The sequence below is a fragment of the Micromys minutus genome (genome assembly GCF_963924665.1).
Source record: "Micromys minutus genome assembly, chromosome: 16".
Taxonomy (NCBI): Eukaryota; Metazoa; Chordata; class Mammalia; order Rodentia; family Muridae; genus Micromys; species Micromys minutus.
Genome location: NC_137985.1, coordinates 18,335,904 through 18,407,992, shown reverse-complemented (window position 1 = coordinate 18,407,992; position 72,089 = coordinate 18,335,904). Strand labels below are relative to the sequence as shown.

The 72,089-nt window shown below is 45.9% G+C and overlaps 2 protein-coding genes across 2 annotated transcripts in view; one reads left to right on the top strand and one right to left on the bottom strand.

Moving 5' to 3' along the window:
• BBS9 (Bardet-Biedl syndrome 9) overlaps positions 1–34,071 on the bottom strand; it is a 359,813-nt gene extending 325,742 nt beyond the window's left edge. The window contains exons 1-5 of the mRNA XM_080930425.1: positions 33,788–34,071; positions 20,538–20,660; positions 13,632–13,782; positions 5,699–5,763; positions 2,804–2,917 (exon numbers count right to left, since the gene is read on the bottom strand). Of these exons, the coding sequence (XP_080786551.1) occupies positions 2,804–2,917; positions 5,699–5,763; positions 13,632–13,782; positions 20,538–20,649 (442 nt within the window). The 5' untranslated portion in view covers positions 20,650–20,660; positions 33,788–34,071. The remainder of the gene's footprint in view (positions 1–2,803; positions 2,918–5,698; positions 5,764–13,631; positions 13,783–20,537; positions 20,661–33,787) is intronic.
• A 12,052-nt stretch (positions 34,072–46,123) lies between these two features.
• On the top strand, positions 46,124–69,166 carry RP9 (RP9 pre-mRNA splicing factor). Its single transcript, XM_080929885.1, has 6 exons — positions 46,124–46,373; positions 55,898–55,928; positions 57,097–57,226; positions 64,243–64,334; positions 67,975–68,036; positions 68,729–69,166. The coding sequence occupies exons 1-6, from the start codon at positions 46,246–46,248 to the stop codon at positions 68,925–68,927; spliced, it is 642 nt and encodes a 213-aa protein (XP_080786011.1). The 5' UTR covers positions 46,124–46,245; the 3' UTR covers positions 68,928–69,166.
• Positions 69,167–72,089: the final 2,923 nt, after the last annotated feature.

Here is a 72,089-nt window from a genome sequence, read left to right as displayed (position 1 = left end):
TGTGTGTGTGTGTGTGTGTGTGTGTGTGTGTGTGTGTGTGTGTGTGTTTCTTTGAGCAGGGCCATAATCTTATCCAAAGCTAAGGAGGAACTCACTATCTATACTAGGCTACTTTAGAATTCATGGCAACCCTCCTGCCTCCGCTTCCTAAACACCAAGAGTAGATGCATGAGACACCACACCTAACTAGACCCATAGAATTTAGCAATTTGCTTCGTGATTTGGTGAGAACAAAAAAAAAAAAAAAATTAAAAATAGTTAAATAGGCAATTTGGAGATTAGGTCCCCCAAAGATGTCAGACATTTTAAAAGAAGAGTGATCATCAAAGGCAAGGGGTGTGAGGAGGCGCTTCGTGGTCGACATTACCTCTCAAATGAATCCTGGCTCTCTCTCCTCTCTCCATTCAACTGTGCACTTGAATAACCCACAGGCACTCAGGCGACTGTGTCTATAGCCTAACCACGTGTTTGTTTCATTACACAAAAATGTACTTGCAAATCACTACAAAAATATTCTAAATTGGGGGCTGGGGAGATAGCTCAGTGGTAAAGAACATTGGTTGCTTTGGTCTGGGGGTTGTTTAGAGATTTGTTTTAGGTGTGTTTTGCCTGAATGTATGTATACCCTTTTATGCCTGGTGTTGGTGGGGACCAGAAAAAGATTTCAGATTCCCTGGAAGTGTAGTTATAAATGGTTATACGCCACCAGGCTGGGTCCTCCTAACCTCTGAGCCGTGCATGGCTCCAGCTCCACTTCTTGCCCTTAACGAGGACTCAGGTTCAGTTATCAGCCCCATATGACAGCCCACAACCATCCAGTTCTAGGCAATCTCACATCCTCTGACATCCTCAAGCACCTAGACACAGGTGGTGCACATAAACACACACACACACACACACACAGAGAGAGAGAGAGAGAGAGAGAGAGAGAGAGAGAGAGAGAGAGAGGCACACACAAATGAATATTTTTAAGATGATCCCTCCCAAAAGCTAAGTATCACAAAACTCCTAATCACAGTTCAGCAGATGATACATGCACATACATGCAGACACAACCACAAAACAATGAGTAGCCAGCACAAGCCAGCACCCCCAGCTCCTCTTCAACCATGTTAACTGCAGTGAAAAACCATGAGCTATGTCTAGATGGACATGCTGCAGGAAGCCTTTTTATTGCTGGGGGGAAAAGACATACAAAAGAGGAGAAACCAGTCTAAGCCAGAAGTGCCAGCCTTCTTCTCTGGACTCAACCAAGACACTCAGGAAAGAGCTGCTTCTGCCCTGAACATACTATTTCTCTGGTAATTATCTGCACAATATCACAATATTCCTGTGGCATTCGCATGCTGTTAGATATTATAGGTCTATAATTATAATCTAGAATATGCAAGGCACACAAAGGAAGACACGTGATGGAACGCACCTGTGATCCCAGCACCCGGAAGTTTGTGCAGAAGAGGCTCAATATGAGTTCAAGGCAAGCCCCACCCAAAGAGTGAAATCCAGGTCAGCCTGAGCTACAGTGTAGACCAGATCTCAAAATAACATGCATACATACACACATATATTCATACATACCTACATATACATGCATACAGACAGACAGACATTAAAAAGCAGCCACGAATACAGAGAACATGATATGTGTCGGATAGATACAACCATTTCCCCCTTATTCAGGGAACTACCAGTGTTACATGTAGTAAGGACAGATTTCCTGGAATTTATCCCTACGCCCAAAGATACCAAGAGCATCTGCTTGATAAAAGCGATGCCCTGGTGGATTCTGGGAGAGGTCCCTCTCCTCTCAGGCCTCAGGACTTGAGGAGCAATATCACATCCACAGTCAAGGGCCTGTCTGTTTCCATCCCCAGGCTCTCGTGTCTAGAAAGAATCCATAGGCACTCAACACGAGAGGCAGGGTAGGCAGGTTTATGGTCCACCTTCCTTCAGCAGGTACAGCTGGGTCTGTCACTAAGATCAAAACTTCAGGCCGGCTTGGCGGTGGTGACGCTCACCTTTAATTCCAGCAGTTGGGAGGCAGAGGCAGACCGTTCTCTGAGTGCAAAGCCAGCCTAGCCTGGTCTTCAGGACAAGTTCTGGGACAACCAAGGATACACAGAGAACCCTGTCTCAGAAAACAAACAAGCAAGCATTGCAGGCCACGGAAAGTGGCAGGCACCCAGCTCTATCACAAAAGAACTCACTTTGATCAGTTTATTAAGACAAACTCTGTAGAAAACAAAACACCAAGACCCAGGCCACTGACAAGATAGAGCATTTAACTCGGGACGGTTTCAGGGCTGAGGCCGTGGTGGCCGTCACGGCAGGGAGCCTGGCAGCAGACAGGCAGGCGTGGCACAGGAGCCAAGCGCTTACCCATCCAATCCACAAGCAAGAGGCAGAGCGACAGCTAACTGGAATGGCATAGGACTTTGAAACCTCAAAGCCACCCAAGTGCCACAGCGCCTCCAACAAGCCACAGCTCCTAGTCTTCCCCAAACAGCTCACCAACTGTGGACCAAGCATTCAAACATGTGAGGCTATGGGAGCATTCTCACTCAAACAACCGCAAATATTTAGAAAGAGCGCTGAAGGCCGGATAATAATACAAGTCACGTGACTACAAACATTTCCATTTTTTTAAAGTACACTTTTTAATAAAGTATCTAAAACTAAAATTTTTACTAAAATACTTATTTAATTCTTTAAGTTTCAAACCACATAACATTCCACTGTAATTTAACCAAAGGGTGTAAATCTGCCACTTGAAATATCATGTGTATGACTCAAAGCAAATTACCTTTTATACCACCAAAGGGTCCATAAGTCATATTGCAGGCTGTCCTCTGAAGATGGTGCTCATACATTAATTTTATCTGATACTGGTTCCCATGTTCCACATTACCCAATGTCCCTATGGAGAAAAAACATAAGTGGACTCTTTAAATCTGTTTATGCTGATATATATCAATTTCTTCTCATCCTCTATATCAGCTTTAGTTATTAATTTTAATAAATTGAAACTGACAAAGCAATGCAAGATTAGAACATTAATACACTGGTCACAGAAAAAGGCCAGCACAGTTAAGAAACAATATTTGAATCTCAGATTACAACATTAGAGAAATAAACTGTAGGGAGATTTTATCATGTATTTCCATTAGACACTCCTGAGCGAGGCAGAATTGTTTAATAACAACAAAGCTATTTTGTTTCAGTTATAGAATAAACACTATTACATTTTTCCATTATAAACAATGTAAGAGGACAGCAAACAAATGACAACTTTAAAACAACTCATTTTCTGTCCACATTATCAAAATGCCCAACCCTTCAAATACTGTGTCCTATAGCTGGGGATTGACCCCACCACTGAGCTACTGCCAGACCTTATGTTGGCCAGCCCTGCATTGCCAGTCCTAAGCCGGTGGAGAAGTCTTCCCAACTTCCTTCAACAGTGGGCAGAGAAATGTGCTCTATTTGAAACCTTGTAAGAGAAATGTCTTTCAGAGCAAAGGGTTCTCTCTCCCGTTCTACGATACAGGCCGCATATCCTACAACCATGTTCTAGTTCTTTCCTAAGACTCTGCCCATATCTACTTTGTGCTGCTATGATTTCAAGGCTGCAGGCAGAGCTGTGCTGAGGCAGGAAGCAGTAAAACAGGTCTCAGAGGACAGACTTAGAAAGTAACTTTCCCATAAAGAAGTCTCTCTCTCAGAGCGCAGACAGTGAAGGTGATGTTAAAGTAGTCTCCAGCAAAAGAAATAGCCAAGCTGATTGTTAAAAAAACATCTAAATCTCCCCATGGTTAGACATATGTAACCCCAGCACTAAGATGGAAACACTGGAGGCTCACCCATTTTCTGGCCCGACTGGAACACAGGGTGAGCTAAAGTCAGCTTGAGCATAGGATGTAAGATCCTCGCCCACAACTAGCCACAATGCAGAGAGAGACACTCAGCCATAAATAAGACATTTATCCTATCCCTCCCTACAACCCAAGGCTCAGGAAACATCACCAACAAGGCAGCAGAAACGCTGTAAGAGCCAAAAGCAGTGTGAAGGATGCTGTGAAATATTGTCTTCCAGACTGGGCCATTGCACACACAAACTCAGCAGCTGTGGTTGTCAGCACAAGACCTACATAAAATGAGCACAGAGAGACGGCCAATGAGGCCCCACTCGTGGCTGAGGAGCTATCGGCAGTTGATGGGCACTGGGAAGGGGAGACTCAGTTCTGTTCAGGGATGTGGATGTGATTGACAGACATAGTCATTGTACATGAAGTTGCCAAAGAATAAACTTTTTAAGTTTTTCTATTTTTTAAGCTTTGTTTTGTGTTTACTGGCTACATGTATGTCTTTGTACTTCATGGATGCTCAAAGGCATCAGATCCCCTGAGACTGGAACGGGGATGATTATGAGCCATGATGTGGGTGCTGGGAATCAAACCTGGGTCCTCCGGAAGAGAAGCGATATTCATGCCCTTAAGCCATGTCTGTAGCCTCAAGAGCAATTTTTTAAGATCCCAACTCCAAAGAGAAAAAAAAAAAAAGCAGAACCAAATACACAAAATAGAGTAACCGATATCATACCTTTTATTATTATTATTATTGTTGTTGTTGTTGTTGTTAATGTTATTATTGAATGCTAAATACACTCCCTTTCGTGAGAAATAGAAACTTTCTCTAGAGAGGTTTCTCTGTGTAACTTCTGCTGACCTCTAACTCCCAGGGCTCCTGCTTAGCATCAGAGTGCTCGAATTGTAGGCAGGCATCACCATGGCCACATAGGAACACATTTCACCATGACATCAGTGGCATTCACACCATCAGACCTCTGATAAAGACAGGTAACAGTGGTGACAGAAAGGGGCAATGACAAAAGCCCTGCCACAGCACAAGGTGGCCCACAGCTGTCACCATAGCACCCAGACACAGAGACACACAGGAGGACTGGCCATCGAGGGCCACCTGGCCTACACAGTGAGTTCTGAGCCAGCCTGCACTGCTCATAAGACCCTTTCTCAAAAACCAATCTATCAATCAATAAAGATGAGTGACTGTCACCTGCTTCAATGCCACCCATCGATTTCTAATTGTTTTCCACCAACTACCACATCCCTTGGTACCAAGACTGCCTATAAAAGTTAACAGACATTTGCCCCTGAAATGTCCTGAACTTTAATAAGGGACAAAATGCTGAAAATCAAGACACTACAGACTACACACTAAACTCGTCCCCACAGGACCACATTAGGAAACAAAATCCAATTTCGCCTCAAAATCAAGTGTCTTGAGGTCTGACTAAGGACAACAGGAAGCCAGGAAATGGGAGTAAAACAGAAACACCTGAGCTGACCAAAGAACAGACATTTCAACCCTGACTGAGTCAATGGCTAATCACGGGGCTGTCACTGCTGAGCATCTCCTAAGCTTCAGGGGTCCTGAGGAATCGAAGCCTTCTGGACGCAGTTCCTGACAACAGGGAGATTATCGGAAACCCTCTGATAAAACCAAGAATACATAAGAATAACAGACCAAGAAATGTACAGAGAAGAATAATTCCTGCTGGGAAGGCTAACAGAGGCTAGAAAATCTCACGTGGACACTTCGTATTCTCCCGAATACCATCTACTCTCCTACCCAGCACCCAGCCTGTGACAAGTCCCACAGGAGAAGAGCGCCCTCTCACCTGAGACGGAGTAGACGCAGAGCTTCCGGGAGTGCAGCACAGCCAAATGAAGCAGCTCGGTGCCTCTGTGGATGGGACAGTTTCAAAAGCTGTTAAGTGTTAGTTTCAGATAGAACCTGAAAGCTACACCCTATTTCCAAGAAGGTCTCATAACTACAGCTACTGAGAGTTAATAGAACGATCTGTGGACATAAGTCTAAGCTGCAAAATAATCACACCAGTGGGCACCTACCTCCGATTCAGGGCTGAGTTAGGGGAGCCAGTGTCTCCCTAGAGCCAGCCAGGAAGTCAGAGGGAGATAAATAAGAGAAAGAGGGGGACGGCCGGGCACAGTGGGCACAACTTTCATGACGGCACTGATGGCAGAGGCAGGCAGATCTCTGTGAGTTGCAGGCCAGGCCGGTCTACACAGTGAGTTCCAGCTGGTGATACACAGCAAGACCTGTCTCCAAAAATAAGAAAACAAGTAAGAAGGACAGGGGTGTGAAAGAGGAGAGGGCTGACAGACGGAAGAGGAAACCAAACTCAGAGCCCTGAAGAATCAGGCCTGAGCCTCTGTGAGCTCCAAGCCCTGCATCTGCCTTCTGACCAACTCACTTGTGACTTCCAACAAACCTTCCGGTCTCCCTGAGCCTACTTCTCCCTCGGGAAGATAAGATGTTTCAGTGAAACTGAATACAAGCCAGAGAAAGTGCCTGGTAGAATGAGTGAGCATCGTGCTGTCGGTATTAGCAAAGGCTCAGACGACTCCCAGACCCCAGCTCCCTTTAGAAGTGTTGAAAACTTTCAGTTCTCACTGCGTCTCAAGTAGAAATAAAATACCACTGTCTACACTGCCCGCCGGCCAGAGGCAGATGCAGGGCACAGAACAGAAAGTCTTCAGGGATCACAGTGGGCGCTAATGAGGAAAGGCTGAGGAAGGCTCTGATGGACTAAGAACGAAGCCAGACTTGGGAGGTGGCTGCTGTCTGGTTCTGGACTTCTGACCAGACTTGCACAAGTTTTCAAGAAAAGCCAGAAAGCAGAGATTTTATGTAAAACATCCTGGTTCTTAAATATCAGCAGCTCCTTCAAACTGAAAACACGGAAGGCCACGCACATGTGTGTGGGCATCTCTGCTGCAGACTCGGTGGAAAGAACAAGGAGCGTGAATAAAGTCTGAAGACGGTTCTGCTGATGCACCTTCTCCACATGTGACCATTCACCAGAGCCCTGGTACCCTCCCTTACAGGGAACGGCACGAGGTCACACTCACACTGGCCAGGCACGAGGTCACACACGCATACTGGCCAGGCTCTGTGAGTCCTCATCCTTTGTTTTCCTGCCACAAAAATGTGACCTGTGCTTCTCAGCTACCACAGACCCAATCGTGCTTTCAGAACTCTGTGGGCCTGGGAGCTCAGCACAATACTTTCTCCATCTTCCAAGAGAGGACAAGGAAGCATGAAAAGACAGCACCGCCCAGCATGAGGCACAACAGCTCTGAGCCTTGGCTACATGGTTTCAAACTCTAACATGTCTGAATCTAAAACGCAGATCATTGCATGCTATGGGTAAGACAGAGGCTGCAAGAGTCTGAGTGTGTAACTCCAGTTCTGACACCCGTTCTGTACTCTGCACACATGTTACACGCACATACACTCAGACACACATGCATATACATAAATTAAAATAAATGAATCTCATAAAAGCCTGACAAAAGCGGAGAGCAGTCGGTCATCACCCACCTTCCTTCCCTCCAAGTCATCGCCTTACTGAGAGCAAAAGTAGGTCTACCACACCATGCCGGCTCTGTCCCAAGAGAAAGAAACCATGTCATACTGTCCCTTACATGGCCAAGCTGGACTCAGCAGAGGAGAGTGGAGAGGGCAGAAATTACAACTGTAAAGTTAGCTGGGCACAGTGAGACACAGACTGGAGGTCAGCAGGTAAGGAGGCAGAGGCTGGTGAGTCTGAGGTCAAGGCCAGCCTGATCTAGACTGAAATCCAGGCCAGCCAGGGCCACACAGTGAGATCGCGTCTCAAAAACAGAAGAAAATTTTTAAAAAAGTTATTGCCCTCTGGTGAAATAATGGTACAAAGTTTAATTGTGTGGGGGTGGGGTGGCAAATACCTCTGATTGGATTTGGAGTCGGATCCACAGGAAGGAACTCAGGCCAGGCACAATAAACCTGGTCAGAAGCCTGTGGACAGAGGCCACAGGATCCGGAAGAGCCTTGTGTTAGCCTGTCAAGGTGCCAAGCTGCCTTCTAAATGCTCACACTCACGCCCACAGACCTGTGCTCACCCTCCGTCAGAGAAGCTTCTTGTGGAGTGGTTGCTTGGAGAAGGAAAGTCCTTTTCCTATGAGGTGGCCACTAACATGTCCCCATGCTAGAGCAGATGGCCCTATCCCCACGCATGCACCAGCAGCTCTAATCAGTATTAGCTGGGTCATCAAGAGAAAAACAGAAGGAAGACTTGAAGCTGGGGGTTTCCAGACGGAGCTGGAGGGCTGGGTGAGGGTAGATGTGAACCTAATACAGAGTATACATCAATGAAATTCTCAAATATCACACAGTAAATGTCATACTGAGAATTATCTTAATCTACAGAGTTAATGGCACCCACCTCTGGTGTCACTCATCTATAAATCCAGCCACTGAGAAGCTAAGACAAGAACACCATCACCAGTTGAAGCCAGAGGGGTGTACGCAATGAGACTCTATCTCAATTTCATTGGTATAGTAAATACAAATAAAATGGAAAGGTGAAAATGCACCTGTGATGTAAGAACCCTTTGAGCATCCTACTCTGCACACCAGTCCTGTCCAGGTTCACAGTGACCACCTGTCCACACTGAGCACAGTGACCACCTGTCTGTTCACACTGGGCACAGTGACCACCTGTCCACACTGAGCACAGTGACCACCTGTCTGTTCACACTGAGCACAGTGACCACCTGTTTGTTCACACTGAACACAGTGACCACCTGTCCACACTGAGCACAGTGACCACCTGTCCACACTGGGCACAGTGACCACCTGTCCACACTGTGCACAGTGACCACCTGCCCACACTGAGTACAGTGACCACCTGTCCACACTGAGCACAGTGACTACCTGTCCACACTGAGTACAGTGACCACCTGTCCACACTGAACACAGTGACCACCTGTCCACACTGAACACAGTGACCACCTGTCCACACTAAGCACAGTGACCACCTGTCCACACTGTGCACAATGACCACCTGTCCACACTGAGTACAGTGACCACCTGTCTTTCCACACTGAGTACAGTGACCACCTGTCCACACTGAGTACAGTGACCACCTGTCCACACTGAACACAGTGACCACCTGTCCACACTGAGCACAGTGACCACATGTCCACACTGTGTACAGTGACCACCTATCCACACTGAGTACAGTGACTACCTGTCCACACTGAGCACAGTGACCACCTGTCCACACTGAACACAGTGACCACCTGTCCACACTGAGCACAGTGACTACCTGTCCACACTGAGCACAGTGACCACCTGTCCACACTGAGTACAGTGACCACCTGTCCACACTGTGCACAGTGACCACCCGTCCACACTGTGCACAGTGACCACCTGTCCACACTGAGCACAGTGACCACCTGTCCACACTGTGCACAGTGACCACCTGTCCACACTGAGTACAGTGACCACCTGTCCACACTGAACACAGCGACCACCTGTCCACACTGGGCACAGTGACCACCTGACCACCACCAGCATTTAGATGGAATCAAAATTTACCAGCCACCTAAATGACAGTATCTCCCTGATTCAGCCTGTCACCATCCATAAAAGACTCATTTCTGTTGATGTTGTTGTTGTTGGGTTTTGCTTATTTATTTGGTTTTGGCAGGGGCCAATGGGCAGGGGGCTTAGCTGAAACAGGTATCATATAGTGCAGGCTGGCTTCAGACACCCTATGTTCCTGAGGGTGACCTTGAACTTCTGATTTATAGCGAAAGTCTTACTCCAGGAACTGTCCTAATGCCTTCATGATACATGTCTCCAACAAATGAAGCATAGAACTAGAAGAGAGTTCATATGTGCATTGGCTGGTTTTATGTCAACTTGACACAAGCTAGACTCATTAGAGAGGAAGGACCTCAATTGAGAATATGCCTCATAAGAGGCCCGCAGGCAAGGTGTAGGGCATTTTCTTAATCAGTGATTGATGGGGCAAAGTCTAGCCCACTGTGGATAGTGCCATCCCTGAGCTGGTAGTCCTGGGTTCAATTAAAAAAAAAAAAAATGAGCAAAAAAAAAAAAAAATGAGCAAATCATGAGGAGCAAACCCGTAAGCAGCATCCCTCCATGGCTCCTGCATCAGCTCCTGCCTCCAGGCTCCTGCCCTGTTGGAGTTCCTGTCCTGATTTGCTTCAGTGATAAACAGTGATGTAAGCCTAAAATCCCGTTCCTCCCCAGTTTACTTTTGGTCGTGGTGTTTCATCACAGCAACAGAAAACCTGGCTGAGACAATCCTTAGGACGGTTGCTTGGTTTTCAAACATGAGTAAATGCCACCTGGAGCCAACAGCAATCAACAAGGGGACTGAATCCAGACTAATCAGATTTAGGAGAGCAAAGGGGGTTCACAAAGAACAGACATGTCCACTGTACCTGTAGATAACGGAATCCACAATACGTTTTAACTTTATATTTATTCCGGGTTGACCTTGAACTCTGTCTCCCAGGCGGTGGGGTCACAGGCACACCTAGACTGGCTTTTTATGTGGTGGGTGCTTTGCCTGCATATAAATCAATAGACCACACACACAGGAGAGAGCTGGATCCCCTGAAACTGGATTACAGACTTCTGTGAGCTGTGGTGTGGCTGTTAGGAGTCAAACCTGGATCCTCTGGACTAGCAGCAAGTGTCTTAACCACTGACCCATCTCTCCAGCCCATGGATTTAAATTAAAACATAATTACATTATTTTGCCCTCTCTTTTCCCCATTCTAATCCCTCCTATGTTCCCCCTACTGCCTTTTCAAATAACCTGCCTCTTTTTCTTTGATACTGTGGCCTGAGGTGTGGGGAGGGAGATGTGCAAACTGTTTAACCACTTAGGACACTCATCCTGGAGGTGCCTGATTCTCCTCCTCTGGGCTGCCACTATCCCTTAAGTTCTTTGAGGAGAGGAGGGGCTTTCTCCCCTCCACATGAGTGTGTGTGTTGGTACTGTCATTATTCAGGATTGGGCATGGAGGTCCTTGTGCTGATAAGCACTAGGAGAGCCTGGAATGCTAAACACCTAGGGTTGTCTCTTCAAAGATGGATGGATGGATGGATGGATGGATGGATGGATGGATAAATAAATGGATGATCTGGTTCCTACCCAGAAATCTGGGGGTGGGGTGGTTAATAGCCTAGGTAGTTGGCTAGGTTTCTAGCACCAGGCATGATCTTCCTCCTGTTTAGTGGGCACTAAGTGCAATTAGACAGCTACTGGTTACCACCAAGATATGCACGCTGTGACTGCACCTTCAAGGGCATGTTGCCGCGCTAGTCAGTGATGTCGTTCAAAGACACATAGTGTCACAACAGGTAGGTTCTATTGACTACACCCCTTGCTTGGCAGCTCACATAGCACTTTCTGGTCCCATGCAAGTGAGACCACAAGAAGAGGACTTTTATGTTAGGACCCAGGCCTCAAGTCGGATGGCTGACTTTTTGAAATGAGCATTTAGTAATTGCATGCAATGGTGGATTTCATTGTGTTGCTCCCAGGATGTGTATGTATAAGATACTGTCAACCCTCCCTCCTCTGCTCCCATCTCCTTCCTGTTGGCTCCATTTCTAGTCATAATACTCTTTTGAATTTTGGAGTTTTTAATTCTTATGTTTTCCTTTGTTTAGAGGTGTTGAGACAGGTTATCTCCATGTGGCCCAAACTGGGATTACAGGCTGCATTTCCACACTGAGATCACAGTATTTTTAGAGACAGGCTTTCTGGATGCGCTGGCTACGTTTCTGTTGCTGTGATGAAACACCACAACCAGAAGCTACTCAAGGAAGCGGCACGTGTCCGGGGCTATCGATTCATAACAGCAGGGAAGCATGGCAGAGAAGGCAGGAAGCTGAGAGACCACATCCCAGTCACACACAGAACCAGAGAGAACATGTAGACGTTTGCGAGCTATAAGCTCTCAGAGCCCACCAGCAGTGAGCTTCCTCCAGCATGGCTCTACATCTAAAAATTCCATAAGTTCCCCAGACAACCAACACCTGGACCTCAGACACATGCGCCTACAGAGGACATCGCTCACTCAAACCACAACAGTGGGCACGGTAACACACACCTGTAATGCCAGTACCTCAGAGGCTGAGGCAGGAGGATTGCAAGTTTTAAGCCAACTCCAGCTTAAACTATATCAAAAAATAAAGTTAAGTTAACAAAGAAAGAAAGGGGAAGAAGGATAGGAAGAAACGAGAAAGGAAAAACACACTTTTGATTTTAAGGAAACTCATGCATAGCAGGAAGCTAAGGTGGGAGGAAAACAAATCTGAGATCAAACTGAACTAACTACATAGCAAATAGCAGGTAGGGTGCATAGCAAAATCCTACCAAGACAGACAGACAGACAGAAAGAAAGAAACAAGAGGGAGGGAAAGAAGGAGGGAGGGAAGGAGGTTTGAATATGCTTGGCCCAGGGAGTGGCATTATTAGGAGGTGTGGCCTTGTTGCAGTAGGTATTGGAGGAAGTGTGTCACTGTGGGCGTGGGCTTTGAGACCCTCCTCCTAGCTTCTAGTCTCCTGTTTGCCTTCAAACAAGATGTAGAATTCTCAGCTCCTCCAGCACCATGCCTGCCTGGATGCTGCCATGCTTCCACCTTGATGATAATGGACTGAAACTCTGAACCTGTGAGCCAGCCCCAATAAAATGTTGTTCTTAAAAGAGTTGCCTTGGTCATGGTGTCTGTTCATGGCAGTAAAACCCTAAGACAGAAAGAAGGACAGACTGACTGACTAAGAAAGGTGGAGGGAGGAAGGTATAAAGGGAGGGGGGAAGAGGGGAGGGAGGAAGGCAGGGAGGGAAGGAAGTAGGAAAAGAAAAGAAAAAAGAAGAGAAAAAGGAAAGAAAAAGGGAACGGGAGGAGAGGGGAGGGGAGGGAGACAGAAATGGGCTTCTGGATAGAAGGAAGTTCTTGAAGAAAGGGAGGGAGGAAGGGAAAGACAGGGTGGGGAGATAGAGATCAGGAAAGATGGTAGAGAACAGGAAGTAAAAAGAAGAGGAGGAAGAGGAGGAAGAAAGTACTTTGAAACAGATTTCTGTTAGGACAGGACCTTTCTATTTGAACCTTTGCATACTTATTAAACAAATATTTACCTGACTTCAGTGAAGTGTTCTTTAATAGATAAATGTTTGGTTCTTTATTTGGCTGTTTATAAGCTTCTCTCCTTGTCCTGTGCTGTAACATGTCTTATATCTCAAGTCCCATCTCTATAACAGTGTTCTCAGCATTGAAGTGAGCTTGCTGAGTAATAATCTGGACCACTCCTCAGAACCCAGCACCCCTACAGCACATGCGGTAACCCCACACTCCTGGAACCCCAGCCCCAGTCAGGGCAGAAACAAGGCACCGGGGCTTTCTGGATACCCTAGACAAGAAATTACAAGCCCCAGGTTCAGGTTCACTCTGTAAGGAAAAGGAGGCAGAGAGTGTACCCTGCACATACACACACGTACATGCACTGACACAGACACGCACAAATAAACCCCTAAGTTAGCACAACTTAAATGTACACGTTTCTACATAAAGTGTTTAGAGCATAAAGCTTGCCTGCATGACATATATCTATAACATACATAGTTCATGAAATGTCCTTTAGATCCATAAAAGCATCACTGTAAGGGACAGATCTAATCCTCACAAGGGACCCCCCACAGTCAGTGAGCTCTACTCACGAGACAAACTTCCCAACTGCCACTTGCAGCACAGGGTCCCGCAGATGCACTTCCAGAAGTAAATCTTCAGCCTGAGGCCCACCTCCAGCTTTCACAGAATGGGGATTAAAGATTCTCAGGTAACCCATGAAGCTGCCCACAATGATTTTATCTGTAAACAGATTTTGAAAACACGGTAAGAAACAGACATCACCAAATATCAAGAATCAACTTTCTGAAGACCAAAGGAGTCAGAATACTTAGAGTCTAACCTGGCTTTGAACACAAAGTCACTTTTCAACAGATGACGTGGTTAAGGCCATCCTACTAGAGTCCCACGGACCCTTGAGAACGGCTCTGCACCACTAAACGTCATGGAAACTCGTCCATTAGTGCATGTTTGTCTTAAGCATCAACCGGTACCCATCGTAATTCAGCTCAGTGAAAGCAAGTAGCTGTCTCAAAAGACTGGTATCGATTACAAACCGGTTCCATCCTGGAATGTTAACTCTGAGTGTGACTGTTGAAGGCACTCTAAATGGGATGTGGCGGTTTCCATAGAAACCCCACAACAGTGAGTGATCTTGGATCCAACAGGGTCAAGAGAAGGATGTGTAGGAATTTAAACTGTGTCTCCCAAAATGACAAGTTCAAATTCTTGCTCCAGGTATGTAGTCCAGTTTAGAAACAGTCTTTGCAGATAGAACCAAGTTAAGGTGAGGACATGACCGTCCTTTAGGGAAAGGGAAGGGAAATGCAAATGGCAAGTTATGACTGGATCGGACAGTGTGAGATGTCACAGGCAGAGACTCCTAGCGCTCAGGAATCTGCCTTAAGTACTGACTTCTCTACTGCCTGAACCACGGAAGCGTATGAGAGAAAATGTTTGATTTGGGACTTATGGGTGCAAAGTCATGACCCTCGTGGCTGGGTGCATGGCAGGCATGACGGGGTACATGACGGGGTACATGACGGGGTACATGACGGGGTACATGACGGGGTACATGGCACGGTACATGACGGGGTACATGACGGGGTATATGGTGGAGTACATGACGGGGTACATGACAGGGTACATGACGGGGTACATGGTGGGGTACATGACGGGGTATATGGTGGAGTACATGACGGGGTACATGACGGGGTACATGACGGGGTACATGGTGGGGTACATGATGGGGTACATGACGGGGTACATGACGGGGTACATGACGGGGTACATGGTGGGGTACATGATGGGGTACATGATGGGGTACATGACGGGGTACATGGTGGGGTACATGATGGGGTACATGGCGGGGTACATGATGGGGTACATGACGGGGTATATGGTGGAGTACATGATGGGGTACATGACAGGGTACATGACGGGGTACATGGTGGGGTACATGATGGGGTACATGGTTGGGTACATACAGGGTACATGACGGGGTACATGGCAGACATAGTGCTAAGTGGTAACTAAGCACTTTCTTACATACCCCCCTAAAAGCAGGATGGAGAACAGAAACGACGCGGGTTTTGAAACCTCAAAGCCCACACACAAAGACATACTTCCTCCAGCAGGGTCACTTCCTAACCATTCTCAAACAATTCCAACCAACTGGGAACCAAGAATTCAAGTATATGAGCCTGTGGGGCCATTTCCGCTTAAGCTACAACAGAAGCTGAGGGAAGGCAAAGAACGAGAGGCCATCCCGAGCTATACTGTGAGCCAAGGCTGGGAGGCGTCCATCTGACAGACTGGCAGAAACTGAAAGAACACATATATAAACCAGAGTGTCTTGAATTACTGGAAATTAGAAGAAACAGAAGGATCCTAGAAACTTCAGGAAAACTAGAAAAGGGTGCTAAAGAGATGGCCCAGAAGCTGACCGCACTGACTACTCTCGCATAGTCCCATTCCCAGCACTCACAGGATGGCTCAAAACCACCTGCAACTCCAGTTCCCAGTTATTTGGTGCCCTCTTCTGGTAACTATAAAGTACTGCAACATATGGTACACAGTTCCAGGGGCTCTGAATACTGGCCACTGAAGGCACCAAGTTCACACATGGTACGCAGACATACATGAAGGTAAAATAAAATAATAATTTTTTAATAACCCGAGTTCATGAGAATGGCTAAGTGCACAGTTAACAAGCAAATTGCAAACATATGATTTTTTCAAACATCTATTACAGTAACCAAATGTCAGATAAAATTTTTACTCACAAAAAAAAAAAAAGAAGTATGACTAGAAATATGGTGTGGGAATAATGTTTAAAAGTATTTATTTTAAAAAAAAAGTTTTACTCACATATTTCACGCTATGATAAATGCATACATTCACTTATTCATTCACTCCTTCAAGTGAGATTACCTGGGAAGCATTAGCTGAAAGGCCATTAGGCCACTTCTGTCTCCTCCCACCCCCTGAGTAATAGTTTAGAGAAAGCACTGTAATGTGTTTATCACATTACTTAAGGCCTTTCGCCTCACTTAAAACATAAACACTTCAGGTCAGTGCAGAGCATCCACCACAGCTACTGGGTAGTCACAGCTTCTTACCCACTGTTACACATGAGTCACAATCTGAGTCCCGAGCCCAGTGACAGTCTGTTATCACTGCTGTTGCACCTCACATATCAAACAGGAACTTTTTTAAGAGTATGGATGTTTTGTCTTCTTGCATGTCTGTGTGCCATGTGTGTGCCTGGTACCCACAGAGGCCAGAAAATGGCTTCAAATTTCCTGGAACTGAAGTTACAGACAATTGTGAGCTCCCAGATGGGCGCTGGGAATTGAATCCTGTCCTCTGGGAAAGCATTGTGTAGATGTGACTTTTATTCTCCTGATGTAACTGTCATCTCCAAAGCGTCTGCCTCCGTCTGCTAACCTAGGCCTGGAAACTTCTAGCCCCCGTACAATCAAATCTAGGCCTAGAATGCTTTCAGGCTTGCTACTGAATAAGTTCACCCCTTCCTAGTTCCTTCTGACCCCTGGCTGGCTAGTTCAACTCGGCTGTTTTGGCTCAAACTCTACTCCAAGCTCACTGATTCAGTCTGGCTTCCCCCAGACTGCTCTACTTGGCCTCATACTAACTTTGGCAATATATTTGAATCTTCTGGCTCCTTCTCACTCTCTGCCACATTCTGTCTTCGCCTGTGTCAAGATTTTTTTTTTTTTTTTTTTTTTGGTAAAACTCTCCCAGTAAAAGTACCCTTTCCCCCTCTCCCTTCCCCCCTTCCCCTTGCCACCTCTCCCAACCCCCGCTGCTGCTGCTACTCTCTCTTAAGTAGCTTCCCTTTTCTTACCTCATGAGCATTGGGCGTATCCTATTCTGTCAAATCTTTCTCTGATTCGCTACTTTTTCTGCCACTCAATTAGACATCACTTAAAAACATGGGCACTTCCCTCTACAAACTAACTTTAACCTTCATTGTTTGGGATTAGAGGTGTGTACTAAGAGCAAGTCTATATATTCCAGTCAGAGGGATCAAAGGTGTGTACTGTGCTAAGGAATGAGCCACACACAACTAGAAACAGGATTTTGTTCTAGTAAATAACACAACCTCTGGGTTGACAGTGTGACTAATAGCCTACAATAGCACTACATGCTCTTAGTCACTGAATCATCTCTCCCTCCGCTAGTATAAATTGTCCTAGGATTCTTCTCTACTAGATTGTGATGGTTTGAATGTGAATGGCGCCCATAGGCTCACAGATTTGGATGATTGGTCACAAGGGAGTGGCACTATTTGAAAGAATTAGGAGGGATGGCCTTTATAAAAGTGTGATATTGGAGATGGCCTTTGAGGTTTCAAAATCTTAAACCAGGCCCAGGCCTTTCTCTTCCCACTGCCTGAGGATCTGAACACTCAGCTACCCCTCCAGTACCGTGTCTGCCAGTGTGCCACCAAGTTTACGGCCATGAGGATAATGGTCTAACCCACTGAAACTGTAAACAAGCCCCAACTAAATGCTTTCTCTTGTCAGAGTTGCCATGGTCACGGTGCCTCTTCACAGCAATATAACAGTAAGGCAGGGACTTACACAGAATCACTTGGAAAAAGTAAATGCCCAAGCTCTGCGAGAATCCTGAATACTTGAATGATACTAATCCAGAGGGTCAGAGAGACAGTAGCTCAGAGGATGAACTGATAAAGTAGCTGTCTTTAAAGAGGACTGGTAAAGGCACTGGTGAGATAGGATAGAACACAGGGATGAAGGTTCGTCAGACCTAAACAGGTATGGGAACTTCCTATCCTACCTTCTTATCTCCGTCACAGTGGGAGAAATCTCTGGGCTATGCATTAGCCTCAGTCTTTCTTGCTTCTGCTTTTTAGAGAAGGTTACTTTAAAGAGCCACAGTCTCTCCTCCACCCACTCTGTCACCCCCTCACTCCCTGCACACCTAGTAGTGAATGCTCGCCCACCTCGGCAAGAGCACTGCCCGTAGCTGAAGACATCTCTCCGGCTGGTACTAGAGAGCACTGCACTGTTCCTACGAAGGAGCCCAGCTTGGCTCTCAGCCTCCATGTGAGGCGGCTCACAGCTCACCACCTGAAAACCTCGCTGCAGAGGATCCAACACCCGCCAGCGCTCACACACAAACACGAGAAATACTTTAAAATTTTTTAAATCTTTTTTTTTTTTTGCAAAGAATACCAATGAGCCACTTGCTTCTAAATGACTGATAACCTTTCATTCCTCTCGTCATTAGAAACTCTGCCTCCTTAGTAAAGTGCTGGCCTAGCCTGGACTTACATGGCTCCCATCCCCTGCGTCATGTGAAATTGGCACAGCATACAGTGTATAACCCCAATACTTGAGAGCTGGTGGCAGGGGGATCAGAACTTCAGGGTCATGCTCGGCTACACAGTGAGGTGAAGAAAAGTGTGGGCTACATGAGACCCTTCATAAACAGATAAGGCTACCTTGCTTCCCGGGAACCAGCTCAGCTGTCTACTCTGACTCCTGGAAGGCCTCTCAAAATCTATCTCTGACTACTTCCCAAACCGCCCGTTTACTACTTGCAGTCTCCAAGTTTCAGTCTGCCGCCTCCTTCCCTCTCACTCCACTGCCCCCTGTGTGACTTCACACATTCTGAGCACTCACAATGCAGATACCTGAGCATGCACCCCATGCACCCCAGAGAACAGCACCACACCATAGACTCTCATGTCTAGAACAATCTTCATGTGTAATAATCACCCCAGGATGCTACAGGACAGCTTCCCAGCTCTGGGAAATGATCATTGGTTTTGTCTATGTGGCAGGCATACATGTAATGATTTTATATAGCACCGATTAGGAAAACAGAAGATAATGCTCACAACTAGCACCCCAGGACAGAACCCTAATGGAAATAAATGAAAACAACATATTTCAGAAGTACAGTTTTCAACCAAGCTGAGCTTTGAACACTTTCGAGAGGAGAGAGCTTCAGCATGTCACCTGGGTAGAGGTCTTTGTGACCTTCACATGAACAAATGAGAGGAAAACCATAGGGTTACAAGAGTCGTGCCAAATAATCACTGAGCACCCAGGGCGGTCTCGGAACAGATGCCTGTCCAGTTTTACAGTAGGAGACAGGGCCTGGATTCTTCTCAAAAATAAGTGAAAGGACATTCTGTACTTTAAGACTTGATACTGCTCTCTTCTTCCTCCTCTTCCTTTTCCTCTTCTTCCTCTTCCTCCTCCTCTTCCTCCCCCTCTTCCTCCCCCTCCTTCTCTCTTCCTCCTCTTCTGCCTCTTCCTCCTCTTCTTCTTCCCCCTCCTCCTCTTCTCCTCTTCCTCCTCTCCCTCCTCCCCCTCTTCTTCCTCTTCTTCTTTCTTTTCTTCCTCCTCCTCTTCTTCTTCCTCTTCTCTTCTCCTTCCTCTTCTTCTTCTTCCTCCTTTTCTTCTTCTTTCTCCTCCTTCTCCTCTTTCTCTTCCTCCTCCTCTTCCTCTTCCTCCCCTTCCTCTTCCCAGCCCTCACTTCCTTTGCAAATGTAACTTTCTCTTTCTGCCCTGCCCCTTGCTAACAGATTTTCATTACCAGTAATAGAAATAAAATAAAAGGAAAGGAGTAACATTTTTATCAGCAAATTAAATGTTCTTTTCTTGGAGGCCAATGGTTATCTGAATTGCAAAATAAAAGCTCATGATATATAAGTTATTCATGCACAGTACTAATTTCATACTGTAATTACACACAACTAGACCCTTTTGAAAGACTTAAAACACATGACTACGCAATGTAAGGCAAGGACAGTCACTGGTTTCCCTAAAAAAAAATGAAAGCACTGGCGTAGTGACTGTCCCCCTCAGTGGCAGAGTCAGTGTGACTTTATCATGACGTTGATGCCTTCTGATTCAACTGGAAGAGCACATTGTTTCACTGTAAATCATTTCTAAAAGGAATTTGTCAAATTACTAAATATCGTATTAGCTCTACCCTAGAAGACCCTGTTTGGAAGCAAACTGAGTGGTGTCATGTGGTTTGTCCATTAATTCCACCAGGTAATAGGACAGCATGAACAAAGCCGGATGGTATCAATAAAACAGAGGTAAACAAGCCTGCCAGCCCGCTGCCCACACGTTACTTAGAAGAGAAACACCAGGTACAGTGGCACACACTTGTAATCCCAAACCCAGGAGGACCAGGGTGAGACTGGGCCAGCCTGGACTACACGGTGAAAGTCTATCTCAAAAAAAAAAAAGAGGATGACGAAGGGGGAGGGAGGTACAGTCAAGCCTGGGCTATACACCGGACACTTTAGTCATGTTCTCTTAAGTTCGTGTTTTTAAAACCAAGTCATTTTTATTTACTATCTTTAATGCTCAGCTCTAGTGGAGAGGTGCAGACTACAGCCCCGGATGAGAAACCTCCTTGGCACAAGCGAGGCCCGGGGTTCATCCCCCAACACTGGGAAGACAAACGCACACCCACAGATTCCTTACCTTGTCCATTTCCACTGTTGTCAACATCAGCCAAGCACAGACAGCCCTGATCAAATTCCTCTTTTTCTCCCAGCACGGTAGACCACCAGTCACGGGCTTTAAATAAGGACATTTCCTCTCAACCTAAAAATAAAACGTTCGCTTATGATAAAAATTAACTTTATGAAAAGAAGAAGTCAAATTATCCCATTCACAGATGACATGGTTCTAGTTTTAAAAGACTCTGTGTAGAGAATTCTTAGATGTAAAAACACTTACAGTAAAGCTACAAGATATAAAATCAATATAACCTTCAGATTTACCAGAAGAAATAGGAAAAATAACCTATTCATAATAACTCCCCGAAATGTCAAGTGCCCATGGCCACAGAGCTAGCTTGGCAGTTGAGAATAGAAACTCATCTTCCAGAGGACATGCGTATGGACCCAGCACTCACAGTGAGTGGCTGCAACCCCAGGTCCTGCAGAGCTGATGCCCTCTTCTGGTACTGTACTGGCGTGAATAAACCCACATACAGACATACACACATAATTTTAAAATAGTGATAAGACAAATTACTTTAAATATTAAGTTCCTGCGGATATACCTAAGCAACAATTTGAAACATCAAAACTGAAAAGGTGACCAAAGGCGCTAGATGATGGGGAAAATCCTCTATGCTGTGAGTTAACAGAATTAATGTTACAAAATGGATATACCACCAAAACTAACCTACATGCTTAGTATACTGTTTATCAAAAGTTCCAATGTTATACTGTGCAGATCTAGAAAAAAACAACCCAAGTATTCATATAAGACCACAAGAAGCCAAATAATCCTCAGTGATAAGAACACTGGAGGCATGAAAACCTAGCCTCAAATTATACAGTGATAACAACAGCCTTGTGCTGGCCTAAGAAGACAGGCAGACACTGGAACAGCACAGAGGACCCACATATAAACCAAAAAAACTATGACCACTCAGCTTTAGACAAATGAGGCAAAACAGGCAGTAGGAAAAGAAGATCATGTTCAACAAATAGTGCGGGCAAAACTGGAAATCCTGCAAAGGATTAAATTATATCCATATCTTTCACCTTGCACAAAAATCAGTTCAGAAATATATCCAAGAGCTTAGTGTCAAGCCTGAACTGCTAAACTAGAATAGAACATAAAGAATGTTCAAGATACTGGGGTACCTCAGGCCTCAACAGAGAAGCTCTTGCAGCAGATAGGAATTGCCTCAGAGCTCCGAAACTGGGAGGTGACCAGAGAGTGAGAAGCTTTGGAACACTCAGTCATTGTGGGGCAGTGGACCAGGAAAGGTAGCCTGGACCTCGGCTGAGCTAAAGCTTGAAGCCCCAGAGACCCTGAAGGGACAGTAGGAGCTTTGCCTGCTCCTGAGCACCAGGGCCCTGTCACTAGCCATAGCCCCATAGATTTGTGGCCATCAGTCAAAGTAAGGGAAGCATGAAAGCACAATTCCAAATGCTTACAAGCACTAATCAGATACTCTGCAACACCATTATGAATTAGGCTAAGAACCTATATATTCATCTTGAAAGAATTCTATTTTCTGAGAACTGTTGGAAGGAATTACCCAAAAAATGGGAGAAAAAAAAAAACTTTCTAAAGGATCAATATCCAAAATTGAAACATAGTACTTAGCACAGAAATCTTTGAACAAGATACCTAACTCCCTTTCACAACCAACAGCAACATCCTCTGCACTGAAACGCCAGGTAGTCAGAGAAAATGTATCACAAGCACACAGAGACAGACAGACAGACAGACAGACAGAGAGACAGACACCAGGAAAACTGTTTTGCAGGTCCATATACCTACCTGTCTCCTCAGACAACCACAAGCCTCTGTACCTTGATTTCCTTCAGAGAGCGAGCATCCTCAACCCTTCCTTCTAAGTTACTCCTGTGAGTGCACACTGCACTTCTCAGTGGAAATACAGCAAGCACCTACCCTGAGATTAGACATTCCTCTACTTATTTGCTTTGACAAAGTCTCACACCATAGCTTCAAGATGACCTAGCAATTAACTCTCCTGCATCAGCCACTGAGAACTGGGATGGGAGCACCAAACCCAGCTTCTACATTAATTTGTAATGTACATGAAACTTCCCTCCATGGTACTGGCTTCAGTGGTTTTTAGGGAATACATTTCCTCCTTAACCAGTTACTTACAGAAGGTCTCCACACACAAATCAGTTGGTTACAGAGCCACCACTCACAAGAGTGCAGGGTTAGGTCCTGAAGCCTCTAGTCACTTGTCTGTCACTCAGTACACAGTGTCACTCTGTATTTCTGTTTAAAGACACCTGTTTTATATTTTGACTCATCACCATTGAACTCATGGTCAAGAACACTGTAGTTCCATCAGCCCGACCAAAGCGTTGCTTATCTTGTGGACTTCCTCAGGGCTTCCATGAACTGAGGAACATCAGTCAGCACTTCAGCAGTTGCTTCTTTTGCTGTTGTTTTGTCGTGTCTCACTTTGCTTTTTTGAAACACGGGTTCATTGTGTAGCCCAGGCTGGATTTAAAATTTCAATCCCCTGCCTCAGACTCCTGAGTTCTGAAAGCATGTACCACCACCAAACCACTGCTTACATGGGAAACAGGAAACGCAGAGCTGGTGAGAAGGCTCAGCAGGGCTGGCCACCAAGCTTGCTGACCTAAGTTTGATCCCAGGGACGCAGAACTGAAGGAGGACAGAGTGCCCTTCACAGGGGTAGGACCTAAAGATTATCGTCTGGAGGCTGAGCAGAGGCCACAGATGACCACAAAGCACTGAGAACATTGATTTTGGGATGACGACTAACTTTTACCAAGTGGCAGGTTCACAAATACAGAGTCTGAAAATAATGAAGACCAAGTGTACTTTTTATCACAGGGAACAACCTGTTCCTTGAAGTAGGCTTCTACACGCACGAATCGTAGAAACCAAGGTCATTTTCTTCCATGCAAAAATAAACCAAGAAACTGCCTTAGAAAGCTGAAAATCTTGCATGCTGGAGACAGGCTGTGTGAGTCTGGATTCCCGTGACAGCACACACCAACCAACCATGCAACCACAAAGTGTGATAACCACCTTTGCCAACTTGACTGGATTTGGAACTACCTAAGAGATCCATTGTGGGCATTTCTCTGAGTACGTTTCCAGAAAGTTTTAGCTGAGAGGTAAAACAGAGAAAAGGGTTCATTTGACTTGCAGATCACACAGGATCATGACAGAAAGTCAAGGTAAGAACCTGGAGGCAAGAGCTGAAGCAGAGAGCACGGTGAAATGTTGCTGACTTGCGCCCCCTAGCTTACTCAGCTACTTTTCTCACGCAACCGTACCCACCTGCCTCGGGATGGCACCATGTCCCGTGGGATCAGCCTTCCCACATCAATTAACAACTAAGAACATGGCCCACAGACATGCCCACTGTCAAGTCCAATAGAGGCAGTTCCTCCACTGAGGGTCCCCTTCCCAGACTCTAGTTTGTGTCAGGTTGACAATAAACTAAACAGTGCGTTGGGGAATACCACTCCCCAGGCTTCAGTCACAGATACGGTAAAAATGGAACAGGGGAGATGGCAGCTGAACCCCAGCATTCATCTCTCTGTTTCCTAACTGCAGATACCATGTGACCAGCCACCTCACTTTTCCCTGCCACGCCTCCCTGCCACGGTGAACTATGCACTCAAACACTGAACCAATAGACTACACGGTCAGGTGCTCCGTCAGCACAGTGAGAAAAGCAGCTACCACCCTGCTGTAGCTCAGCCTCTTCATCTACAAAACAAAGGGGAGAGCGCAAGTATTGAATAATGCAGCAGAGAAGCTTCCTGAAACTCAGGTATCTGACAAAGCGCTAACATCCAATATATAGAAAGAACGTCTACAGTTCGGCAGGAATAAGAACAAAAACAAACAAATGAACTGCTGTTTCTCCAGTGAAGATCTGCAAATGGCCAACAAATGTCTGCAGGACGCTCAGCATAACTGACCTCGGTGATGCAAACCAGGGCTACGGTGAGATCCCACTGCACCTGCTTCACCACACTTCCAGGTGGCACATGCCAAGACCCCATTGTCTTCATCAGGGTTTCTATTCCTGCACAAACATCATGACCAAGAAGCAAGTTGGGGAGGAAAGGATTTATTCAGCTTACACTTCCACATTGCTGTTCATCACCAAAGGAAGTCAGGACTAGAACTCAAGCAGGTCAGGAAGCAGGAGCTGATGCAGAGGCCATGGAGGGATGTTACTTACTGTCTTGCTTCCCCTGGCTTGCTGAGCCTGCTTTCTTAAAGGGAGCCTCCTTTCTCTGTGATAACTCCAGCTTGTGTTGACATAAAACCAGCCAGTGCACCCAATTATTGTGGAAGCTGCAGGAAGGCAGCCTAGGCTACAGAGTAAATGAGTTCAAGGGTAGCCTGGGCAACTTAGAGAAACTCTGTCCCAAAATTAAAATTGTTTAAAGGGCTGGAGAAGTAGTTTAGTGGTGGAGCTCTTAGAGCCCAGTGTGTCTGAAGTCCTAGGCTCATTTGCAGGACCACCCCAAAATAAATAAATAAATATATATATCAAAAACCAATGTGATGGTTAGTTAATCTTGTCATTCTGACAGGATTTAAACTCACCGTGGGAACCTCTGAACATATCTGTGAAGAGGCCTCTGGGGTAGATTGGGGTGAAAAGATCTACCTTAAATGTGAGCTACCTTAAATGATTCTCTGAACTTGAGTTCTTAACTCATAAAAGGAAAAAAACCAGCTGACTACCAGCCTCACCTCTCGGCTCCCTGGCTACAGGCACAGTGTGAGCAGCTTCCTCCTAGCACTATGACTTCTGACAAAATAGAAACTAAGCATTTGCTTCCTTGGGTCTTCTGGGGTAGGGAGTGGGGGTAGTTGTTGTTTCTTCTGTTTTCTTGTCTCCTTTTGGGGCTTTATGTAGCTCAGGCTGGCCTAAATCCCACACCTGGCACTAAGTATCTTTTAAGGTATCATTCAATAAACTATTATGAGGGAGAACCACCTTCCCTGAGTGCTAGGCAGACGTTCAGCATTTTTAAAGTCATCAGTGAGTTAAAGGGACAGCTCAACAATTAAGAGCACATACCACTCTTTCAGAGGTTGTGAGTTCAGTTCAACACACACACACATGGTTTTTCAAGACAGGGTTTCTCCGTGTAGCCCTGACAGTCCTGGAACTTGCTCTATAAACCAGACCAGCCTCAAACTCACCTCGCAGAGAACCTGTGTCTGCCTTCCATGTACTAGTATTAAAGGTATGTGCCACCACCACCTGGCAATAATTTTAAATAATAAAATAAAGTCTTGTAGGCTAAAAAGATGGCTCGGTGGCTAAAAGAATATATTGTTCCTGCAGAGGACACAAATTTGCCTCCCAGCACCCACATCAGGAAACTCAACCCCATCTTTGGGGAACTGACGCCCTCTCCCCACCTCTGGGGGAACTGCAGTCACATACACAAACCCACACCCAGTTATACATATACACAGATAACCAAAGCTTTTCTAAAATGAAATGTTAGGCACTGCTGTGAGTGCTGAGCTCTGTCTATAGGGTAGGCACTCCTGCTGTTCACTTCCTATGGATAATGTCCATGTCAGGGGAGCTGGGCTAATCAGTGAACTCTTACTGCCCGTCTGTCAAACAGCCAGCCCACTGGTCTCCCGCTAGCACCAGAGCCTTGAGCACACCTCAGACACTTTAAGATACTATGCAAAGATTGCCCCCGGTTGCCTTGGCTCCGAGAAGCCTTGGCCCTGACTTTAGGCCCTGTTACAAGCCTTCGGAAACCAGTTCTCCCTTGATCAGGGTGGAGCAACTCACTTAACTGATGAGGAGGCCCCAGGGATCTCGGAGGCAGTCTCGGCAGCTCATACCCATTTCTGGCTCTGGGCTCCAGCTCAGCCTCAGTTGTGTCTGGCACCTTTCTAAGACTCTGGAACTGTAGCTGACACAGAAAGCATCTAGCAGCTTGTGCCAGGTGCAGTGCCGGGGGGGCTGAGCCCCCAAATGCTATTTGCTTCTAGAACCAGGTTTCTCCACTAGCAGCTTGACAGCTCAAGGTCTGGTGGTAGCCACCGGAGTCCCCTCCCTATACTCACAAAGGTGACAACTGGGCCCTAATGAAGTCAGCTGCACCATGACAGGCGTCCCGACTCAGCTCACATCCCAACCACCCTGTCTTGGCAGCGGCACATACTACAGTCACTCAGCTGCAGCCACTGAGTTGTGGCAAAGGTCAGATGTCTAACCTGAAGGTGCAGCTGAGCAGCTCAGTAGTGATCAGGACCCCAGAGGAATGAAGGCAAAGATGGTGTCCACACACTGAGTTCCAGGGCTGTCTGAAAAACAAGATGGACAGAGCCTCACACCAGGGCAGAGAGAAAGGAATGAACACAGAAGAGGGCAGAGAGCAGATAAACGGCTGTAAGGAGCCAGAGAAGAGAACTTGCAGGCCTGCATCCCCAGGTGAGTTGAAAGAGCTACGAAGTCTGAAAGCCAAGGGTCTCGGGCCCTACCCAGGCTGAGAACCACTGCCAAGGACCAAGGGCTCCACTACTTGAGGCATACACATGGATGTGACACTAGAGGGCGCCACTTGCAACTGCTTCCACCTGCCCACTGCCACCATACATGTCACTGAATGTGAGGAAAACCAAAGCGCAGATCAGTTTTTGAAGTCTTCAACCACCCATGATCTCTGTCCAGATAAAGCAAAAGACCCCCTCAGCCATCTAACTGTGGTCACAACGGGGCATTACATAATGTAAGATGATGTCTTTATGCAGGAAGGCAGGTACAAGATAAAACAAGGCCTGTCACTGAATGAGAAAGAGAGAGAGGAGCCAGAGGGAGGGGCTGGAAGCACCATGGAGGCAGATGTAGATATTCCTTTCTGAGCATCTCTGCATGGATACGGGTTGTGAAGATTTTATAAGGAATGGGTGTGTAAGCATGATTTGGAAAAATCTACAGGGCATTATGCTGAATTAAAATAAAAGTCCCAAGAGATCACATAGAAGTGAACATATTGCTAGATCATTCTCAAAATGACTAACTTTACCTATATAAAACGGGTCAGTGGTTGGCTGGAACCACAGGTGGCCAGTACAGGGAAATGTCTATGAGATGCATTTCTAATAATTATGAGGTTAGAATCATGGTATGGTGACTCATGCCTGTGACACCAGCACTTGAGCGGTGGCAGCAAGAGATCAGGAGTCTGTGGCCAGACTAGCCGCACAGTGAAGCTGTGTAAACCCTGTCTACAAACACAAACATCACACTGAAGCCCATTCCTTTAAATGCTACCCAAAAGGTTAGTTAAAAAAGATTGTAGTTTAGTTCAATATCATCAGTTTATGGGTTTACACTATATATGCTGTCGTTATGGGAAAACATTTCTGAGATGTGTTAATTTTCAAAATATATTCTGATGAAATTATTGCAAGATGACAAATTCAAAGTAGCCGCAGGCCAGCCATGTTGGCTTGTGGTTATAATCCTAGTAGTCGTGAGTCTAAGGCAGTACAGTATGACTGCCACAGTTCCGGGTCAGCCTGAGCTACACAGTTAGACCTTGTCTTAAAGAGAGGGGTGCAGCAGGCAGGCAGGGCAGTGGTGGTGCACGCCTTTAATCCCAGCACACTGGAGGCAGACACAGGCAGATCTCTGAGTACGAGGCCAGCCTGATCTACAGAGTGAGCTCTGGGACAGACAGGGCTACACAGAGAAACCCTGCCTCAAACAAAACAAAGCAGAAAGTTGTGACATCCAAGCAAGTTGTACCTCTCTAGATATGTTTCCTTACTGTTGCAAAAAGTTGTCTTTTTTAAAAGCCAGATGTGGTCTGTAATACCAGCATTTAGAGGCAGAAGCTATAGATTTCCTACAGTTTGGCCTAAATAGAAAATTCCAAGCCATACAGGGACACAGAAAAGGGGGGCTGGGGAGGTGCTCAACCTGCAAGCGTGACAACGTGGGTTCAATCCCAAGAACACATGTAAAAAAGACGGGCGTAACATCAAGTGCTTATGATCCCAGCACTAGGGAGGCACAAACAGGAGGGTCCCTCAGGCTCCCTGCCTAGCACAGCCCCAGCAGCAAGTTCCAGGCCCCTGAGAGACCCTGTATAGAAAAAACAAAGGTGGATGTTCCTGAGGAACAAACTGAGGCTAACTTCTGACCTCTGCATACATGTGCATACACCCAAACAAGTACACACACATACACTCAACATGCACAGAAAAATTAAGTGTGGGATTCCACCCACAGTCCTTTACCTCTGCTAAGAAAGAAGTTACTGTGCTGGGTATATAGCTCAGTTGACAGAATGCTTGCCTGGCGTGTAGGAAGCGCTGACCTGAGTCCCCAGCGCTGCATAATGCTGGGCATGGCTGTAATCCCAACATTGGGACTGTAGCAAAGCAAAGATTAGGAGTTCAAGGCCAGCCTTGCCTACATGAGACCCTCCCTCAAAAGTGGGGGGAATATAAATAAATATGTGAGGCCCAATAGATATATGAGGGTTTCTGAAAGGTATTTATATCTAATACTAATGTGACTAATGGTAGTGCCAGATGACCCAACTTAAATCTGGAAGCGAGTACCCAAAGAAATGCACTTTCATTATAGCTTTCTCGTTTGTTTGACAGGGTCTTATGTAGCCCAGGCTGGCCGCAAACTTGCTATGCAGTCTGTGCTAGCCTTGAACTCCTGACCTTCCACCTCCTGAGTGCTAGAATCTCAGTTGTGCACCACCATGCCCAGCTAAAGTGCATCTTTTCTCATAGCCATATTTTCTCAGAGCAGCAAAATAAGTAAATCCTTTCTTGGTAACACGGTAGAGAGAGTGGATTCACCACACACTGAATAAGGCTGTCGAGTTCAGAAGTGGGGAGTGTATGGAGAACGCTGTGAGCAATCGCTTTAAGAATGACTGATCATCCTCAGTTAACGGCTTGATCCACCAGTGCTTTGTGGGAAGTGGCAGGTTCCTTAGAGGGGCCCAATTGCAGTGCTGGAGAGCTGGCCTCAGTGGTGTGGGTGTGGAAGAGCCAGTGGGCTGACCTGCTCACCTACCACCCAGGCCCAGATCCAAGGCTTTGAGTTGGCCCACCCCAACATCTATCCCATATATGAACTGCTGGAGAGTTCTGCAGATCCAAACCTGCAGGATCTCCATGACGCAAGGCAACAACCGGATATCTGAGAAGGGTCCTGGAAAGGATCAGTATTGATGGTGTATCCGAAGCCAGAGGCCTCCAACAAAACCAATGATTCACTGCAAGGGATATCTACAAGTAGAGATGTTTGGACAAAAGAGTATACTATATGACACACTGTGACACACTGTGACACGACACACTGGTGGTCTTTTTTTCTTTTTCTCTTTGTCGGTGGGGGGGGCTGCAAAGGTGAAGAGCAGGTAGGAAGAGACAGGGAGTTAAGTGGGATTGGGGTACATAATGTAAAAATCACACAAAAATATCAATAAAATGTTAGATAAATAAAAAAAGAGGGGCCCCGTTCGTGGTCATCATCAGGGAAACCCCTAAACGGGCTGTGTACTGTGCCCATTCCTCCTCTGCGTCCTAGCCCTGACATGAACACTTTTGCTCTGCCATGTGTTTCCATGGTGATATGTACCTCACCACAAATCCTCAGCAACAGGTGACTGGACTAGAACCTCTGATGCTCTGAAATAGACTGTTTCTTCTGTAAATTAATTATCCCAGGTATATGGTTATAGTATAGTTAATCATCACAGGTTATAGTATAGTTAATTATCCCAGGTATATGGTTATAAGATAGTTAATTATCCCAGGTATATGGTTACAGGATAGTTAATTATCCCAGGTATATGGTTACAGGATAGTTAATTATCCCAGGTATATGGTTATGGTATCTGAAAGCTGACTAACATAGCACCTACATCAGACGTGGCTGAAATGTCATAAAGGATGACAACTTGGAGCCCTAAGCGCTGATGAGAAGGAAACAGCAACCAACTGAAGGGTAAGAGATCCTCTACCACACAGCAGCAGCGGGTCAATGGGAAGACAAAGGGAGAGCTAGGGCTGTTCCAGCGGAAGGAAGACAAAGAGAGGAAGACTCTCTTCACCTCAGTCAGGCAGAAGAATCCCGTGGGACCCGCCTACTAACCCTCCCCAAATAATGGGAGGAGAGGCTCTCTTATGTTGTGCCATTGAATTATATACCATTAAAAAAGTACTTAACTAAAGGAGACGCACAGCTAGAGTTTGAATGCAGAAACACATAGCTATGTCAACGAGAATACCCGTTGCGTGAACATGCCCTTGAAAAAAATTTATCAGAGTGGTAACATGGTGACAGACACCAGCAGTAACAGCATCGTGAAGTTGAGGCGGGATTATAAATTTGGGGTCAGCATGAACTACAAAAGAAAACCTGTAAAGAACAGGCTTTTGCAGTTTGCTACAATTAAAAAAAAAAAAAAAAAGCAAACAATAGCTGCAATAAACTGGGGGTAGCGGCTTTAGCCTTCAGTCCCAGCACTTGGAAGGTAGACTCAGACTGTTCTCTGTGAGTTCCAGACCAGCCAGAGTTACACAGTGAAACCCTGTCTCTCTGGGGGGGGGGGGGGGACATAAAACAGGACATGTAATAATAAAACTAACTTGTATTCAAAACTAACTCAGTAAATCAGCCGTCACACAAGTGTGAAGACCTGAGTTCGAACCCCCGAGAGCTCACATGAAAGCAGATGTGGTAATTCACATAATTTCAGCACTCGTACACAAAGCAAGACATGGGTATAACAAGGAAAATTCCCAGCGGCTCAAAGGTCCACTAGCCTGCCATATGCAGCAAGGACCAACAAAACAGAGACCCTTGTAAGATGAGGTAGAAGGGGTGTGTGCAACACACACACATACACACACACAAGTTTTAAATAACAAAGAAAAACTAATTTTCCAATAATATCTATAAATACTAATTTCCCACAGGTTTTCTAACAAAAAATTGAAGACCTATTTATAATGACAAGACAGACAACAGCTGAATGTTCCTTCTTTCGCATCAGTCACCCACAACTCTGTCAGTCCTCGACCGTCACCTTTTCAAAAATCAGCTCATGTCTTGAGACTCAAGGTATTGGTACCCAGGAGCCTGGTCTACAGCATGAGTTCCAGGACAGCCAGAGCTACACAGAGAAACCCTGTCTTGAACCACTACTAAAAAAAATAAAATAAAATAAAATAAATAAAACAAACAAAAACCATTGTGACGAGAGCTTGTATTGGAGTTTTCAGTGGACGTGAAGGTCAAATAGACCTGTGTTCACTTCCTGACGTGATGTTCCAACCACACAACCTCAGAGACCCTTGTATTCTAGGATCCACTGATCTTGGTGGTGGGAAAACACAGTGGTCTAGGATCTGCACTTCCTTAGCCAATGTTCAACCCACTACAACCATTTAATAAAAGTCAGTTGTAACCCAGAAGTAGTAATGAGGAAATCGTTATGGCGGTGACCATCCAGGTATGACAGCAGAGTCATCTAAGGCACAGAAGAATTTCACCTGGGACATCCAAAGGGCAGATCAGAAAGTGCGTGTCTGTGTGTGCGCCTGCTAGTGAGCACATGTACATGCATGTGTGCATTAGTGCCTGCATGTGTATGTGTGTGCAAGTACCTGAGTATGTGAGTGAATGTATCTTTCACTGGGTATTGAAAGAGCTACACCCCCAGACCAAATAAATAACCATATAGTCAGCAAGCATGGTTTATAATAATTTGATGTATTTCAATACTTTTTGAAAATATCTGAAAGGATTGGAGTATTCAGTGATACACACACCCACATGAACATACACACATTCTGAGAAATGAAACTTCCTACATATCTCAAAAGGCATAAAGCTTTACAGTATTGTTAGTAGATTTTTTTTCCCTGCAAAGAGCATTTCCATCAAGAAGCTATACCACAGGGCCAGTGAGATGGCTCAGCAAACAAAGATGCTTGCCGCCAAGCCTGACAAGACCCACATGGTAGGAGAGAACTGACTTGCAAGTTGTCCTGGAACCTCCACACCGTCACTGTGGTACCCTTGCCAACACACATACATGCACCAAGATATTAAAATATTAAAGCCTAATCAACTTTTAAAACTATAGCATAAACATAGTGGGAGTTATAATTTAACCACAACCATTATACATAATAAAAAGAAATCCCTAAACTCTTACAAATAACTAGGCTTTCAAAATAAAATCTTTTGTTTTTAATTCTTATTTTAAAAAAAAAAAATCTCAAGCATTATCCTCTTCAAATACTGCTAATAAGTTACTCCAGTCTCTCGGAATGCTAGCCAACAGTAATACATTCCATGGTGGCATACTCCCAGAATAACACTTGGGAGCCTGAGGCAAGGTATTTTCAAAGATGGCCTAGGAGGCACAGTAAGTTCCAGGCCAGCTTGGGCCATGTTATCAATTTATAAAAAGCAAAAGGAAAGAAAAAAAGATAAAAAGCCTAATTTCCCTCCAGTATCTTTCAATCTGTGTGTATAAAGTAAGATGTATATATGTGTATGCATTCGACACAATTTGCTATTTAAAGACAACGTGAGATTCCAAAAAATAACCTATACGTTTATCCAGAAAATCGAAACCTTGCTTGGGAGGAGCTGCTGATAAAATCAGCTTAGTCCATCTAAACTGCTGTGGTCTGCAAAGGAAAGAGAAAGGATAACCATTAATCCTATTGCAGGAAGCAGCGGGTATCAACATGCTCCCGCTTCAGGGGCTGACTGAGAACTGCTTTGACGCTCTGCTCACAAGACCTGTTGAAATGTCACAGGAAAAAGAAGCTCTTACTCCATGTGACTGTTACATGGACTCCTTAAAAATCACTTCTCCCTCAAAGGTGTTTATAGGATCTACCCACGTCGTGTTAGCGGTTTGTTTAAATGCAAGCCTCCTTTCTCGGAAACCGATAATCCTCTATCTCCCAAACCATTACATGGTATCTTAGGGTTAGTCTTGTTGACCAAGCATGGCCAATGCATTTATACATCCTAAGATTAATTTCTGGAATATTTCTTACCTGATGCCAACAAGTGGGCTTTGCCTCACCGTGCTAGGAACCCACTATCTACAGACTTCCCTCCTGACGAGGATCCAGTGCTGGAAAACTGTAACAACCTTGCAAGGAAAAGCAACACTTAACTCCACTAGTACCTCTTGGTCTCCTGTTCGAAGTTTTCCACGTCCACAGGCGGACAGAATCCTGCCAAGCAGCAACACCAGCTCCACGGAGTTGAAGGGAGTACCTCCAAGATCCCCTGCACCTTCTTGTCATCCCCCAGAGACAAGCAGAGGAGACGACATGGATCCCTCGGAAGCCACAAGACAAGAGAGAAAAACTCCAAGTCTGGATGCTCACAGAGAGGATGAAACCACCAGGAAGACCGTAGGAGGGGTGAGGCTGCAGAAGACACCTCCCCACTCCAGCCTAAAGCCAAGCCGCCTTCGCCCTGTTGTCATAGCATTTTACAACGGAGGCTACTGCGCAAGTCAGACGCGGGGCCGCAGGGCTTGCTGGGTGTTGTAGTCCGGGTGGCCGAGCGCAAGCTGTGGGTGTAGTTTCCTGGGCCGCCCTTGTAGAGAGAGTAGAGTGGCTACTGGGCGGAGTGAGGCTGGGCGACTCTTGAACCACCTGAGCAGGCCTGTCCCTCAGGGCAGCGTCGGCGGAAGTCCCGCCTCTGCGGGGGTGCTCCTGCCACAGACCACGCCCTCCTGTGCTTGTGTGTTATCCCAGTGTCTAGGCCTGAGCTTGTAGTGGTTTTCCTGTTCGAGTCCGTTTTCTTTCTCTCTTTGACCTAACTGCTGTAGCTAAGATTTCAAGCACCATATTGAATAACAGTGGAGACTAGGCCATCTTGTTTCATTCCTCGGTTAGAAAAAATATTTACAGTTTCTCCCATGTAGTGTAATATTGGTTACATGTTAATGTATACAGTCTGGATGGCTAATCTGACCTCAACTGAAAATTACCTACATTCAGTTGACCTGTGGGCATGTCTGGGGACATTTTCTTGAATGCCTATCGATGTGAAGAGTTCAGCCCACTGTGGGTTAGGCTGTGTAAGAAAGGCAGCCAGGGAGCAGCTGTCCTCCACAGGGTCTGTTGCAGCCACTGCTCTGCTTGTGTTCCTGAACTGACTTCCTAAGCAGTGGAGTGTAACCTGTAGGATGAAACAGACACAGTACCCCCTCCATGCCATTTTTGGTCATGGTGCTTATCAAAGCAACAGAAAAAAAACTTGTGCCGCGCTCTGTTGCATTGAGGTATGGCCACCACCTCCTGTGGGCCTTTTATCATAAAAGAATATTCAACTTTTGCCAAAGGTCTTTTCTGCGTGGATTGAAACGACCGTACGACTTCTCTCCCTGAATCTTTCCGTATTGCATTGCATTTATTGACTTGCCTATGTTGGACTGTCCCAGCATACCTCTAATGAAACCGAGTCTGTTCATCCTGTGTGTTTAAAAACATGCTGTTAAATTGTGTGCATTTCTGGGGAATTTCTGAATGATAGTTGTTTGTTTGTTTGGTTGGTTTGGTTTTGGTTGATTGTCCTGCTCTTACCAAGTTTTTGGTATCAGGATGAAGATGGAATTTCAGAGTGAGCTCCTCCAGAGGTTTGTTTATTCAACGCACTGTTCTTGCTCCCACACCATTGCCTATTAAAGGTCTGATTAAGTTGTGTACACCTTCCTGATGTAACTTTGGTCATGCGCTTCTCTGTTTTCTAAACATATTCACTGATAACCCTCTGAATTTCATTGATATCCACGTAGCATCATATTCTTACCTCAAATAATTTCCATCTCCTCTTTCTTTTGCTTAGTTTGGCTAAAAGTGTCTAGTTTTGCCTTTGCCACTTCTTCTTTTTTCTAATATATTTGTATTAATTCTTTGAGAATTTCATACAACATATGTTTAACTTTTTTTTTATTTATTTTAAGCATATGTGGATTTTGAATAAGAACCAACCAAGCTTGATGACCTTGGTTCAATCTCAGGTGAGACATGGGTGGAAGAAGGCAAAAAATCAACTGCCACAGTTGTCTTCTGACTGCCACACACGTGACCTCCATCATGGGACACCTTGTCCCAATGAATAAATAAGTCATTTCTGGAACTTCCCTAATTCCATTTTTCGCAGTCCTTAAGTGACTCTGAACCACAGTCTGGGAAACACAAATGTAGCATCAGCCGTCCCAGTAAGTACCTGAGGGATGAACTGTCAGATAGAAAGACTCAGCACTCCGGTAGCCACAGGAGCAGCGTCCACACAGTGCTAACACTGCGTTTGTAGCGTTTGTAGAGAGCTCTGTTAAAGTTCAGACGGGTCCTGACTCTCCTCTACCGGCCTGTTTCCTCCGTGCACCTACCGGTGAGTTCCTGGTCCTTACTGTAAGGAAAAGATGACGGGGCACCAATGAAAGGAAAAGTCACTGAAAGGAAAAGTCACAGGGCACCAATGTTGTGAAAAGATGACATTCCAAGTCTCGGCACCAATGTTAGGAGAAGGATGAAGAGAGTGGGGGGCATATGGCCCATGGAGGTGCGGCAAAGCCTGGGGGCAAGGGAGATGCCTCTGGGGGGGTCCATGTTGGGAATCCCTTCCCCCTGAGGGACCAGCCACACAACAGTATAGTACAGAATAGAGTTTATTCAGGTCATGGGAGAGTTAAGAGGGCGGTAGAGGCAGAGAGAGAGAGAAAGAGAGAGAGAGAGAGAGAGAGAGACAGAGAGAGAGAGAGAGAGAGAGAGAGAGAGAGAGAGAGAGAGAGAGAAGCAGAGGAGTAGAGGCCGGCCATGAGCAAGTGGGAGAGAGGGGAGAAGGGAAAGGGAAGTGGGGGGTAGGGGTTGGAGAGCAAGGCTGCAAGAGCACAAGAGCAAGAGAGAGAGGAGGGGTCAAGCAGCTCCTTTTATAGTGTCAGGTCACTGGGGCGGAGCATACCTGGCCACAACTGGGTAATTGAGGGGTGGGGTATACCTGGCTGTTGCTAGGTAACTGAGGGGTAGGGTTTACAGAATCCCAACACTTACAAAGTCTGCCAGACCCTGGCCAACCTCATCCCTTCTACTCCAGCCTCATCCTAAGACCTGTTTCCTTTGTCTAGGGACTTACTGGCTCTTGTCTCTCATGTACTTTTCAAAGTCATGTTACATCCTTTGAGATGCTTCCCTTGGTCACTGTACCAATCGTCCTGGCCAGCCTTCTCTCCTCTGTTAATGTGCCCTTCCTCACAGGTTCTGTTGCTGCTTTGAGACAGGCTCTTTCTGTGCATCCAGGTTGGCTCTTAACTCCCTGGGGAGCCAGTCTGAATATGCCCCCTCACCCCACAGACTCAGATATTTGAATATTTGGTCCCCAGTTAGTACACCTGTTTGGGAAGGATTAGGAGGTATAGTCTTATTGGAGAATTAGAGAAGGTGTGTAACTGGGAGTGGACTTTGAGGATTTAAAACATGTGGGCCATCTCCATCTCTCTCCCTTTCTCCTCCCCCTCCCCCCACCCCCAACTTTAAGATCAATGTGTAAGCTTTTACTATAACAATAACAATGTACTTTTAAAATATAAAATCCATAAAACTGCCACTCACTCAGCAGATCCCATTGAACTTTCAGCTAATACAGGAGTAAATTAGGGATGAGTGTGTTTGGGAGATGCTATCAAATCAGCAGTCTGTCTACAGCAAAGCTCTGACTCTGCAGTTCCTCAGCATCTGAACTCCTGAAACTGTTCATGGACATGAGTCTAAGTGAGTCCTCTAACCACGCACAGCAGACTTGTTCTCACCCTGGGATGAGCATCAAATGAACCAATGTGTGAGCGTTTTTTTAAAACTTCAGGGGCGCCATGGTGGCTAAAGTCTATATAATCTCAGCACTCAAGGCTGGAAGATGGAGGATCAGGGGTTCAAGGCCATCCTTGGCTACATAATGAGCTCCAAACCAGTCTTTAAACCTTAACTTAACAAAAAAATGTCACATCCATCCCTGCTGTCTACTCCCTGCCACACACTTTAAAACAAGTGCCTAATGTGTGTTACATTCGTGTAGACACGGAAGACACCGGAGAGATGGTACAAGGGGTGAAGCCAGCTGACCTCAGATCCTTAGCTCCCATGGAGAAGCTGGGGTGGGGGCAGGCTGTGCCTTTCGCCCTTTCATCCCAGCCCTGGGGTCTGAGGATCGTGGAAGCTTGCTGGTCACCAGCCTGGGCAAAGGGTGAGCTTCAGGTTCAAAGACAGATCCTGCCCCAAAAATAAAGTTGGAGAATACAGGGAGATACCTAACATTGACCTCTGGCCTTCACACAGGCATGTACGGGCATAAGCACCTAAACACTTTATACATGCACCCCACTCAAGTATGCACACACACACACAAAAACACTTATTTTTATTCTTTCTTTTGTGAGTCAGGGGGTGGTATGTACATTTGCACACACACACACACACACACACACACACACAGGAATGTGTGTTCCTGTACACCCTCAAGAGCACTTCCTCAAATACCCACCTTATTTTCTGAAACAAGGTCTCTCACTAGCACCCAGGTGTGCACTTACACTGGGGTGGCTGGCCAGTGAGGCCCAGGGATCTTTGTGTCACTGTCGCCATAGCAATGCAGGCGCACATCACCACATCTGGCTTTTTACATGAGTCCCGGGTACCAAACTCCAATCGTTATGCTCACGTCTGCACTGCCTCTGCCTCTTTCCCCTGGCTCTACATCCTGTCATATAAAGCCCAGGCTGTTTCATATGCAAGCAAATCCATCCAAGTTTAATCCTTTCTCCAAAGAGTGCACACTTTCCTTCCCAGATCTGAACAGCCACAAGATCTTCCGGGAAATTGTCTGGTTTTCCTTTCCTCTTTTTCTAGATGTATTTATAAACCACCCTCGTGTTGTTAAATGACATCCTGGGTTTCGGCACCAATGTTAGGAAAAGGATGAAGAGAGTGGGGGGGGGGATATGTCCCATGGAGGTGCAGCGAGGTCTGGGGGTAAGGGGGGTGCCTCTGAGGGGCCCATGTTAAGAATCTCTTCCCCCGAGGGACCAGCCACACAGCATAGTACAGAATAGAGTTTATTCAGGTCAGGGGGGAATTAAGAGGGTAGTAGAGGCAGAAAGAGAAAGAGAAGAGGGGAATAGAGGAGTAGAGGAGTAGAAGCTGGCCATGAACTTAGAGAGAGAGGAGGGAAGAGAAGGGGAAGAGGGAGGGGCAAGGGGGAAGAGCAAGGAAGCAAAGGAGCCAGAGCAAGCAAGAGGGAAAGGAGGGGGCAAGCAGCCCCTTTGATAGTGTCAGGTAACTAGGGAGGAGCATACCTCGCTATTGCCAAATAACTGAGGGGTGGGGTTTACATAATCCCAACACCTTGTCTTCCTCATTCTACATCCATAATGATCTTTAACACTTCCCTGTTTTTGTGAGATTTCTGGAATAAACTACATTTTCCTTTCCTCTGAATCACTCACTGGCTTAGGTTAGGTAGATGCATTGAAAACATACAAACTGCATGGTGGCTCAGACAGTGCCACCTCAGAGCTATATTGTATCCAGAGCCAGCTGAGATCAGCATGACTGAGGACTGTCTTTTGCCTTATAATGGTGTCTCTGTATCATCAGTGGTGCCGTGTGCCTGCCTCCCTCCTCTCTGGTGCTAAGTCATGGCACCCCATGTCAGGACACAGAAAGGAAATAAACAGTTCCAGGCAAATTCACCTTTATTTCTGCAGCTCCCTCCTTCCTGCCTTTGCTTAGAAATAACCTCATTGAAGTTTACCCATAAAACTCCCTATCTAAATTCCCATAGTGGGGCTTCCCCACGAGTCACACTCACCCAGCCCTGTGACTTACTTCCAATGCTTTTGTGCACATCTGAGTGGAAGTGAGGGACCCTAAGGAATTTTACAGTCCCATGGAAAGGAAAAGATAACAGGGCAACAATGAAAGGAAAAGTCACAGGGCACCAATGTTGTGAAAAGATGACGTCCTGGGTTTTGGCACCAATGTTAGGGGAAAGATGAAGAGAGTGGGGGACATATGGCCCATGGAGGTGTGGCAAGGCCTAGGGGCAAGGGAGATGCCTCTGGGGGGCCCATGTTGGGAATCCCTTTCCCCTGAGGGTCTAGCCTCACAATGGTATAGTACAGAATGGAGGTTTATTCAGGTCAAGTGAGAGTTAAGAGGGTGATAGAGGCAGAGGGAGGGAGGGAGAGAGAGAGAGAGGAATAGAGGAGTAGAGGCCGGCCAGGAGCATGTGAAGGAGAGGGGGAAAGGGAAGGGAAGAGAAAGAATAGGGGACAGCAAGGCTGCAAGAGGCCTAGAGAGGCAAGAGAGGCCAAGAGACAAGAGAGAGGGGAGGGGGCAAGCAGCCCCTTTTATAGTGTCAGATCACTGGGGCGGAGCATACCTGGCTACTGCCAGGTAATTGAGGGGTGGGGTTTACAGAATCCCAACACCCACATCCTCCTTATAGCTTCCTCCTCCCACTGAGGGTCTTACAGTTCCCCTCTTCCACTGAGGGCTTTTGCATCCCGCACTCTCCAGGAAGGAGTGCTTCAACCTTATCTGGGAAGCCCCTGGAATGCAGGGGAAGAACCTTAATATATGACCCAGGCAGGCACCAAGCAGCACTTCTTCCTGAGAAGAAGTGTCTTATCTAGGCAGCCCCTGGAATGTAGGACATAGGTCTGAGATTTGACCCACACTGGCAGCAGCCAATCGACTTAAACATCAACTAAAACCCACCAATGCTTGCACGCCTGGCCACCATCGCTGTAGCCCATCCATCATTAAGTGCATACTCTCCTCTGGATGTAGGCAACCCCAGTGCACTGGACTAATAAACCTCTTGCTTTTGTATCAATCCCTGATCTCACGTCTCAGTCATGGGAGTCTTAGATAAGACTCAATTTGGGTCTTACAGAAGCAGGAGGAGAAGGAAGGTCATCCTCTGCTACATGAAGGGTTCCGGCCAGCCTAGGCTATGTGGGAACTTGTCTCAAAAACACAAAAATGAAATGAAATACAAACAAGCTTTGAGTGTCTTACTAAGCATGTGACATGGCTGACCTGGGCAGTTTCTGTGGGTAGCTATTTTGGCTTCCAGAAAACAGTTCTACCTAGATTAGTGCTTTCTTTTTCAGGGTGTTTTTTAAAAACATGTGTTGATTTAGTGTGTGTCTGTGTGCACAGGTATGGGTGTGAACACACACGTAAAGGTCAGAGGACAACCAGTGGCAGTCAGTTCTCACTTCCACCATATTGGTCCGCGGGCCCTGCGGATCAAATTTTGGTCAGGTAGCAAGTGGCACCCATTGTACCAGCCCCTAGCTTAGTGTTTAAGAGTGATCCTGACTTTTTGGTTCTAAGACAAATCATTTTAACTGCTATTTGTGTGTATTAGCTCACTACTTGGTTTCAAGATTGGTTGGTTGGTTGGTTGGTTAGATTCTTGGGATAAGTTCTCAATATGTAGTCCTGGCTACCCAGGGACTTGCTATATACACCAAGCTTGTCCTGAATTTGCAATGATCTTCCAGTCTCTGCTTCCCTAGTGCTATGGTTATCAGCATATATCACCATGCCTGGCCAGGATAACATAATTTTTATTATTTCTGTGGTGCTGAGAATATAATATAGGGCCTGTGCATGCTTAGATGGGTACTCTACCATTAAGTCACACAGCCACTCCTATCTATATTTAAGGTATAAATTTCGACTCATGAATTTCAACATTTTTACAAAAAATTATTTTTATTTAATGTATATTAATATTTTCCCTGAGTGTATACACATGTGTGCAGTGCCCTTAGAGGCCAGAAGAGGGCGCCGGATCTCCTGGAACTGGAATTACAGACAGTTGTGAGCTGTCTGTATGGGTCCTGGGAACCAAATCCAGGCCCACTGGAAGCATAAGTATGCCCTCTTAACCGCTGCGCTACCTTTCAGCCCCAACACATTTTAAATTTACTTTTATTTCAATTTCTTTAAGCTGGGATACTTATTGAATGGTAGCAGACACTAAGTGTAATTACTAAATAATTGTTTTGTGTAAAAACAGGAGGCATGAGGTTGATTAGCCCTAAATTTATCCAGTGTATCTGTTCCCTCTTCAATATTTAAGGCATATGAAGCAACTATGGTATTTTACTGTCAGGTTTTACAGGGTCCTATTCCAGACCTGAGAAAAGGCACCTAGAGGTCTCCAAACATCAGCTTCAGAGTCCAGGAACAGTGAGGGCCTCACAAACAGATCATTCCAAATGAGATCACTCATGAAGCTGCCTCCAATCCCCACACCGTCATGTGGAGCAGTCATCTCATGGGAAGGAGATTGTCCCCTCAGGTAATGAGGTAGATGTGACTATCTTGCAGGACAAGGATTGAAGTAACCAAACAGAACATGGTGTCTCAGTTAGGGTTTTACCTCTGTGAAGAGACCCATGACCATGGCAAGTCTCATAAAAAACAACATTTAATTGGGGCTGGCTTACAAGTTCAGGGGTTCAGTCCATTATCATCAAGGTAGGAGCATGGTAGCATCCAGGCAGGCATGGTGCAGGAGGAGCTGAGAGTTCTACACCTTCATCTGAAGGCTGCTAGTGGAAGACTAGCTTCCAGACAGCAAGGGTGAGGGTCTTAAGCCCTCGCCCACAGTGACACACTTGTTCCAACAAGGCCACATCTTCTAGTAGTGCCACTCCCTGGCCCAAGCCTATACAAACTATCACATTCCACTCCCAGGTCCCCATAGGCTTGTTCAAGCACATAAGGCTGGAGGGGGTGTCACACCTAAACATACCATAGTGCAAAATACATTTAGTCCAACTTCCAGAGTCCACATAGTCTACAGCAGACTCAACAGTGTTAAAAGTCCAAAGTTAAAAGTCTCTTCTGAGATTCATCCCAACAGTTAACCATAATCCCCAAAACAAGACAGGAAACCAGCTGGGTGCACTCCAAACATCTCCATGCTTGATGTCAAAGTGGTCTTCAAATCTCCAACTCCTTTTTCATCTTTGTGAACTGGAACAAACTTCTTTCTCCTGAGCTTGTTCCACTTCCTGTTAGCAGCTTTCCTCAGCAGATAGCCCAGGGCTCTGGCATCTTGTTTCAATGTCTGGGATCCACACACGATCTTCTGGGCTCCTCCAACAGGGCCGGCATCACTTCTGCAGCTCTGCCCTCTGTAGCTCAGGTTGATCCGCTCCACTGCCCCTGCTGTTCTTGGTGATCAGCCCATGGTACTAGCATTTCCAACATGCTGGGATCTTCCACAGCAACTAGGCTTCACCCATAGCCTCTCATAGGCTCCCTTCATGGTGCCAAGCCTTAAATCCTTTGCATGACCCCCTCAGTCCTGGGCCTTCAACTGCAACTGAGGCTGCATGTTCACCAGTGGCCTTCCCTGGCCTCTCACAGTGCCAAGCCTCAGCTGTTCTTCGTGACGCCTTCATGCCTTCAAAACCAGTACCACCTGGGTGACTCTTAAACATTACCAAGTCCAACCACAGCACAGGGTACAACCTTGGCTATCTCTGGAACACAGCTTCTTTGTGCTCTCAGAAGACACTTCTCAGAAGATTTCACTTCAGTGATGCTGGTGTCTTCTTAATCACCACTAATTTCTTAGCTCCAGCTGACCAGCATCAATAGTCCCAATGGTCCCTTCTGTACTCTAACCAGAGCCGCATGGCCAAAGCTGCCAGATTCTGCTTCTTGCTAGAGCTGGAACATGATCCCTTTTTCTATTACATCATCACCACCTTTCTGTTTTCCAGCTCCTTCACTGCCTAACCTTGGGTGTCCTAGAACTTGCTCCATGGACTGACTTTGAACACGGGATCTTCATGCCTGTCTCCTAAGCACTGGGATTAAAGATATTAAATTAATATCTTTAATTAATAAATATATTAAAGATAAAACCAAGCCTGAATTTAAGTGTTTCTTCATCTAAAACTTGCTCTGTTCTAGGCTGGCTTTGAACTCAGAGATCTGCTTGTCTTTGTCTCCTGAGATTAAAGGTTTGTACTGACATGCCTGGTCTGAAACTTAGCTGAGTAGGATCTTACCCAAAGGTCATTACTCCCTTGATTCAATTTAATATCCTTGGACACAGGATTCAGCTCCATTTCACTTCCTGGTGTACCTTTAATACTCGAAGTATATTTTTGGAATTTGTCCTTTCTCAGCTTGCTATGTTTGTTCAAAATGTTCTTCATCAGATTTAACCAGAGAACAAAGTTTCTGTTGGGCTTTTTAGAGACTTCCTTTGTTGATTCAATTAATGTAAATCTCTTTACCTTAACCTTAGGTAGTCTTGTCAGACTGGCAAAAAGCAGTCACATTCTTCACCAAGACATCACAAAAACAGTCTCTCAGCCACTTATTAAAGTTCTTCTCCTCTCGGGCCAGCAGCCTACACAGTTAAATGACCCTCAGCACCACTGTCTTCCGTATTCCTATGCGGTTGGCCCATTAAGCCCCATTTAAAGCATTCATTCTATGGCTTTCCAAATCCAAAGTCCCCAAATCCACATTCTTCCAAACAAAATCATGGTCAGGCCCATCACAGCAATTCCCCAGTTCCTGGTACCAACTTCTGTCTCAATTAGGGTTTTACTGCTGTAAAGAGACCCATGACCATGACAAGTCTCATAAAGAACAACATTTACCTGGGGCTGGCTTACAAGTTCAGCAGCATCCAGGCAGGCATGGTGCGGGAGGAGCTGAGAGTTCTACATCTTCATCTGAAGGCTGCTAGTGGAAGACTAGCTTCCAGGCAGCAAGGGTGAGGGTCTTAAGCCCTCACCCACAGTGACACACTTGTTCCAACAAGGCCACATCTTCTAGTAGTGCCACTCCCTGGACCGAGCATATACAAACCATCACACATGGTTTGACCAAGACTTAACTGTTGGTAACTGACCCCAGTTCCAATTCTTCCTTCCTTACAACCTAAACGTTCATGTCAGTTGTCTGGCAATGGGCTGTGACACGTGACCTCTGTTTTCTCAGTGGAGCCACAATGATTAATACCCTTTCATTCCCCTCCCCCACTTGGAGGCAGGATCTCATTAGTCAAGGATGGCTGGCTTAGAATTAGCAGTATAGATCAGACTGAACTCATAGAGATCTGCCTGCCTCTGCTGAGTACCAAAATGCCAACCCTAATGCCTTTCTTGCTTTTTCTCGATTGTTCCTCTTTGCTCCCTTTGCATAAGTGTACAGACTTAACCTTTATCGCTCAGAGTGGCGCTTCCAGCCTGAGACACAGCTTATAAGAACAAAGGAGGAAGAGCAAGCTTTAAACAAGGAGGCTCTTCTGCAAGACACTGTATGTTGGCTTTTACTTCTTATTTGCAGCTCCAAAAAATCTTGGTAAAAACTTGTAGTGGCTCTTCCTGGTTGTCAACTTGACTATATCTGGAATGAACCACAATCCAGAATTAGAAGGCTCACCTGTGATCCTGATTGTGAGGCTGGGAGATACAAGTTTCTGACCTGGATCTTGGCATGGAGATCTTGAGGCATAGAAGCTATGAATCCTAGGAGACTAGGGCAGGGAGATCTCTGAGTTCAAGGTCACCCCAGACAAAACAAGTCCCAGATACAGGCGTGGTGTACACACCTTCTGCTGGAGACCTACATAATGACATTTGGAAGAAGGAAAACTCTCTTCTCTTCGCCTGCTTGCCTTGTGGGACTGAATGTCTGCTAGATCCTTGGACTTGCATTCACAGCTGCTGCTGACCATTGTTGGGGAGTTGGACTACAGACTGTCAGTCACCAACAAACTCTCTTACTATGTAGAGACTACCCGTAAGTTCTGTGAGTCTAGAGAACCCTGCCTAATACAAAACTATATTATATATTGGTCTGTGTTTTCTCTACGAATTCACATAGGACGGAAAACTGGAGATTTTATAGGGGAAGTTGTTTTCTTCCAGAATGGATGAATCCATAGATAACAAGTATAGGGCAAGGATCCCAAGAACAGCAGAAAGGCTTTTAGTTTAGAAGGGTATACTGCTCTTGCAGAGTTGGGTTCCCAGCATAGGATGGATCGATCATATGGCCTGTAGTTCCAATTCTAGAGAGCCATCGTCCTCTTCTGGACTCTGGGCTACTGCCGAACTCCACCCCTGCACCGCCACCCCAAATATACACAGGGACTTAAAATCTTTTCTCTTTTTCTTTTGTGACAGTCTCCCTGTGTATCCCTGACTGGACTAGGCTGGCCTTGTACTCACAGGCCCGTCTGTTTCTGCCTCATGAATGCTACTATTGAAGACCTTTGACGCCTTGCCCACCCACAAATACTTAAAACCTCAACAATATTTAAAAAAAAAAAATTAAAAAGCAAGGAGCGAGCCCCAGAAGTGGGTGTGGCCTGTTGGCGACTTGGAGCCCCCGGAAGCCCTCGGGCCCCGCCCTCGCCCCGCCCTCGCCCCGCCCCTCTCAGCTTAGGTTCCCGCAGGCCTCGGGAGCCACCGGGGCCTGGCCGCGCGTTCCGGGCGGTGCGGGCCGGTGGGACGTTGGCGGGTTACGCTGCGGGGCTTAAGAGGTGTCTGTCCACCTCCTAAGCCCGCCTTGGGCCGCGATGTCGTCCGGGGCCGGGTCTCGGCGGCCGCGGGAGCCGCCGGAGCACGAGCTGCAGCGGCGGCGGGAGCAGAAACGGCGGCGGCACGACGCGCAGCAGCTGCAGCAGCTCAAGCACCTGGAGTCCTTGTGAGTCGGCGGGGCGGGTGCGGGCCGCAGCCGACGGGTGCGCGTCGCGGCCTGGCGAGCCCCGGGCTCCCTCCGCGCCAGGGCGGCTGAAGTACGCGGGAGGGAGGCCGGCCACTGTCCCCGCCTCGGCGACCGTGGCGATGGCAGTCCCGAGGCCGAGCTCGGAGCCCATGGGCGTCCGTCGTACGACGCCAGCCTCCGGTCCTCTGCCACCGACGGCACCCGCGGGAACCTGGGGTAGAAACCGTGGGAGACGTGGGAGACGCTTGAGCCCTGCAGCCGGGCCCGAGGGTGGAGCCCGGTGACCTGCGACGCCTGTAGTGTAGAGTCGCTTGTAGGTGAGGGAAGGTGGCGGGCCTCCTGTCCACAGACTAAACCCGGATAACAGTCAGAACCAGGGAGTGTGGTGAGGACGGGATACTGTAAGAGAGGTTTATTCCTGTGTGTGTGTGTGTGTGTGTGTGTGTGTATTACCTCGCGTTTATTCGTGAGTGTGTGTGTGTGTGTGTGTGTGTGTGTGTGTGTATTACCTCGAGTGCCCTCTGCCTTGCTTTCAGACTTGATCATTTTATTTATGCATGACACATCACTGGCATACTGTATGTTACTTTTTTTTTTCTCAATGATGGTTGTCACTGTTGAGCTTTCCCTCTTCTATCCTCCACAACCCCGTGTATCTTGTTCGTTTCTTAAGACAAGGCCTTGTGAGCCTCCGGCATTAGAAATAAAGCAGGGCCTCTTAAAATTTCTCTACAGGTGACCTCCTTCACCTAAGAAATTTTCACACTACTGCAGGCATATGAGTATATAAAATAAGGGATTCAAATCAAACATTTACTGATAGTAAGTCATAAGGAAATAAATGTGTTTAAAACAGTTCTTATACATGTAGTTTTACCATTTACTAAAGACCAAAGCAAGTTTGAATACTAATGAGATAGATTACTTGTTTATTTGCACACATATAATTTAATCTTAGCTAGATAGATATCTGAATGCTGAAGGATGTGGAACATTTTCCAGTGGCTTTATATTTTGATTTTATAATTGCTGAAGCTTTGACCACACTGTCACCATGCATAAGTACACAGAGTGCAATGTAATTGTTGAGAATTCTATCCTGACTTCTAATTGAACATTTTTAAAATTATTTTATATATGCGTACATTATAGCTGCCGTCAGACACAGCAGAAGAGGGCATCAGATCCCATTACAGCTGGTTCTGAGCCACCACGTGGTTGCTGGGAATTGAACTCTGGGCCTCTGTAAGAGCAGCCAGTGCTCTTTACCGCCAAGCCATCTCTCTCTCTCTCTCTCTCTCTCTCTCTCTCTCTCTCTCTCTCTCTCTCTCTCTCTCTCTCAGCTGAATTCAGCAGAGATTCCAGTTCCAGCCTCTGACAGGGTCAGCCTAGAGTTAGGGCACCAATTGGTAAGGACTGGGTCCTGTACTCGGCATGGAGATGTAACAGATCCCTGCTGAGGCTGAAGACATTGTTGCCTCAGAGTCTCTCTCCCCTCCTATCGGAGAATGTATCCATGCCCTGTTCCCACTGTAGATTTACCCTGTCCGCATTCGCCTAAAGGAGTTGATCCTTCAATGTCTGCCAGACAGCAGTGGCTGTCCTTGAAGACTAGATACTGATGTCCTTCAGGACCCACTGGGAGTTGTCTCCAGACCCGTTTCCAGATTAAAAGCAGGCTCCTAAAAAGAGAGTGTAGGCCATGAGGAGTATGCTGTGTCTCTAAAGAACTGAATGAGTTTGCTGATCCACCGGAGCAGCAGCTTGGGGATTATGTGTGGGGATGGATTGTAAGGAGATGGGATAATGCTGGAAAGAACATAAAACTGTCAGCATGAGTTTGCTGACAGCCCAGTAGCGGAGATTCTAGGCTCAATATGGAAGATTGTACAGTTTTCTTAAAAGGTGTTAATAGTTTGATCACTGAAGAAGGGCTGGAGCACCTGATGCCCCTTGGCTTAGGTTACACTGTGTAAAGCCTACTCCTCCAATGTGAAGGCCAGGAGACAAAACAGTCAGGGGCACCAGCACATTTGAAGACACTTGTCATCGCCTTTTTCCTTGTGGCAGACCTCAGGGTTGGAGATGCTGCTGCCCACTGAGCTGGGTTCAGTGTGATTGACTTAACGAGGTCCAGGAGGGGCAGAGGCCAAGTGGCAGCACTAAGCCATCAAAGGCACGGTGACTGTGGTTATCATACTGGGCAGCACAGACAGAGCAGTGTCCACAGTGGCCTGGCCTGTAAAGGACATCACCTGTAAAGTGAACATCATGGTGGCATGACTCCTATTGGCCTTTGGTACTGGCTCATCAGTCATGTGTTTCCAGGAATGAAATAGATAAGAAACTTACTATTTTTTTGTTTGGTCAGTATAAGTGGAATTCCCAAATGAGAAGTAGGCTACTTTGGATTGTAGCAAGAGGGATTCTCACCCCAAGAACCAGTTTTCAGACTTGAACCAGTTTGCAGACCCAGAGTAACTTGAGTGAAAGGAATGGCAAGGCTCCCCTAAGTTAGCATTTCTCTCATCCTGTCCCAGAGAGCCTTTTACAAGGGTTAAGTATATAATGGAGGAAAGCAAACAGACTTTCCGTTCTAGATTGAGTGAGATTCCAGGTGTGGTGGTTTGTATATGCTTGGCCCAGGGAGTGGCACTATTAGAAAGTGTGGCCTGTTGCAGTAGGTGTGTCACTGTGGGTGTGGGCTTAAGACCCTCATCCTAGCTTCCTGGAAGTGAGTCTTCACTAGCAGCCTTCAGATGAAGATGTAAACTCTCAGCTCCTCCTGCACCATGCCTGCCTGGATGCTGCCATGCTTCCAGCTTGATAAGACTTGCCTTGGTCATGGTGTCTGTTCACAGCAGTAAAACCCTAAGTAAGACAACAGGAGACCCCCCAAAAAGCACTGTAACCCACTAGTTAAATGGAACCAGTAATTAATGAAGTTTTGGCTAAAGTCCAACTCATAATGGGTCTCCAATCTCATCTTGTATTTTTCCAGTTCAAGAACATTTAATTAGGATAGATATACTTGCAAGTTGGCAAAATTTCTACGTAGGTACCCAGACTTATGGAGTAAGGGTTATTATGATTGGAAAAACCTAATATAAATCATTGGAGTTGCCTCTTCCAGGGAAAATAGTGAACAAAGACAATATAGTACCCCAAGTGGAATTTCAGAAATTAATGCCAACTAGTAAGGACTTGAAAGATGGCAGGGATCGTGTTGCCACCACAACTTCTGTCTGTTTGTGCAGAAGACAGGTGGATTGTAGTAAATTGACAGCTGACTATCAAAAACTAGTCAAGCAATAGCTTGTATTGCAGCTTCGGTACTATATGTGGTGCCCTTACTTGAGCAGATCTCCTGGCACATAGTATGCAGTTACTGATATAGCAAATGCCTTTTCTCAACACCTGTCCATAAGGACTGCTACAAACAATTTGCTTCCAGCTGGCAAGGCCAGCAGTATACCATTCTGTTTTACATCAAGAGCACATTAACTCTCTAGGCCTGTGTCACAACTTAGTCAAAGAGATCTTGACCATACATCTCTTCCACAAAACTTCACACTGGCCCCCTATGTGGATGGCGTTGTGCTGATTGAACCAAGGGACAGGAGGTAGCAACCCCTGTGGAATTGTTGCATCAGAGAATAGGAAATAAATCCAACTGAAATTCAAGGGCCCTCTACTGTGAATTTTTAGGAGTCTAGCAGTGTAGAGCATACGAGGATACTTCTAAAGTAAACGATAAGTTTACTTTACCTTCCCTCCCACCACCAAGAAAGTAGCACAACCATTAGTGGGCCTATTTGAATTCTGGAGAACACACTCCTTGCTTGGGTGTGTTACTCTGACCCATAGACCAGGTGACTTAGAAACCTGCTAGCTTTGTGTGAGGCCTGGAACGGGAGAATGCTCTTCAACAGGTCCAGACTGCTGTGCAGGCTGCTCCACCACTTGGAACATATGATCAACAGACCTTATAGTATTTGAGATGTCAGTGGCAGATGCGGTGTTGTTTGGAGCCTTTGGCAGGCCCCTGTATCATAGAAGAGACTTGAGATTTAGGATTAATACTTTATCATCTGCAGACAGCTATTCTCCCTTAGAGACAGCCCTTGGCCTGCTACTGGGAATTATTATTAACTGAACATTTGACAATATGGCACCAAGTTACCGAGTAACTGAGCTTACCCATCATGTGCTGGGTATTATCTTACCCACTAGCCACAAAGTAGAACCACAGCAACAGTCCATTATCTAATGGAAGTGCTATATATATGCTCAGGCCCAAGCAGGTCCTAAAGGCACAAGCAATTTACATGAAGTTGCCCAAATGCCTATGGTTTCTAATTCCATTACAGTGCCTTCTACACCCAAGCATGAACCTGTAGGCTCATGGGGTGTGCTCTATGACTGACTGAGGAAGAGAAAACTAGGGACTATTTTACTGATGGTTCTTCACTCTTAACCTGTCCTTGGCCAATGGGCTCATGAATCAAGAGCCATGAGGCAGAGGCAGAGGTTATGAGTGGGCCTGACAACATGGATTTCCACTCACCAAGGCTGACCTGGCTATATCTGCTGTCAGTAGCAGAGGCCAAGAGTGAGTCCCAAATATGGCACTGTTCCCTGGGATGACTAGCCAGTAACCTGGTTGCTTTGGACCACTTCCAATGGTCCAAATGGAAAGGCCAACATTTTTTTCTTACTGGGACAGATATTTGTTCTTGCATATAATACTTCTGCCAAAACTACCATCTGTGGGCTTACAGAGTGCTTTATCCACTTTCATAGTATTGAACACAGCATTGCTTCTGACCAAGAACCCAATTTTGTGGCCAGAGAAGAGTCACAGTGAGCTCATTTGACTATGTTCCCACCATCTTGAAGCAGCTGCCCTGGTCGAGCTCTCCAGAGGGTGGTGTATTGAGTCAGTCTAGTATGTGGCAGGGTCTCTAACTCACTGCTACCCTAGTGACCTCCTGGGAAGGCTTTGCTTCCTGATCTGACATCTTAAAATCTGCTAGCCTAAAAGTTTGGGGGCTGGGGGTGCTCCTGCCTGGAGCCACAACAAACATTCCACTGAACTCGAAGCTCAAATGTTTCCCCTGGTCATTTTTGTCTTCTGATGCCCTTAAGCCAACAGGCTAAGAAAGGAATAACAGTGTTAGAAGGGATGATAGATCCTGATTACCTTGGGGAAATTGGATTGCTTCTCCACAATGGAGGTAAGAGGGATTATGTCTGGAGTGCAGGAGACCCCTTAGAGCGTCTTTTAGTACTGCCATGTCCTGTGATTAAAGTCAATGGGGAACTACAGCAGGATGACAAAGGACTCAGACCCATCAGGGATGAAAGTTTGGGTCCCTCCTCCAGGAAAAGAGCCAAGACCTGCTGAAGTGCTTGCTAAGGGTGGAGGAAATATGGGCTGGATAGCAGAGGAAAGTAGATATAAGTATCAGCGAAGGCCATGTGACCAGTTGCAGAAACTAGGTTTATATTGACTAGAGCTTTTCGGTACTATTTTGTTAAGAACATGTTTGTACCTATATGCACTTATGTTAAGCTATATTTTTTTTATTTCCTCATCATGTGCATTGATTGGGATAATACCAGCAGTTACTATCACATGTGAGTTAAGAGTGTAAGACTAAGCATTCCTCGGAGTGCTGCCACCTACTGTAAACACATAGTGCACTGTGGCTGCCCTCGGCATGGTTAAGTCATGTCAGGTGGAATCCTGGCCTGGACATTGTTTTTCTCTAAACACTGAACCTGCTGTGATGAAATGTGATTGATGTCAAGTTGACAAGGGGTGGGCTTGTGATGCTAACGTTGGTTGTCACCTCAACTGCATCTGGGATCAACTAAATACCAAGCAGCTGGGCACAGTTGTGAGAGATTTCTTTCTTTTCTTTTTTTTAAATAACCTTAGTCCGAGTCTCGTTTATTTGTAAGCTAGTCATTGTGAAAGATTTTTTTAATCAGGTCATTTGAAGTGGGAATGCCCACTGGAAGTCTGGGCCATCTTCTGGTGGCCATCCACATAAAAAGGACATAAATGAAGGAACCTTGCTTGTCCCACGCTAACGTCTCACCAGCAAGAACGCGGCACACACAGGATCCTTCTGCAGCAAAGCTTTAATGCATCTTGAGAGGGAGAGTGTAAGCTTACAGGGCAGAGACCCTGAAGGCCCAAAACCATCCCCTTATATAGGGTATCAGTCCTCGCCTCGGACGTGTCCTGCCTCGGATGGCTGCCGCTCATCAGACCATATGACGCCACGGGGAAGGCAGAGCCCAAGAAGTGGAAAGTTACCCAGCACATGCGCACTGACTTGTTTACTACTTGGCGTTCACCGGATGTCGGCGCCATCTTGTAATGGGGGATGTAGGGTGCGGCTCCCAACACTTGCTGCTTGCCCCTCTCTGTCTCCCTCTCCTCCCTCTCCTCTCTCTCCCTGTCAAGTTCATCTGTCCTGCTTTTGAGTCATTCTTTTGCAGGTATTAGAACCTACTTTGGGATTACAACAGACCAAACAACTACTTAAGGCAGCCCCAATGTCCGGGAACTCTCTATGTGGCCTTGACTGGCCTCAAGCTCACAGCCCACCTGGAGTTAGTCATGTGTCCCTATGCCCAGCTTTCATTTGTTGACTAGCAGCTTCAGCATGAAACTTAGTGTCGGCAAAGAGAGGCCGTTCCAGGTTTGCAGAGTTCTCTGCAAACATCTTCAGTCCTCTACCTGAAGTTGACTGTGTATTTGGCTGTGAGTAATCTGGGGTAGAATGAACCAGACTGAGAACCAAGCTGAAGTGTAGCACAGGCAATTTCCTGGCTGTGAGGAAAAAAAGCTTCAGCCTCTGGTGTCCAGACTACCTTCTGAAGACCTTGGCTTCCTCTAAAGAAGTCTCTTCTTGCCATTCCCCACATTTGTCAAGTCAGGATTGTTGTTTGGACTCAGGAATCTTGACTTCATTATTTTCTTACTATCATTTTAAATGTTCTGGGAGGAAGACAGATGTGTATGTGGAAGTCAGCCATGTTGAATGGGAAACATCACAGTGGATTCTTTTTTAAAAAAAAGATTTATTTACTTATTATATATGAGTACACTGTAGCTGTCTTCAGACACACCAGAAGAGGGCATCAGATCTCATTACAGATGGTTGTGAGCCACCATGTGGTTGCTGGGAATTGAACTCAGGACCTCTGGAAGAGCAGTCAGTGCTCTAAACCACTGAGCCATTGCTCCACCCCATCACAGTGGATTCTTACAGATGTCTCCTTTGCTCATCCTGATGTGTCCCCTCAGTTCTCAGCTGTCCCCACACCACTTCTCTGCCTTTGACCATAGACTACTGAAGGCACCTGAATCTGCTGCCCATTCTTCAGGCTTCTCATGGGCTACCAAACAGGCATCTTGTCTCTGTCGTTTCTTGGAGGCAGCTGCAGCAACCGTTCTGTAGAATGGAGTATACTTAATCAAATCAATGCTTCAAGTAAACCTACCGAACAGTCAGGGCATAGTTTACAGTGAGGCTACAGAGACAGGATAGAGGACTCAGGTTCAGTTTCCAGCACCACATAGCAGCTCACAGCCCTGTGGACCAGAGCTGATGCCCCACTCTGACCTCTACAGGCACCAAGCATACATGTAGTGCCCAGACATACATGCTAATTTTTGAAAAGTAATTCAAAGTACTTCACAGAGTAAAGATTAGTTAGTTAGTGAATTGACCCCAAAGACTCCTGACTCTAATCCGGCACTCAGAAGATTGAGACAGAGAAATAGTGACTGTGAAGCCGGCTTGGTGCATGGAGAGAAACTCTATCGCAGAAAACATCCACCCATGTACTTATGAATGAGTTCTGAGTCCATCTCAGATGTTTTTCCTTCCCACCTAGTCTGGCTGTTTTATTCCTCAGAACAACTTGGTACATGTTTAGTGATATTATAGCAAGACCTCAGGGTACAAAAGCAGATCTTAATGACTGTTTTTAAATGTTTTAAGAACTAACTACACAAGTTTACTACACCTGTATGGTGTTCAGCACTCAGGAGACTGAGGCAGAAAGATTGTCGTGAGTTCAAGTCCAGCCTGGGCTATAGAATAAGGCCATGTCTCAAACAATAACAAAATGAACTAGAGATATAAATGTCTTTTTTAAAAGCAGGTTTTTATATTTTCCCTTTTAACATTAGTCCTGGAGATCCAGTCTACAGCCAAAGAACCCAGGCCCAGGTTATACCAACAAACTATACCTCTATCCAAATCCAGGTTTGGTGTTTGGGGTGGAGCGTTCTTGATTTGTTTCTCAGTACTGGGAATCAAAACCTTGCACATGATAGGCTAATATTTTTCCACTTAGGAGCCCACATCTTCGGCCTCCAGTCTCATTTTTTATTTTCTTTTTTTGATACAGGCTCTCACCATGTAGTCCTGGTTGGTCTAGAACCCAGTGGTTCAACTGCCTCTATCTCCTAAGTACTGAGATTAAAGGTGCACATCACCATACTTAGCCAGCCTAGATTTTGTTAATGGTCACAGTAGAAACAATTTTATTTTACTTTCTTAATCTCTTTTACTTAGTACTTGAACAATACTTTGAGGTGTAGTATCTTTTTGAATGTATGAATTTATTTGCCCTGGTAATAAATACCGATCACCTCACTTTAAACTTACAAAAACATCTATTCAATACACCTTTATAGAACACTTTTTGCTAATAACAAATACAAAATCTGTGATTGCATCACAACCCTTTACAGTGTTCAGATACATCTTATTCATGCATTTGGACCTTGTTATAATTGGCCATATGTTGTTTGTTCAACACTTGTAGCTCAGTGATGGATTTGGGGTTCGTGTGCTTTACTAGCAAGTTCCTTTCAGTCCTGATGCCCGAGGCTGTTGAGCTCAGTAGTGGATGGCTGCCTATTCCATCTAGACAAATGGCCCAGATTGCTATTGGCCTTGCTGAGTTAGTCCGAGCAAGCCAAAGAGAACAAGCCATGGTCTCTGCTTCGTTTCCTGCCTTAGCTTCAATCAGTGATAACCTAACCTATAAGCTGACATAAACCCTTTCCTAAGTCACGTTTGGTCATGGTGTTGGTGACAGCAACAGAAAGCAACCTATGCCGTTCCTGTACCAAGTTATTTCTACATTTCAGAGCAGGAAAGGGGAAATCTGGAGCGCCCTTAGGGAATGCACAGAGAGTCAGAACAAAGAAAACGTACATCCTTGTGCTTGTATCTGCATCACTCTGTGGAGTTCATAGGGATCTTAAGGCACCTGAGTGTTGTTTGACACCGTTCTTCCTCTGGAGTACATACTGTGGGTACCCTGGGGCTGTGGCTAGTGTCTGACACAGCTGGGTATGGCAGGGGACGACTGAGGAGGTTGGTTCTGATCTGCAACAAGCCTCTGCTTTGCCCTGTGTTTCTGTTGATCTGTTTGATGAAGATGGCTTTTTGTGTTTCATTTTCTAGTTACGAGAAACCTCCGCCTGGGTTTATAAAGGTAAGCAGCTGTATGTTTGGCTCTTCTATTAAATATACTTGTAAGCTTAGTGATGTATTAGGAGAAAAATCATGTGATTTTTTTTTCCCAAACTCCTTGTATCAGTGATTCTCAACCTTTCTAATGCTGTGACCCTTTAACACAGTTCCTCATGCTGTAACTTCCAACCATAGAATTGTTTTCATTGCTGCTTCATAAGTGTGACTTTGTTACTGTTGTAAATCATGAAGTATGTGTTTTCTAGTGGTCTTAGCTGACCCCTGTGAAAGGGTCATTCAAACCCGGGGGAGTCACTACCCCACAGGTTGAGAACCATTGAAAACATTGTTTTTTCTCCTACAGATACCAGGTGAACCCTAATTTTGAACTTTGTCACAAAGGCTATGTCTTCCTAGAAATGTAATTTGCTATCATTCCCTGTCCCAAGGAAGTAGTATAATCATGTAGGGCAGAGCAGGGACCCCTGTAGCCTAGCAACAGAATCTGGGTGTTTCAGTAGGAGGGGACGCAGAAGGAGGCAAAGCCCAAAAGACTTTCAGTAAAAGAAATGTTTTAAATATCAGAAAGTAAAGACACACTCCAGTTGTAAACACAGTTAGACACTGGTGAATGGTGAACATTCCCACAAGAGGACACAGTGACCCTTAAGAGAAAAGGTGTGACAGACTGTGAGGCTGCCCCACTCCACCTGCATCCTGGGAAGAGCTCGATTTCTCCCCAGGTGTCTTTTGAGCTGTTTTCATGTGACAGCCTTTATCTAGTGTTCTAGACTGCCTTTCCTTCGTTCACAGACTGAAAGAAAATGAACCCTTTTTGATATATTTAATGTTAGTGCGTGGCGGTCACAGTAATTCCTGCTTGTGCTTCATGGTGACTTTCCTGCAGTAGAGGCTGAGCTGTTTCTCTGGGTACTTGTCTCACTGATGCTTTGCCTCTGCACTTCCTGGGGATGCTCTTAGGGTGGGCCATGTGCACTTCCTGGGGATGCTCTTAGGGTGGGCCTTGTCACAGAGTGAGAGGAAGCCCAACAGCAGTAGCCTTGCAAGCAGGAAGCAAGGACTGAGTCCTGTTTTGGTTTCAGTTTGTTGAGTTTGGTTTTTGGTTTTTTTTTCCTGTTCTTTTGGTTCTGGTTTTGTCCTGTTGTTCACACACTGTTATCTTCGTGCAGGAGGATGAGACGAAGCCAGAAGACTGTATACCTGACGTGCCCGGCAATGAACATGCCAGGGAGTTTCTGGCTCACGCTCCAACTAAAGGACTTTGGATGCCACTGGGGAGAGAGGTCAAAGTTATGCAATGTGAGTGTGTGGGTGATGTCTCTGGCACTCTGTCTTCTACTAAACAAGATACAGAGGGTGGATAACTCGTGAACAGGTTTATTTGGCCCACAGTCTGATAGCTGCAGCATCAGCATTCTGGCCACTGTTCCCCGCTTGTATCATACATGATGGAGAAGCCAACGGGAGCACTTGTAGGGAGCGACTGAGATAATCATAGTCACTCCAGACCTGGCATGCGTGAGGATTTGGTCCCCATGACTGAAACCTGCCACTAAGCGCTAAGTGCCACATCTTAAAGGTCCTCTACCCTACACTGCTACACTGTGGACAAGGCTTTCAACACTGAAACCACGGGACAAATCAAATCCAAACTACAGCATTCCTCTGGATACACAGGTTGTATGCCATACTTCACAGTACACTCCTCTTCTACTTAGCTTGTTCTCTTCACAGGTGTGTGTGGGTGTGCATGTGCACTCCTGTCTGTCTGTCTGTCTATCTGTTGGTCTGTGTCTGTGCTGCTACAGAGATCAACTGATCAACTCTAGGACATTTTCCATCCCAGATGAGTGCTTCACCAGTCCCCAAAGTTGTATTTATTATTACTAATTACGGGGTATATATCTGTTGTATATGTAGTTTCCATGGTACACATGTGGAGGTGAGAGGAGAGCCTGTGGGAGTTGGTTCTCTTCCCTACCACATGAGTTCCAGGGCAGATGCTGTTGTGGGCTGAGCTGCATGGCTGACCAGACTCCAAGGCTTTTGACTTGGAGTCCAGTGATCCTTCCTTAGCCACAGCAGGGAAGTGGTACCACATCAACAGATGCCACAGGAATAAGGGACGCACTGGCTTTGGACAGGTGCTGTGACCTGTGCTGTGTCCCACCTGCCTCCAGGGCAGTTGTCATGTACACATTACAGCATCTCACAGGATTGTTTGTCAGGTTGCATTTTGTTCAGTCTTGAAACCAAGAGTCTCCACAGCCCAGGCTGGGCTTCTTGTATTTGGTTTTTGTTCGTTTATCCCCTTGGTTTTGTTGTTTTAGGGGGTTTTCTTTGCCTTGTGTGCGTGGGTGTTGGTGATGTTTTTGTTTTTTTGTTTTGTTTTGAGACAGGGTTTCTCTATGTAGCTCTGGCCTGGCTGTCCTTGAACTCATAGTGCCTTTCAAGTGCTGGGATTAAAGGTGTAAGCCACCACTGGCCAGTGTGGCTTTGGGGTTTTGGATTTTTTGTTTGGTTTTGGTTTTTTTAGTATTTATTTGCTTTACATACACTGTAGTGTCGTCAGACACCAGAAGAGGGCATCAGATCTCATTACAGATGGCTGTGAGCCACCATGTGGTTGCTTGGATTTGAACTCATGACCTCTGGGAGAGCAGTAAGGGCTGAGCCATTTCTCCAGCCCCAGCTTTTTTTTTTTTAAGACTAGGTCTTACTATTTAGCCAAGACTGCCCTTGAATTCATGTTTAGACATCTGCCTCTCAGTGCTCGGGTCACAGGTGCATACCTTGCTGGGCAGTGATGGAAGCAGAGGCAGACAGGTCTCTGAGTTAAAGGCCAGCCTTATCACAGAACAAGTTCCCAGACAGCCAGGGCTGCACAGGGAGACCCTGTCTTAAAAACCAAAAACCAAAAACAACAAAAGAAGTGTGTCTCTATATCTGGCCTCAGGCTGACTTTGGATTCTTAATCCTCCTGCCTTGGTGTCCCATAGAATGTTGGTATGTTAAACCTGTACCACCATGAAGATGTAGTCATGTTTGTCTTTTTACATGTGGGTTTTTTTTGTTTTGTTTTTGGTTTTTTGGGTTTTTTTTTTTGTTTGTTTCTTTGCCTGTATGAATGCATGTATACCACATGCATGGTTGGCACCCTTGGAAGTCAGAAGATCCACAGAGCCCGTGTGAAAACTGGAAATCAAACCAATTTTCTTCTTATTTTCAGTTGATGATCTCATGACAAAGAATTCTGACTCTGCTTTGGAGGGTCTGACCAGTTGGTGTGACATTTGTACTCTGTGTGTATTACACAATTTTTTCTTAGACACCACTTGCACCATCAGTAACTTTCCAGGAGCAACTCTGAAAGTCTGTTTTTTCTGAAGTGTGTGGCTCAGTTAGCTATAGTCAGCAAATACAACCACATTAATCCAAGAAACCTACATTTATCAGGGAGTGTGTGTGTGTGTGTGTGTGTGTGTGTGTGTGTGTGTGTGTGTGGTGTGGTGTGTGTGTGTGGTGTGTGTGTGTGTGGTGTGTGTGTGTGTGTGGTGTGGTGTGTGTGGTGTGGTGTGTGGTGTGGTGTGTGTGGTGTGTGTGTGGTGTGGTGTGTGTGTGGTGTGTGTGTGTGTGGTGTGTGTGTGTGTGTGTGTGGTGTGTGTGTGTGTGTGTGTGTGTGTGTGCTGTCTCCTCAGAGTTGACATGGTTTAGATCTCTGCTTCAGCTTGCTCTCCTCTTCTGGTCAGGTCTTGCTCCTGAGTAGCTAACAGCCCACAAATGTCTGTCTCCACACTGGGCTCTATCTTCCCAAGCCTCGGGTCACAAAGGAGAAAGAGAATTGGATTTCTAATGTCCTCCCAGTGCATCTGCACATCCCAGGCATGTGCAGAGCTCTGTGTAGCCAGAGCCTCTTGAGTGTTTGAGTCCCCGGTGTTTTTTAAGTGTTTGACTGGCTCCTTATTTGCCCGGCTGATAAGCAGCCTAAGGATGTGTCTTAGCTTGCTTGGAGAGGAAAGTGTTTAGTATTTGTCTTTTATATCACAAGTCACAGTCCACTGAGAGAAATCAAGGCAGGAACTCAAACAGGGTAGGAACCTAAAGGTTGGAGCTGATAACAAGGCTATGAAGAAATGCCACTTACTGGCCTGCTCTCCTGTGCACTTGCCCAGCCTGCTTTTTTCTTATATCTAGGACCATCTGCCCAGCCCAGAAGGGGGCACCACCCACATTGAGCTGGGATCTCCTATATCAATTAGTAATCAAGAAAACACTGGCAATCTGAAAGAGGTGTTTCTCCACTGAGGTTCCCTTTTCCACAATGACTAGTTTGTGTCACATTGACTTAAAGCCTGGGCTGGGTGTTAAGCCGTTATTTGCAGCTAATATTCTGAAAGGTTGTCTTTCCTATAGAGTGAACAGTGTGCCTAGACCAGTAAAGACACCAACTTAGAGGTGTGGCTTTACCAGGAATCTGTGAGACAATCAAATGACAGTACTGTATGGGTATATATTTTAAGGAGCTCAGACCTCATTCTGCAGGTTTTCAAGACTGTGGAGGATCTAAGAACACTGAGAGTGGCCCACACTTCTCAGCAGGGCTGGGTGGGTTTCCCTAGACCGAGGTGTTGGAAGCAGGCACTCAGTGTTGCACAAAGAGACAGGAAGAAAAGGCAGGTGACTCAGAAAGGCTGTTTCTGTGTGAAAGGGTGTCCCATGACCTAAACCAAGCTACTCAGCAGCACAGTGTGGCAGCACGTGCTCTGGACTTCCTGTTCTGATGCTGGTGATGCTATGCCTTTCCCTTTGGATGAAGCCCAACTTCACAGGCTTTAATGGCTGCTCAGTGTTTAAGATGGAAGCAGAAATGAAGGGACCTGAGAGGGAACACCAGCTGGGGCTTACACTTCCTGGAGTGTTTGTGAGGCTTCGTAGAAACAAAAATTCTACCTGCTGCAGGAAAGGAAAGATGGCTAAGTTTACTAGGCAGGGGACTAGAAGACCTGAACCCAGATGGGACTGGAGAGGTCAGCAGGCAAGAGTACTGATGCCCTCACAAAGGGCAGACTTGGGTTCCTAGCACTCACATGGTGGCTCCAAAGTTTATAACTCAAGTTCCAGAGGATCCAGTTCTTGCTTCTGGTCTACATTATGTACGTATACGTGGTCCACATATGCAGGCAGTACAACCATAGCATTAATATAAACTTACAAGATAGGGCTGGCTTATGGGTGGGCTAATTTTTGATTAATTTTTTTTTTTTCTCAAAATGGAAAACCTGTAACTAATTTGTAAAGATCTGAAGAAAGAGGTTTAGGGCATGTTTGCTACTGTATTCATTACCTGTTTAGAAGATTCTTAAAGATTTGTTTTATTTTTTACTCTGTACTAGTGTGGTGGTGAGGGATGGGCCTGTGACTGCAGACCCTCGACTGGCCAGAGGTAGTTGAGCTGCCCAGCGTGCAGGAGCCAAGGCGATACCTGCTCTTAACTGATGAGCCGTCTTTGTAACCCCTAAGTTGTTTGCCTGCTTGCAAGACAGACTTCCTGGCCTAAAACTTTTCATTACTTTTAAGAAAACACAGATTGGGGCCATAGAGATGGTTCAGCAATTGAAAGCACTTTGTTCCCCTTGCAGAGGACCTGGGATTGGGTCTCAGCACCCATATGTTAGCTCACAACAACCTGTAATTCAATTCAGAGGCTAGAGTGCTTTCTTCTGACCCTGAGGGCACCAAACTATATATAAACAAGAAAAGAAAGAACAGAGTTATGACGTTTATCTCCTGGCCCATCTTGGGGTACCTGTGAGTCTATTAAATCCTTATTAAATGGATCCCCACTCTTTAGTCCCTTCCTGCCGCTAGCAGGTCTGCACTCAGGTTACTCCTCAGAGTCTGCACTACTAATAGTACTGTTCTCACGTCTGCTGTGGACTACACCTGGAATTACAAGGATCCTTTTGTTTTGTGGGAGAGGGGTTGTTGTTATTATTGTTTTGTGATACTGTCTTACGTGTTGGAGGAGAGATTGAGACAGGATCCCTTGCCACAGCAATTGCTGGCCTGGAACTGAGTAGACCTGCCATATCCTCCCAGTCCTAGGCTTAGGTGTGTCTCCTGTAAACTAGCATGAGGGTAAAAGCAGTTCAGTCATCCTTAAAGAATCCTCAACACCCAAGCCAAAGATAAAGATGCCTGGATCGTAGCTTCAGAGGGTAGAGACAGCGATCCCGAGAGCATGCTGGCCAGCCCAGACAGCAAGTTTGTGGTGAACTGTTTCTGAAGGGAATAAGGCAGAGGGCAGTGTGGCCTTGACATGAGTCATGCAGTCCCACAGTCACATGCAGGTGCCACAGAGGACTCCCAATCCCTTACAACATGCTTTCTGTAGCTGCTGGCATGGACCAAGACAGGTTCTTTCCAGCAGTCTCTTTGGTCAACACCTAAATATAACTGTCACTTGGCTCACTGTCCCCAGGCAGCCCTGATTTGCTTCAATCTGGATGGAGTGAAAAGATGTGGGGACAACTGGGACCCCACCCTTGCTGTGTCACACAGCAAGGGCTGCCACACCACATGACAAGGCCATATTCAGTGCTTTGAATTGTATGCTTGACTGTTGACTTGAAACGTGTTTACATGTGTTTACTATATCAGGTCCTCAGGGCCTTCTGCTACTTCTCAGTACAAGTCTCTTCAGCCAGGTAAAGTGAGGCACCTTTAGTCCCTCTGGTAGGCAGAGGCATGCAGCTCTCTGAGCTCTAGACCAGACTGGTCTAAATAGTTCCAGGACAGGCAGAGCCACAAAAAATAAAACATAACTTTTTCATGTTATGATGTATAGTTCTAATGCTCCAACATTTAAGAGAATGCTTTGCTTAACCATGAGGTTCAAGCTTGAGAAGCGGCTCCACAGTTGAGAATGCATAGTGTTCTTGCAGAGGACCGTACTTCAGTGCTCACAGCCACCCAAAACTCCGGTTCCAGGGCATCTTACATCATTATCTGGCCTTTTTTTTTCTCAAGAGGAAAAGGTTTATTGGGCTTACACTTCCTTCTTCTTCTTCTTCTTCTTCTTCTTCTTTTTCTTCTTCTTCTTCTTCTTCTTCTTCTTCTTCTTCTTCTTCTTTTTCTTCTTCTTCTTCTTCTTCTTCTTCTTCTTCTTCTTCTTTTTAATTTTATTTGATATTCTCTGTATTTACATTTTAGATGTTATCCTCTTTCCCCCAATTCCATTCCCCTCCCCCTCCCATTGCCTCCATGAAGGTGCTCCCTCTCCCAACTACCCTCTCCCACCTCAATGCTTTGGCGTTCCCCTACACTGGGAAAATGAGCCTTTGCTGGACCAAAGGCCTCTCCTCCCATTGATGCCAGAGAATGCCGTCCTCTTATCTGGCCTCTTTGGGCAGTGCACTCACGTGTGCAGATGCATTCTCAGATACATATATGCATATTTTAAATATGTATTTTTTTAAAACAAGGTCAGGTTAGTTGTGGTACAAGCCTTTAATCCAAGCACTCCAAGTGAGAAGAGGGCAATCTCCATGAATTTTAAGTCTAGTCCTTCAATGGAACAGAAGAATGCCCTTTAAGTCCTAGGGCTTCAGAGGCAAGTTTTACTTAAGTCTAGAAATTCAAGCTGTGCCTGGTGTGTGTGTGTGTGTGTGTGTGTGTGTGTGTGTGTGTGTGTGTGTGTGTGTGTGACTTTGTACATGGTTTCCTTAACCCAAGAAGATACTGTTGTTGAGCAGCTGGAAATCTTTGCCGTAGCCTTGAGCACACTGAACCGTTCTCTCTCAGTAACCTAGACTCCTTGCCCTCAGAATCAGAGCCATTTCACAAATAATTAAGAAGAGTCGATTACTCTTTTTATTTATTTTCATGTGTATGTGTGTGTGCTTGCATGAGTTCATGTTTACCACATGCATGCAGCAGCCCATGGAGGCCAAATGAGAGCATTGGATCCCCTGGACTTGGAGTTGAAGGTGGTTGTGGGCCACACATGTCAAGACTGTTTCTGTAAAAGGTAGTGAGATACACTGAGTAAATTCCAGTTTTATGATACTTTTGCAATGCATTGCTTTATGATATTTGATGATGGAACATTTACTCCTAACCTGACAAGATTCAAAGATGAATAGAAGGAAACAGGTGACCCTCATTGCTTTCTGGGACCTTCACGGTTTCACCCATTAATCCTGTGTAATTTAGAATTGGAGCTGAATGAACAACTGAAATCTACTGAAGCATTATCTCAATGAGATGAGGCCATATCATCTTATGGAGTTGTTTTTTGTTTTTTGTGGTTTTAGGTTGGCGTTGCAAACGGTATGGCCATCGAACAGGCGACAAAGAATGCCCTTTCTTTATCAAAGGCAACCAGAAGTTAGAACAGTTCCGAGTTGTAAGTAAAAACCTGCTCTGTCACTGTTCACAGCACAGATAGTAAATGTTAGCCTGGTGGTCTAGGTGCCTCCAGCAAGGCTGTCAGGTGCCAACGCACCTGACAGATACACATCGTGTGACAGACAAAGCTAACTGGGGCTGGACGTGTGGCTCCTCTGCTAGAGTGCTTGTCTAGCATGTACAGAGCCCCTCTCCATGTCAGTAAGCACGATGGTGCGTCCTGTAATGCCACCACTTGTGGGGTACAGGAGAAAGATGGTGAGTTCAAAGTCAGCTTTGCCTACAGAGAACTTGAGGCCAGCCTGGCCTATATGAGGCCCTGTCTCAGAAAAAAAGAAAAAGACTACAATTAAAAATGTTCTCCGTTTAGCAGGTCAGCAGTGTGAGATGTGACAACTGAGACTAACCTGAGCAACTTAGCGAGCTCTTGTCTCAGACTGAGCCGGTTCCAGATGTGAGCTGAGCCTCAGCACCGCAGGAAAAGACAGACAGATATCCTTACCTTAGGAGCAGGGTTCATTTTCTCAAAGCCAGCCTCATGCACTCAGCCTTCTTTGTAATTTACTATATATCACTTCACATTTTATTACTCGGGTGAGGGATTTTCTCCAGGCCCATGAAACTGAGATGTGTCTTTTGAGCTGGAAGTGTGTATTTACTAAGACGACACAGGAGAGCTCTACCATGTCCTTGCTGTATGCTCGAGAGTCACCTCTCAGGGGTATGCATTCACATCCAGTGACACCCAGAAAGACAGGATCTGTGTGAGTGTGCTAAGGTTATTAGTGTATCTAAAATGGGGCCAACAGGACCAGTGTGGTGCCTCGTGCAGTCCAGCACTCAGAAGTGTTAGTAAGACCTGTGTCTTACTGTTCACTCTCCTGTCCTCTGCTTACAACCCTGCCCACCCTTGCTCTGCAACTTGCTTTGTTTGAACAGAAGGTCAGGTTCTGTAGTTGAGGATGTCCCTGCCTCACCTCCAAGAAACTGAGATTATGGATGTATGCCACCACCATGTTTAGTTTCTACAATGGTGAGGAGCAAATTCAGGGCTTTATACAGCCCAGACAAGCATGGTCCTCGGTGCTTTATGAGACTGGTTTGTAAGCACTTAGATCTTTCAATGCTAGTGCAGCTGCCAATAGTGGGTTCTGGGTTGGGTGTTTTCCGGGATCTTTCTTTTTTTTCCCCAATTTTTCTTAATATTGGTATGTATATGAGTGTGACTTGGCCACAGCACTCATGTGGTGCTGAAACAACTTTAGAGAGTCAGTTCTTGCCTACTACATGGGCCTTAGGGATCAAATTCAGGTGGTCAGTCTTGTTGGCAAGTGTCTTTAACCACTGAGCCATCCTGTTGGCCCCTGTTTTTGTATTCTTAGCATCTTGTTTAAGAATGAATGTTGGGCTCAGTGAGTAGAGGCATTTGCTGTCAAGCCTGCTGGCTTGGTTTTGAGCCCCAAATGGCAGAAGGAAAAAGACTTCTGAAAGTTGTCCTCTGACCCCATAAGCACACAGTTGCAGACAAGCATGTACACACACACACACACACACACACACACACACACACAGAGTAATGTGGTGACAGAGACTGCTCAGTGGTTAAAGGCACTTGTCCTTCCAGAGGATTTGTTCTGCTCTCAGAACCACACCAGGCAGCGCACATCTTCTGTAACTCCAGTTCAGGGGATCTGATACCCTCTTCTGGCCTCCATGGGCCCCCACTTATATATGGCATACATGTGTATATTACTTAAATAAAAACTAAGATGCTGTTTTGCAAAGAACAAGAATGTGTCATTCAAACCAAAGCAACAGAACAGATTATGAAAGAACATACTGGCAAGATTGACACAGGAGGGCTAGGCATGGTAGCACACCTTTAATCTCAGCAGCCAACAGGCAGAGGCAGGAGAGCTCTTGAGTCCTTGTTCATTCTGGTCTACATGGAAAATCCCATGCCCTGCTAGGGCTACATAATAAGACCTTGCCACAAACAAACAAAAAAGCCAAAAAAACAAAAAGGCATATGAGTCAAGGGACAGAAGAGTCCCCTATTCTTGCCTGTTGTTTCTTTTTATGAGGTCTGAAGGACACGGGTTTGGTTACTACAGGAATAGAGTGGTTGTCTGTTTTCTTTGGTAGATTGAGTTATATAACCATTTTGCTTTTAGTCGGCTTGTCCCTTCCCTTAATCCAATAATTTAATCATATCACACATGTGCACAGGCATAAGACAGTAAGGATTCTCGCTAAAAGATCCCTGTGTGTTTTTAATCCCAGCACTCAGGAGACAGAGGCGGGTGTCTCTCTCTGAATTCAAAACCAGCCTGGCCTACAAAATGACTTCCAGGACTGCCAGGGCTACATAGAAAATCCCTGTCCTAGCAAAAAAGTCCTTATCACACATGAACCCAAAGCCTTTCTGGGCCCAACTGGCTCTCTACATTTAAGGCTGGACATTAGACTGAATCTATGTGTGCTGGGAGGTCATAAGGGGGAGAGGAACCTGCTTCATTTTTTAGAGCAGGGCATGTGTATAGGCTGGCAAATGTATAGCCCAAAACCAAGGGTGTCCCGTGTTTCTAAAGTAACCTATGTGCTTACCAGCCTCAAAGGTGGTGTCCCAGGCCTGTAATCCTAGCACCCAGGAGAAGCAGAATTGCCATAACTTACAGGTCATTCTTTAAAGGCTTTAGATGTTTTTAATTTTATGTGTGTGTTTTGTATGCATATTTGCACCAAATGAGGAGGCCAGAAGAGAGCATCAGATAGATGCCCTGGGACTGGAGCTGCAGAAGGTTGGGCGCTGTCATGTAGATGCTGAGAATAGAAACTGTGTCCTCTGGAAGCACAGGGTCCTCTTACCCACTGACCATCTTTCCAACCCCTCCTATAAAATCGAGCATGGAATATTCGGTTATGTCCTGTGTATTCTAGTTGGAGAGGTGTTTTGTAACCTTAATGTATTTATAGTAATACAGTCTGAATATGGTGCCACACAGCTCTGATCTCAATATTCAGAAGGCTGAAGCAGGATGGCCATGAGTTAGGGGACAGCTTGGTCTACACAGTGAGACTCTACCTCCAAAAACCCAAATAATGACAACTATTATTATTGCTATAGACCTTTAAAAGGATTAAAATGCACTGTAAGGTAAGTGTGGTGGATTCTGACAAAGTATGAGGCCATCCTGGATAGCAAACTGAGGCCTTTCTGAGATAAGCTGGATGCAGTGGTGATCCAGTCCTGCAGGGGTGGAAGCTGGAGGGTTGAGCCTTCAAAGTCATCTGCGCGCCTTAGCAAGTTCAAAGCTAGCCTGATGGATAGAGATACAGATAGAGGTCAGTGGGTCTTATCTGGAGAGAAAAGAACTATAGATGCTGATAGATCTGTCATCAAGCTACAAGAAGCTGTGACCTCGGTACTCAGGAGGCTAAGAAGCGAAGATCAAATCTTCAAGGCCAGTCTGAGCTCCATAGCCAGTTTGAAGGCAGTCCAGGCTAAATAAAGAGTCTCGAATTTAAAGCAACAAAAAACTCTACATCAGATACTAGCTTCCATACGTAGGTTTAATTTTTACATAATAAGCAGTCCATGGTAACTAACCAAACTGCAATCCTCTGTAACCCTTTAGGCACATGAAGATCCCATGTATGACATCATTCGAGAGAATAAAAGACATGAAAAGGATGTAAGGTGAGGCCAGCTTCTACTACAGTTCCCTAATTAAGCAATGGGCATGCCTTGAGTTGTAGACAATCACATTGTGCTTGTGTGTGTGTGTGTGTGTGTGTGTGTGTGTGTGTGTGTGTGTGTGAGTGGCTACAGTGTCCAGTGTCTCCACATGTAGGCTAAGCTGACCTCACTCTCTGGAATGCTGAGGTGACCCGTATGTCACCATACCTTGCATGGCTGACTCTGGGACTCAGACTAGCTTCAGTGTCATTAAAAGTCTAAGATTTTGTTAATTTTGTTTTTAGACAGAATTAAGGAAGGGGTGTGGTCCAGTTGGTAGCATGTATGAAGCCTTGGGTTGGGTTTGATCCCTGGCATTGCATAGACCAGATACTATGATGCACTCCTGTACCACCATCACTAGGAGGTGCGGTTGGAGGACTAGAAGTTCAAGGTCATTATTCCCTGGGTATGAGTTGAGGCTAGCCTGGAATACATGAGAACCCTTCACAAAAAATAGGTTTGTTTTCCAATTGACTGTATTGTCTGCATTCCTATGAACAGTGGGCTCAGTAGGTAAGCATTTGCTAGGAGTCATGAGAGCCTGGGGAGCAAGCACAGACTTTAGGACAATGAAAAGGGTTGTCTTAGCATCTCACAATCCCCTTCTCACTGCTGCTTCAGTGAAATGTTGTTCTGGTGGGTTTGTTTAGGATCCAGCAGTTAAAGCAGTTACTGGAGGACTCCACCTCAGATGAAGATGAGAGCAGCTCCAGCTCCTCAGGAGGCAAAGAGAAACGCAAGAAAAAGAAGAAAAAAGAAAAGCACAAGAAACGGAAGAAGGAGAAGAAAAAGAAGAAGAAACGGAAGCACAAGGCTTCCAAGTCTAGTGAGAGCTCAGACTCCGAGTGACAGCTGACGTAGCATCCTCAGACCACCCACAGGCCAAAGGACCGAGCCAAGAGAGCAAGAGACTGGACACCTGGCCCAGCTGTGGGCTCTCACCGTCCCCTGGTGGTCACTTGTGTCTGTGATTACTTTAGGCGTCCTGCAGTGGGAGGTGATGCAAAGACTCAGAAGCAGCCTTTAGGGCACTGCCACAGTGTTTGCCCTCCATGGTGTGGTAACTCATTTTCCATGAACTTAAGGTTTCACCCTTCTCTGGTTTGGAATAATAAAAGTTCATGTTTTATTTTTTAAATGAAGTCATTATTAATACAGACTAGTCTAAACGATAAATACTCCTTTTTTTCACCCCAATTCCAGTTGGCTTACCAGTTTGCTTTGCAGTTTTTCAGAAATACCTCGTGTAGATCTAAGTGTGTGCACATGTGTGGGACTGTGTTCCAGAGGCTCCACACAGAGATCTCTGGTCAGGGAAGGGGAATGGCTTCCACCACCTCTGCTGCTGGGTTCAGCTAGATGTGTGGGTTCAGGGGAAGGGAAGAGAGCTCAGGGCAGGGAGGAGGAGGGGAGAGAGCTCAGGGCAGGGAGGAGGAGGGGAGAGAGCTCAGGGCAGGGAGGAGGAAAACAGTTCCACCTCTGCTGCTGATGCTGTCCCACCTCTGTCTCCAGATGCTCTGCAGGACAAGCTGAACTAGCAGGAGACTCCAGGTCGGGTGCAGGGGAGCTTCAGGAGAGCAGGTCTCTTCCCAGGCGGCTGTGTTACAGCTCTTATGACAGAAGCTCTCAGATGATGGAGTGATTTCTGCACACCTTTAATTTCAAACAGGCCTCATATATAGTTTTGAGATGGTTCAAGAGTCTGACACATGCTTCCTATTGGCTTGGACTGAGGGCTTGAGAATACTTTACATATTTGGGGTTGTGGTCCTGCTTCTGTCTTGAGCCTCCACCTGTGGGGGAGGGACTTGGGGGGTGACCAACACCACTCAGGGTGGGGGCAAAGGCTGTAGCTGCATGAGGAGGGCCAGATCTCCTAGGAGACTTGGAAGCTCCTGCCGTCTTCCCTTAGGGTCCCAGGGCTTCACTTACCTCAACGGAGAACCAGGGTCCCCTCACTGCCAATTGCCCCACACACGTCTCCAATTCCAGCTCTGAAAGAGACTGATAGTGAACAGAAAGATTGCCGAGTTCGTGGATGGCCCAAGCTAAGTAGCAAGACCTTTATTTTCAAAGAAAAGATCTCGTATGGTGTATAGGATGTTTTGTTTCATTTTGAGACAGGGTCTGACTGTATAGCTCTGTCTGGCTTAGACCTGAATATGTAGACAGGCTGTCTTTAAAGTCATATACATTGACCTGCCTCTGCTTCCCAAGTGCTAAGATTAAAAGCATTTGCCACTATGCCAGTGTATATAGGACATGGGAGTGGGTGTGTGTGTGGTGTGTGTGCATACCAGAGGACAACCTCAGATGTTATTCTTAGATTTCTCGCTCAGGGATGCTCCTGCCCCCGCTTGGCTAGACTGAAATTACAAATCCATAACACTATGCTTGGCTTTCCAACATGACTCCTGACGCTTGCAAGACAAGCTCTTACAGACTAAACTGTTTCTCCAGCCCTAGGGCTGTTCACGTACAAATGCTCTTACATGATAACTGTCATCTTCTTGGCTTTTTAAAATTAACAGTCTGAAAAGGACGACCCTCATAGTACTGAGTACTTGCTGCCTTGTAGTGTAGGCTTGGCTGGCACTACTGTTACCACCCAGCCTGCCACCCCCTTAATTAGATTCCATTCTATAAAACAAAAACAAAAAGCTGACCGTGGTGGTATACAGCTGTAGTCCCGGCACCTAGAAGGAAGAGGTGTAAGCAAAAATCTAAGTTGGAGACCAAGCCTGGCTGCCAACTGAGATCTTGTCTCAAAAAGTAAAGCAACCTGGTCTACAGAGTGAGCTGTTACAGAGTAACCAGGACAGCTAGGGTTGCCCAGAGAAGCCCTGTCTTAAAAAGCCAAAAAGAAAGAAAGAAAATGTGCAGATTTACATCCCATCCTTATTTACAGACTAGAGTTTCCCGTAACAATGTGTGTTTGCGTTGTACTTACTGATCTTATGGCCAGGAGTCCTAAGACCTTCAGAGAGGTACTAACTCAGAAAAAGGCAGGAAATAAATCTAAGGGAAGTATTAGTCTAAGCAGTAAGCTGTATCACAGAATGCATCCGTAAATTCCTACCTCATGTTGCATTTTCACAGACCTCCCAAGCGCCCATAGTAAAGACTGGATGTAGCTGAGGTCAGGGTTGGTGCCACAAATAGAGAAGCTGGTGCTTGTTGGCACAAAGCTGTCTACACTCTGCTGGTTTGGGTTTTAAAAGCTGTGCACCACTGTGCATGGCTTATACTTGTGCACACTCCTGAACAAATGAGCCATTTCTCTAGTCCCTGCATAGCAAGTCTTACAAACAGTAAAGGCCTGGGGAGGAGGTACAGAGCAGTCTTTTCTCACAGAGAAGCACTGGAGAGCCTGGGATGACAGCACACAATTAATTGTTCTTTCAGGGGAAGGAAGGCAACACCTGTCACCCACCCAGAAGCCTGGAACAGGTGTAACACCTGTTACCCACCCAGAAGCCTGGAACAGGTGCAACACCTGTTACCCACCCAGAAACCTGAAACAGGTGTAACACCTGTTACCCACCCAGAAGCCTGAAACAGGTGTAACACCTGTTACCCACCCATATATTCTATCAGATCACCATGGACTAAGGCTGGTCTTCAATAACAACAAAGTCAACAAAAAATGCACATTCACATGGAAGCTGAACAGTGCTCTACTCAATAACTTGGTCAACCAAGAAATAAAGAAATTAAAGATTTTTTAGAATTCAACAAAAATGAAGGCATAACATACCCAAACTTATGGGATGCAGTATTAAGAGGAAAACTCATAGCTCTGAGTGCTTCCAAAAAGAAACTGGAGAGAGCATACACTAACAACTTGACAGCACACTTGAAAGCTCTAGAACAAAAAGAAGCAGATACACCAAGAGGAGTAGAAGGCAGGAAATGATCAAACTCAGAGCTGAAATTAACCAAAGAGAAACAAAAAGAACGATACAGAGATCAACAAAACCAGGAGTTTTTTGGTTTTTTTTTTTTTTTTTT

Bases quoted from the DNA above. Each gene is read 5' to 3' on its own strand.
- RP9 (XM_080929885.1), top strand. From the start codon at position 46,246: ATGTCGTCCGGGGCCGGGTCTCGGCGGCCGCGGGAGCCGCCGGAGCAC. The intron at 64,335-67,974 runs GTAAGTAAAAAC...GTAACCCTTTAG, and splicing joins AGTTAGAACAGTTCCGAGTT to GCACATGAAGATCCCATGTA. The intron at 68,037-68,728 runs GTGAGGCCAGCT...GGGTTTGTTTAG, and splicing joins AGACATGAAAAGGATGTAAG to GATCCAGCAGTTAAAGCAGT.